The sequence below is a fragment of the Cupressus sempervirens genome, chromosome 3, assembly GCF_028749045.1.
Source record: "Cupressus sempervirens isolate cs-2001-9-10 chromosome 3, ASM2874904v1, whole genome shotgun sequence".
Lineage (NCBI taxonomy): Eukaryota > Viridiplantae > Streptophyta > Pinopsida > Cupressales > Cupressaceae > Cupressus > Cupressus sempervirens.
Genome location: NC_143120.1, coordinates 20901059 through 20973147, shown reverse-complemented (window position 1 = coordinate 20973147; position 72089 = coordinate 20901059). Strand labels below are relative to the sequence as shown.

The 72089-nt window shown below is 34.8% G+C and overlaps 1 pseudogene; it reads right to left on the bottom strand.

Moving 5' to 3' along the window:
• Window positions 1–44667: 44667 nt before the first annotated feature.
• On the bottom strand, window positions 44668–64982 carry LOC149564540 (aquaporin NIP2-1-like; annotated as a pseudogene).
• Window positions 64983–72089: the final 7107 nt, after the last annotated feature.

The window sequence follows — 72089 nt, the reverse complement described above, 5'->3', positions numbered from 1 at the left end:
TTCGTGATAGGAAAATTTGAATGGATTTTATCACTATATTGTACTTCAAAAATATTTTAAGTGTGTCAATTTTCAAATCTTGAAAAATCCATTCACCTACTCTTCCAGGTCAATTCCGTTTGCCAAAATCACTATCTTGCCATTTTTCCAATCTGCAAAATCTAAGTGGCCTACTTTGAGCGTCTGCCATTTGTGTACTGTTATTCATCATGAGCCCAAATCGTAGATCCATAATGTCCTCATGATAGAGAACTAGTATCCTAGTTTTCATTTCCCCATGTGCTCATTTGCCTAATTTTCCAAGCCAATTCCAAACCCAGTTTGTTGTTTTCTGACATATTTTCTTGTAGGTAAATCTGAGAAGGCGACTTTGACTGTCAATATCTTTTGACCTCGAATTCATTATGAGACGAGATTCGACAGGGTACAAGAATGTAGAGAAAAGACTCAGTGTATTCAACTTCAGGGCATGATTAGTTGATTTGGTTAGTTTTCAAAGCCAGTCAATGGACCTCCTAGCGCATATTTGACGGTTGACTGAACATTGAAAAATGAGTTTTAAAAGTGGTCTTCAGTGGTCGAACTTGATTCTAATCAGCATCAGGTGGTCAATGGATTAGTTTGACAGTTCAGGTGCTTGAATTCGAATTTTTTTTTACCCAGACCCACTTTGGGGCCCGACTAATTCTATCAGATTGATAAGCTATTGGGAAGTTTGTAGTGCAAAGCTGAGATGAAATGAAAACCTAATGTGAATGCAATTTTTAGGACTTAGTCACTGAATCAGTATGGTTTAATTTTCATCATTGAGCAATATAAAAATTGATATAGTACAATCACCACTAGTTCAACCATGGCAATATGAATACTTTATCATTTCGAGCCAATATATACATGAAAAGAAAATATTTACAATATTTACAAAATGTACAGTGATTGCAAAATTTTCATAGTAAAGTAAACACCACAGCCATAAAACAAAGAAGTACATGTTTTTCATCCTGGCTTCTCTAGCCTTAGACATCATCGAATTGCTAAAAAAATATGACTGAAAAAAAAAAAAAGTAAACATCACGTAATCTTCGTGCATGTTTTTGGTATTTTAATTTTTTTTTTTGATTTTGTGATATATCAATATTTTTGGTAGTTTTCAAACAATTTTAGTTTTAGTTTTCTTTAGTTTTCTTTTTCTTCAAGTTTGATATAAGTGGATTAATGTCATGTTTGAAAGTCATAGTGTGAGTGTGAGAAATCTATGTAGTAAAGTGACAGTAGATAGATGTCGTTAGAACAACTAGTGACTAAAACAAGAGAGAGAATTTCTTAGAACACAAAAGGAATCTCATTGTAGTAGAGTGATAGTAGACAGACTCAATTAGAATAACTAGTGACTGATGCAAGAGAGACTTTCTGAGAGTATAGAACATTTCCCCCTAGAACAGTTAGGTTGCCCCCTAGTCTTGTGACTGGTTTCAATCCATGTAGGTATGAGCAATGTTTTGAAATTAACTAAGAGCTTATGCACAAGTGAAGATGATCAAGGACAAGATAGCTAAATCATAAAACTTGCAAAGAGAATCACTCAAGGGTGAACCCACAATAATGGGTTCCACTTTAGCGGGACGAAGAAACTTGAAAAAGTTGACAAATTTTCGAATCTCTATTAGCCATACATTCGCGCGAACACCTTAGACATGTTCGTGCGAACACGTACCGTGCGCATGTTCGCACGAACATGTAAGGGTATGTTCGTGGGAACATGCGCACAGTACATGTTTGCGCGAACATGTATTGGGCCGATTTCCAATGCTTTAAATCATTTTTTTAAACTTTTTCAAAGTCATTTTCATAGCGAGTACTATTGATTGAGCATTCGGGCGAACGTGTGGCTTGAGCAACTTCTGTTAGCGTCATCCTGTCGCTTTTGTTCTTATTTTCATTATCAGGTATGTCAAAATAATATTAATTTAATCTTTTCAACGTTTTTGAAGTATTTTTTTATATTATCAAAGTAGATTTTAATGTTTTCAATGCATTTTTTTAATGTTTTTAAAATATTTTTTAATGTTATTTACGTTTTTAATAGTTTTGAAAACATATTTAAATGTTATTTACGTTTTTAATAGTTTTGAAAACATATCTAAATGTTAATTTAATATTTTTATTGTTTATTTATATTAATTTAGAAAACAGAAAAATATTATATAGAAAACATTAGAAAACATTAGAAAAAATAGTAAAAAAATTATAATATAAAATTTAGGAAAAACATTAGAAAAAAAATTTAGAATAAAAATTACAAAAATATTAGAGAATTTATAATTTAATATAAAATTTAGAAAAAGGTAAAAAAACATTAAATAAATATTAGAAAATTTATGAAAAACATTACAAAAAAATTAGAAAATTTATAATTTAATATAAAATTTAGAAAATAAATTTATAAAAAATATTTAACAAAATTAGAAAATTTAGAAAAAATATTAAAAAAATTAGAAAATTTAGAAAAAAAATATTGCAAAAACATTAGAAAATTTAGGAAACAAATTTAGAAAAAAACATTACAAAAATATTAGAGAATTTATAATTTAATATAAAATTTTAAAAAATTAATTTTTTTTAAAAAATATTAAAAAATAAATTAAAAAAATATTAGAAAATTTATTAGAAAATTTAGAATTTAATATAAAATTTAAAAAATATATTTTTTTAAAAAAATTTCAAAAACATTAGAAAATTTAGAATTTAATATAAAATTTAGAAAAAACATTAGAAAATTTATAATTTAATATAAATTTAAAAAAAAAAATTTAGAAAAAACATTAGAAAAATGTTAGAAAATTTATAATAATATAAATTTTAGAAAAAAAAATTTTAAAAATATTAGAAAAATATTAGAAAATTTATGGTAATATAAAATTTAGAAAAATATTAGAAAAAATATTTTTTTAAAAATTAGAAAAACAGTACAAAATTTATAATAATATAAATTTTAGAATTTAAAAAAAAAATATTATAATATATATATGTTAATGTTAAATGTATATATGTCAAATTCAATTTAATGTCTTAATCTTAGAAGTTTAATTAAATGATATATCTTAAGGGTCTAGATTCTAAATTGTACATGTAAAAATATAGATTAAAATGTATAATTTTTTAATTTTGAACATAGATGTACACGTATATTTGTTCATGGTTAAAAGTAGATGTATGTACATGTTTTTAATAAATTCAAATTTTTATATGTATAATTTGTGTATATGTTAACTATTGATCTTAATTTATCTTATAACTAAGTGTAATTAACTATATTTAATAACAAATGTCTTAAGGGGAGATCCTAAATTATAAATAAGAATGTAGATTAAAATTTACATGTAAATATGTTCATGTGGTAGATATAGATGTGCATACATATGTTTTCAATATTCATGTTTAAATGTACATATGTTATTATTTTTTATGTCTTAATAATTAGAACTATATAATTAACTATGTAATTCAATGACATGTCTTAAGGGGAGATCCTAAATTATACATATATAAGAATGTAGATTAATTTGCATATCTAGGTATGAATATAACATACATGTACATCCAAACCCTAACCCTAACCATTATCCAAACCCAAACCCTAACCTTGATCTTAAAATTTAATTTCTAAACCCAAGATTATAAATGATAATAAATACCCTAAATCATAATCTTGAACCAAATCATAAACTTCATATGCTAAGTTCCCTTATCCTAAATTCTTAACCATGGACCTTAATATTAACCCCTAAATTTAATGCTAGAAATTATGTAAGTTTGTGTAAACCCTAACAATGTCATAAGGTCTTAAATCTTACCCTAAAATTGAGCCTAATTACACTAAAACCCTATTTCAAAACTTAATTGAGGCCTAACTTACATAAAATTAAAACAAGTTGACCCTAATCCTAAATTGTTAAAAATTACATTTGAGATACATGCACATACGTTCAAACACATGTACATATATGAAGTATTCACCCTTGTTTTAAATGATATATATGTAACCCAACTTGAAACCTAAACTTTGAAACATTATCATTTAAGAGTAATATAAATAATTTATTACCCCTTAATTGAATTCTCTAATAATACCCCCAAAGTATAATAAAATTTTAGAACAATAAATTAACTCTATATATAACCAAACTCTCAACTTTAAAGTTATCTTATACTTATATGAAAATTAATCTAGGTCTAGATGTGTTATAGATTATCTAGGTCCATGATGTGTGATGTATGTTTTATTACATGTGTATAATTTTTAATGTTAAAAATAAAAAATTGTGTGTACAGAAGGCAGTTTAGCTCTTCATACATTTCTACAAATATGGCTTCACATGATTAGCTTGATGTGGCTCTTGGTGCAACATCTAATGTAGTTCCTGCTGCAGCTCCTACTACGGCACAGGTTGATGAGGTTCCTATTGCAGCACCTGATGTAGTTCCTAATCTAGCTCCTCGTGCAGCTCATGGTGGGGATCATGTTGCAGCTTCTAGTGGGGCTTGTCATGTACCTCGCATTTTCAGAGTAGGAGGTTGCTAGACTGCAACACTCTATATTGACCTCTGATGATGGTCTTTATAGAGACATATGTATTATGATATGTAGGAGTTTGACAGCTAGGTTTAGAGCTCACCATTCATTTACTCCTGCCATATTAGCTTCCATATCTAGGGAGCTTAGGGCTGAGGTTTCAGGAAATACATCATTCGATGATGTCAAGAGGGTAGCCCCCAAAGATGTCATCCAAAGAGAGCTCTTTCCAGCTTATGAGGGAACACGGGGTAGGGTGAGAGGCTACAGAGTCACACGATGCATAGACCCTATTATTGCTAGCATGATCTATCCATAATTTTTAGTTGCACATGGTCATTATCATAATAACAACCAGATACCCCTTTATTTTGCACAGCAGTTGTACACTGAGTTCTGTATAGGGCTCAATCTCAACTACTTGGATATTCTTGACTATTGCAGATAGGGGCGTGGTCAGATCGCAGATCGTGACCAGTACCGTAGTGTAGATTATCTCTCACCTGCAGATCTTAGATAGTTTGTTGGACCAAGGATGCCTCCTATCACTCTTGCACATGAACCTATTGCAAATAGAGTCGTCATTGCTTCCCAAAGGGAAGCAATTGACATTATTGGGCACATTGCATCTATGGCGGCTAGTATCACATCATATTCTATTGATCGTTATCTTCATAGTTGACGTCCTCGTCCACTTGGTTGACCATCTTCACAGGCATCTAGTAGCACTTCAGGTGCCTCCTCTAATGATGCATATAGAGCTACTGGGCTACCACTGCCAGACAAAATTCATGGCCTTTCAGGATAGCAGACACATATGGATATGGCACTGTATTTTTTGGAGGATATGTTGCACTTTATTAGCTATATTTTCGATACACAGAGGATTCCAGTACACTCGGTGATGGATGTTGTTAGACAACATTAGAGCCCTGACATAGCTCCATAGACACAGGCCGCCACACCAGTGACAGATGATACACTTGTGCATAGCTCACAGCATTTGGCACTAGACTCATGACACTGTATAGATGACTCAAGAATATGAGTTGGAGATGTCCATATCACAGCTGAGGGTCTTGATGATTTTGGTGAGCAGTTATAAGGCCTATATGAGATTGATACTAGTTTGAGCCTGGGTATTTCATTGTACATGGACCTGTTGTTCAGACCTGGCAGCACTGATTCTACACCAAATGTACCTAGCCAGTTACACAGCCCACTTCACTCAGATTTACTAGCAGTTGGACATGGAGTTTCAGGCTCAGGTGCATCAATAGATGATACGATGGAGTCTGTTGATCATCCTCCACCTCCAGAGACCCAAGTACATATAATTTATTTTTAACTTTAAATATATATGAAATTAAAAAATATGTTCATTTATTGAAAAATTTAGTTCATATATATATGTAGATATTTAATTTAATCTTTAACTCATAATAAATCATGTAGGCATAGGTCGCTGAGCACATGGTTACACATACTGTTGGTTTAGGGCATCATGTACATGAGAGAGATGATTCTATTGAGGCACCTGGTAGTGCTCAGGTACTTGAGTTTTAAATAGTTTGTTTAAAGTTTGTATTTAATTTGAATGTACATGTACATGATGCACATATGTATATATATGTTTTAAAGATAGAACTCTAGCACATGTATGTATATATGTATATATTTGTAGGGCTTGGTTGATGTGCCTTGGCGAGAGGATGTACATGAGACTTGATCAGAGGGTCATTTTGTTCGTATGCATCTTGAGGGGTCCTTCTAGTAGTAGATCAGATTTATATATTTTTTGATGCATTTATATATTGGAGGTCCAGTTTAAATATGTACACATGTGTATTTCAATTCCTTGATGACATGCATGCACTTTCACTATTTATTTGATTATTGAGTATTTCAGTAGTTAGATACCATCACATGTACGTATATATGACTTTTATATTTTGCTACATATGTGTATTTATTTGAAATTTATAGTTTGTATTTCAGATACATAGAGATATATTAGATCTGTAGATGTTTATTCTTGAGACGTGTATATGTGTACATATGTGTATTTTTTGTGTTATAGCTATAGAACATGATCTTGAGACATGTGTACATGTATATCAATTATCAATTAGTAGGAAGTTAGAAAGATACATATTTCTTAAATTATCAATTAGTAACCTGGTAAAGATAAATATTAGTTTTATGTGGATAAAAATATGTTAATAAACTAACCTAAATGATAACTATGAACTTATAATTTTACAATTTTAAAAACACATGTTTAATTTTCACTTATGAAGTTCAATCTAGTTTGAAAAAAAGTTGATAAATGAATTTAAATTATTAAATTCATCTATGGTACAATTAATTTAAATTATTAAATTATATAGTTTTTTAATAAACTGAATTTGATAATTAAGAACTTATTATCATACAATTACAAACACATTTAATTCAAGATGAAATTCAATTAACAATAGCCAATATGTTATTTTAGAGAACTTTTACAAAATATAATATTAACAAAACATATTAATTTAAACTAATTTAAACTTTAAGAGTACATGACCATAGATGTAATAAAGTAACATTAAAATATATAGTTTTTTAATAAACTAACCTAAATGATAACTATGAACTTATAATCTTACAATTTTAAAAACACATGTTTAATTTTCACTTATGAAATTCAATCTAGTTTGAAAAAAAGTTGATAAATGAATATAAATTATTAAATTCATCCATGGTACAATTAATTTAAATTATTAAATTATATAGTTTTTTAATAAACTAAATTTGATAATTAAGAACTTATGATCGTGTTCAAAGGAAATCAATGTGTTCATGCAAGGGCCACCTTTTTTCTACTATGAGAATGATGTTTTTGCATCGAAGAATATTTGGAAGACAATATCCAAATAATTTAATAGTATTGAACTAGAGTTGGTGGACTCAATGTTCTTTTCAGTTTCCAGAAGAGCAAGAGGGTATGTGCATAATCTTCCAATAGAAGAGCGATTTCAAGAAGAACCTCTCCCCCCCATGACTATTTAGGAAGCACTTTTGCAAATAAAAAAGTATTGGCCTTCATGGGATCAGAGGAAAAAATTGAATTCCATAGACTCAAGATGATGTGGCACGGTCCTTATTGATCAACTAAGAGTTATGATTCAGAATTCATGAGGGCAACTACAAGATAGTGCGCAAAAATATATACTTCAAAAGTGTGAAGAGTGGAACTTGGTATGGGTGGGGCCAGGTGACCTCGTCCCTCTAGAGCTTCATGAGATAGAGCTTATATTAGGATTTGATAGAGATCACACTCGTGGAACTTCTTGTTTGACTGATCACTTGCATTGTTTGGGTAATTCATTCCAAACAGATATAGTTGCATATCATTTATCAGTCTTGAAAGCATTATATCCTGATGGCGTCAGAGTACTTTCTCTATTTTCTGGTATTGGTGGAGCAGAAGTTGCTGGAGCAGAAGTTGCTCTTCATCGACTTGGGATACATTTAAGTTGTGTTGTATCTATTTTTTATGAGTTTCCTTGCATTGTGATGGAAGTGAGGGAAATAATGCAATCAAAAGCCTCAGCTAATAATTTTTCCTGATCAATGTGTAGGCTCTTTTTTTTTGTAAATAGCTCAACATTAATAGACTACTTTAAAAATGGAAAAGGATTTTAACCAGAACAGAATGTTCTCTACTTATTTTAAATTGTCAAATCAAAGGATTACATACCCTAACTAAGAATAGTAATTTTTTTCATTTTCAAACTAGTTTTATAAGGGTCTACAATCAGAAAATACTTTTTTTTAACGAGAGTTCAATTTTTAGTTGTCCAACGAATTTCTTTGAACTGACTCTAAAGTGGTTTGTCGTGGCAGCTTATCGTAATAATAATGTTTCTGATCTTTTTTAATGGATGGTTTTTAATTATTACTTTTGGAGGACCTTCATGGGCTTAGAAAGTATGTGTTCTATTTTACAATGATAAAAAATCACCATATTTATTGTTTGCAACTACTTGAATTTCCTTGAAACTTTTTAAGGTGGAGTATGGAGAATCGTAGATGATTAAGGGAAACCCTTTTCTTAGCTGGAAAATTCTGTAGTGATGCTATTTCGAGTATCGGATTCCAAGAAGTCTCACACAATTCTTTTTAAAAACAAGTTCTTACTTTTTATATGCTAATCTTGTTAAACCATAACTATAAAACTAATTGAATTTCATTATTAACAATGAGTACAATTGAACCTAACCTTAAATCTAATTAAGTATAAAAATAAATATAATTTATCACTTATGAAATTCAATCTATTTTGAAAAAAAGTTGATAAATAAATTTAAATTATTAAATTCATCCATGGTACAATTAATTTAAATTATTAAATTATCTAATTTTTTAATAAATTAATGATTTAATTAAGAACTTATGATCGTACAATTAATCTAAACACATTTAATTCAAGATGAAATTCAATAGTTTGAAAAGAAGTTGATATTTAAGAATTGTAACATAGATAATGAAATTGTGTAAGTTCAAACTAACTTCTAGCCTATTTCTATCAAGTTGTTAAATTATTAAATTCATCCATAGTACAATTAATATTATAGTTTTTAAATAAACTAATGATGACTAAGACTCAAATATTCAGATTAAAAACACAATTTCACCAAAGTTGATATTCACAATTTCACCATAGTACAATTGAAAACACATTTCACCAAAGTTGATATTCAGATTATTATAAAATAAATCTCAAAGGTCTAATCAACCATGATGTACACTTATAACATGCAATATTTTTTCATGATCTTCACTGTCTAGTCTCCACTTGCGACGTACACACTTAAGTTTGACTGAATGCAAACAAAGCCCTATAGCAATGACCAGGTGGCTATATTGTAAAACCTTGTTGTTAGGTTGATAATCAACAAAGTTTATTCCATGTTGGACTATTTTGTCTTGCTTCAAATACGTTCCCTCTATCCAACAGAACCTATACCACAAATTTAAGTGTTTTAAAATTTGACAGATATGAAGTTACCTAGATATACATATTTATTTAAATATATATGTGCATGTACATGTATATGTATAATTTACCTATGGGGAACAACATCCCATCACTTTCTTTAGGGTCATATCCTCCCCATTACCTTATTTTCAATTTCAATTCTTTTTTGAACTTCTTTATTATAAGTCTCCAAAACTCTCGCATACTTAGTCTGCAATTCAAGCATTATCTTTTCTTCCTTTTCTACAGTAGCCAAAATAAATTGAGATGTTCCAACACCCATGTGAGCTACCTGCACACGAGAGGTATCTACTACTCTTCTTACAATGATATTTCCCAGTAAACCAGAGTCATCTAGTTGTGATGAAACAACCCTTGATCCCTTCCTTAATGACCATATAACCAAAGTGGCCTAGTCCTCACTGAAAGAAGTACTTGTGAATTATTTCTTACTTTGGTCTTGTAAGTCCAATTTATTTGAAATAGAATTAAAAATTAGAGCATCTGCTATATCCCAATTGGGTAATAACAAAATATTTGATGCTTTTACCATCTGCCTTCCCTCTTTAGGAGTTATACTTTGGAATTCTTGCCTCATCTTCTCTTTTACCTAATTTTGTAAGGCTGCCTCTTCTAGCTCGGGATGCTCTACTCTTAACTTATTACATCTTTCTTCAAACTTTCCTATGTTAGTTCTCCATGCAAGCTAGTGGAAAGCTCTGGACTGAACAAAACTATCATCTAACAAAAATTGTTGACTAGCTTGTTCTATTATAAGGTCTAATTCCCTTCCTTTAAAAATCTGTTATTGTCAACTCTAAGCTTGGAATAGGAGGCTCTTGGGGGTTTCCTTCATCTATTTCTACTTGGGCAATGAAAACTCCTCCTTGTGACCCTAGTTGTTCAATTTTCTCTCCAGTAAGTTGTTCCTCTTCAATCCTCAAAGGGGATTGTGAAGGTGGATATTCCTCAATATGAGGACCTTTTTTTCATTATTCTTTGCCTCTTGGGAGAAGCTTCATCAGGTCTCTCTTCCTAGATAGCATTAATGGATCCAATTATTTGTTTTCCTTTGTCCATAGTGGTCTTCTTATTTTTAATGATAGTGCACCTTGGTCATTTCTAGAAAATAACTAATAATTTTTTTCTTTTTCTCATTCATAGTTTCCATTTTTTTAGGGAAAGTAATCATGAGCTTATTTATTCTATCTACCTCTATGATGGCATTACCCAAAGGACTATAGTTTTCATTAAAAAAAAAGAATAAAATCCAAAACTCTTGAGAATACTCTCCATTTTTCTTTCTTGGTTTCCTATTCTTGCAAGGAGAACTCATTTCTTATTATATCTTCAGGAAAATATGATTCATAATCAATCTTGCCAAGCTTGACCCTGTGCCTAAAGACCAAGTTATAGAATCCCTCAGTATCACAAAAATGGGGATGAGAAACAACCATCTTGTACTAATCTAATATTTTATGCAGAGAAAGCCAACCCCCATTTGTGATCAGAAATTGTTGGGCTACAGTGCAAGTGAGGAATATTGACCCTCTCTACCTTTTCAAAAAATAGGTTTCCTCCTAGTTGCCACAAAAATTTAGCTACTCCTACCTTTAAAGGCACTTGGTAAGGTAACACATGAGGAGTACCTCTGAAACCATAAATCCTAAAGATAGTTGAGACTAAATATGGGATGATGTCTCCCCAATTATGTGAAACTTTCAAACCAATAGGATTTTCTAGGGGCCTAATAAGACTTGGCAATGCCTTGGGTACTCTGGGATTATCACTTAATAATAGGAACCTCACCTTTGAAGCAAAGAACCTATCAAACTTGACAAAACTAGCCTTTTCTGCTTCCCAAGTCATATCTGCACTCCATAACTAGACTAGTAGTGGTTCCCCATCCTATTCTCTATTCAATTTCATTTGATTACCAAAATATGTTGCTCCTTTGAACAAAAACATATACATTAACAAGGAATAGTGACCAAAAAAATTCTCCAACTTGCCCTTTGTAATCCCAACCAGGCCATTGTGAATTTTTTTGGCTAAATTGGAGGCAAAATAAAAAATAATGTCCACACCAAAAGAGGAAATCTAAGTGATCATGTACATAAAACCTATGGGTATAAAATCCTCTTCATCTTCCCCAAAAACTCTACATAGAGTCTTCTATGCCTCCACAACACTGGTATTGAAATACACCCTTTTGAAGGGTTCCCTAGAGGGTGCTATAATTGCTAACAAATTTCCAATTTTTCCTATATGTGCCCTCAGTGCACCATACCTAATTGCATCCTTCTTTGACACATATTCTTTCTCTAATTCTTTCAGGTCAATGGGCACATGATAGTCTATCAGAGGCCCTAAACCAAATACTTGTTGAATTTCCTCTAGGCTGATTGTGATCAAGATTTCACCATCAATTCTTATCACCACTCTAATTGCTTGGTCATAATTTTTTGCAATAGCTTCTAAGAAAGACCCGTTTGAGAAATTTTGGCATCTCGAACCCAGTTCCCTTTATCATATAACCCATCTGTGATTTTGAGCCTAGGGTTTAATGAGGTTAACTTTTTAACTTGCATAGTTTTAGTGGTAGATTTAGGGAGCAATTCAAGTAGGTCATCATGAATATTTCTAGCCAAATAATCCTCCTACCCAGAGAACACCTTCTTTGGAGGAATATTGGATAAAGTTTGTAGAAACTAAAATTGCTTACAAAGATTATAGTATATGGGACTTACTTGATTTCCTTGGTTGCTCTATAATCCTGCAATGTCTCACGAACAAAGGGGAAACTGCTTCACATTCTGATCAAGCTCAACACAAATTCTACTAATTTATTTTGTTCAAAAATCTTGAAATCTTGTTCACATGAGATGAAAATGGTGAGATCTTTTGCAATATACTCTCTTTTTTTTTTCTCACACATGAAGCTTTCAATCCTCATAAATGAACTGTAAGGGAAATAGAGTGGCACCACCTTCTATGTTTAAATTTAGACCATTGATCTCAGAAAATCCTATGATTTACGAGTGAAAATAGGGATGACTCATTTTCCACTTGACATGTTGGTAGTCAAAACAATGTAAATTCTCCACCTGTACCTTTTCTTCACTACTAGTGATTCCAACTAGACCACTAATCCTTGAGGACATGTGTCACTTAATTGCTATCTCACTATACATAAAGAGTGAGTACATTGCCCATGTGATATGGTGACAACCATTGATTTCATCTTGATTGAATGGAGGACATTTGATTCACTACTTAATACAAATGTGGTGGGCCCCCTATCCATTTTCTTGACTCGTTATGTTGTTATCCTTAATATTTGAGCAACTCTCCATAGTGATGAAGCAATAGCTATAGATCTAAATTTAATTTGAAGGTAAGGAAAATTGCATTAGAGTGATATAAACTATGGTGGGTCCCATAATCAACATGTTGCATTGGGTAAATAGTGCACAACTTCTCATAGTGACTTGGAGATGATCGTTGATCTGATCTTGATTCAACGATCACAATCCTATTGGAAATATTTAGGATAAGGTAGGTTACTGAGAGGGGAGGGGTGAATCAGTAACTTATAGAACTTTTATCTTATTTAGCATTTTGACCATTCACCATTCATTCATATAAACTACTACATAACTGAAGGAACAAACATTCATTGCACATGTACACAAAGATTTGGTGACCCAGAAACCTTCCAAATAGAAAGTAAAACTGGGGTGGGAATGATGCCCACAAAACTTCAATACTACAGTATAAAGTTGGTCGGTTAAGGCTTACAATGATCACTTCTGGTGATCTGCCCTGTTAGGAGCAAGTAGGACTACTAGATCCACCTTGTTAGAGGATTTACGAACATACAATGAAGTATGCACTCTATTATTAGATTTACAAAAAGACTTTTAGGTCCACCCTATTAAAGGATTTATGAACTGATTCACCTATTAGGATGAAGCAGTGGATCTACTTACAACTATTTACTAATAAGATCCTTTTTGCATTGATCACTTGATGTGATACATATACCTTTCTTGCTCCTATGTTGACCTTGTTGTGTTCCTTTTTTATTCTGCTGCTAGTTTTTAATATCCTCTGTACATGCGAACATCAATCTTTTCTTTTATACACAGCATGCCTTGATAAAAATTATATCATACATTACATATATACCATTCCAATATTTACAACTACAAGGTCGGCCAAAACATAAGTGAACAAAATATTACTGAGTCGGCCAGATAGTAGAAAACTTGGGTTCCTCAAGCTGAGTCGGTGACCTTCTAATACTAGGCATCTACTACATTACTCGACATCATCATGCACTCGGTAGAAGTAGAGGCTTGTTTCATACTAGCCACACAATACTGCTGTGAACTCGATAACCATTGGTGACTCAATAGATATAGTGTCACTCGGTAGAAGCTAACTTCTTCATTTGCCTTGCTGTGCTCGGTGAACATTGAGTCCTTTATTTAGCTTCTTTTGCTTGGTGAACACTGAGTTCTTCATTTACCTTGCTTTTCTCGGTGAACACTGAGTTCTTCATTTACCTTGCTTTTCTTGGTGAACACTGAGTTCTTCATTTACCTTGCTTTTCTCGGTGAACACTAAGTTCTTCATTTACCTTGCTTTTCTCAGTGAACACTGAGTTCTTCATTTACCTTGCTTTGCTTAGTGAACACTGCTGAACTGCCCATTCACTCGGTATCCTCTGGAATGCTTGGTGAGAACTGTTTACCTGCTAAACTTTATAAGGTAACCACTGAATGCTTGGTATACACTGTAGACTAAGTGATGAGCTCAGTAAGCATTCAAAACCGAATAAGTGTTTGCACTAATGAAAAACATATCATAATTCCAACAATCTCCCCCTTTGGCATTAGTGAAAAAAAACACTTATGAGCCAAAGCTTATGTGCAAAATTTGATGTACTAATTTACATTTATCTCCCCCATACAATATGCACATAGTATTTACAAGTATCTCTATCTTTACACAAGACTTACTTTACATACATATATCTCTTTTTTCTTCTTTGGTACTCTATCTCCCCCTTTTTGACAATAATGCCAAAGTAAACAATATGTATTTACACAGAAACACCAAAATGAGAGATAAACTCAGAATGTACCTTGAGAATAAGAGCCAAAGTCTTATCCCAATTTTCTTGCAAAATTTTGTAGGTGAAGAGTGCTATCTGAACTTCAGCTGAAAGTTCAATCACATGATCTGCAACTAAAAAGTTGTCATCATGGATCAATGTTTTGGAGTATGTAATGTGTTTCTACATTGTATCCATGATAGGAAGAATCATATTTTGAATGTCAATCAATGTAGATCTGATCCTTGCTTCCTCTCTCAACAATTCTGCCTACTTTTCTGACAAAAATCTGATTTTGAGATGATGGGATGAACTTGAATTGGGGTCAAGTTGCAGCATTTGGGCACTGACCTTCATATCCTCATCAATTTTATTCTATTTTTCTTTGATCTCCTTGGTGTACTCAGTAACATCACAAAGTTTGGCAAAAAGTGAAGTTACATTATTAAAAGAATTTTCAAGATTGACCAAAATTGTGGACAATTCTACTTGTTTTATTGCAATGTGCTCAAGCACCTTATTATCAAATTTTCATTCAGCCTTTTCAATCAATTTTTCTTGGCCAGAGGTGTCCTCATTGAATTTATTTACAGCCTCTTCTAACTGAATCAGAACGTGTTGAGTAGAATTTACTTCAACACCTATAGCTTTTGTAATTATATTCCTAGCATTCTCAATTATTCTATACTCCTTATCCCTTTCAGACCTTAACTGCTTCTATGTAGCTTTCATCTCTATTAGATGACTAGCATACCTCATTTCTTCAATGGTAGCATTTTCGTAGTCAATTATTGGAATCACTATATCTGTGTCTAAGTCAATATCCTTAGGAATTTCTTTTCCAATGAGTAGAAGCCTTAATGGTTGCTTTTTTTTGGCTTCTATGATGACTGGTTTAACCTTGGGAATAGACACAATAGTGGAGATGGAAGGACTAACAGTGAAAACTGGGATACTTGAGGATTGAGTGCCAATAGGAGTATTTACCAGATAAAAAATTGGAACACTTTCCAAAAATGATGATACACTCAGTAATGCAGTATTTGATCTAACTAGATTTGAAGTAGATGTAGATAATGTGGACAAAATTGTAGAACAAGCTAGAATATTTATAATGGGAGGACTAACTAGTGCAAAAATTGGTGCTAATGTAGCTAACAAAATTGTGGAACTTACTGCTATACTGACTGAAGATGATGGAGCTGAGGAGGCTAGCTCAGTAGCTGAAGTAGAGGGCTGTAGCTCGGTAGATGAAGTGGTAGACACTTCCATTGATGATACCTGGAGCTGTGATGAGGCAGGTGTAGATGATAAATCTGATGTGGATGTTATCAAACTTGCTGAATTTGACTCCAACCTTGATGATGTGATAGTTTTAGGTGGAGAGTGAGGAAGGGATGTAATGAATACTGCTACAATTTTTACTAGATCATCTTCCTCCTTATCTTCCTCTTCATCTTCTTCCTCCTTATCTTCTCCCATTAATGCATGTAGCTCACCTGGTGAAACTGTGATAGCTGGAGTGCCATCAATATCCTCACTATCACTACTATCATCATCCTTGATTTCCACTAGGTCTTCACTAGGCTTATGCAGATGATAGATGTTTTTCCATATGTTTGTAGCATAATTTACAACATGCTCAATGTCTTTGATCAAAATTAAACATGTGTGAAATCTGATCATCATTTTGCCTTCATGGTTTTTAATTGCAGTTTTTACTTCTGCTCAAGTGAGACTTGGTTGAAGATTCTTTAGGGATTGCTCATATATGTCTTTTACCATTTGGGTTGCTAACTCCCATCTTGGTTGCAATCTGTCCAATAGTTCCTTTGAGATTTGGGAGGCAAGCTGGTTCGAAGAGTATTTCCATTTATCCATCTTACTTAGTAACAGTTTCTCTATCTGCATTTTCTCAACATCTGTTCTAGTTTCAAATTTCAATGCTTTGAAATTTGTGATGCCAACTCCTTCTTCCAACTATTTGAGCCTTTCCTCAAATGTAGGTGCAGACCTAACCAATATAGGTTCCTACTTACCTTTTCTAGTCCTTCTGGTAAATACTACAGTAGGCTTCTTTTTAGGTTTGGTAATTATTACCTTACCTTTCTTCTTCGGAGGTTCTTCTTCAGTTTCTTGTTCTTCTTTTCCTTCTTCTCCTCCTTCTTCATCATCTTCTCCTTCATCCTCACCTTTTCCTTCTATTAGCATAAGAGGGCTAGATGCGGTTTTCAATTTTGCTATCTTCCTCTTGCCTTTGTTTATGGCCCATGGTAGCTTGATTTCAAGCTCAATTCTAGCCTTTGCTTCATCATAGGTTCCAAAAATTTGTTGCCTTGGGTCTACTGACTCATTTACCAATGCTTCAATGATGTTTATGGCTTCATCAATATTTACCTCATATGGAAGAGGCTTTACCCATGCAACTCGAGGTCTGACTACCTGGATGTACACCTTATCATAGTCAACCATGAAGCATACATGATCTTTGTAATCTTCAACTAAATTTGGTGGAATTCAAAACCTGTTATTCATTCTCTCCTTGAAATCTTCAAAGTTATTTTCCATGATGCTATCAAAGTTTTCACCCATCTCTGCCACAAACTCATTTATTTGATACAAAATTGGAATGTCTTTTGTCCATATGATAGTTCCTTTAGATGGAAAGAATTTTTGAATGTAGAAGAATAAATAGATCAACAGAGAACCGAATTTACAAGGGTTATTCTTGGAAGTTCTTATACTATCCATATTTTTATTCAATTGTTTTAGCAATACTTCAGACAGATCAAGTTCAAGGTTTTCCTTTACAACCTTGAGGGCCAAATCCACAGCTTCACAAGGTACACTATTCAATCTACTGGAACTATATAATTTATATGCAATTACATGTATGCCAAATATTAGTTCGACATCAGATACAGTGTTGACCTTTAAACCTCTATCATCCCATTCGATTAGGGTTTTCCTTTGTAACTCCTCCCAACTTTGGGTTTTGGTGGTTTTGGCTTTGCTGAGCATAGGGAGACCCATGATTTTGTGAATCATTTTCTTAGTGATTAGCACTGGCTGTTCTAACCATAATTGTCCATTATGCATCCTACTCAAGATATACCTAATCTATTTAGTTTGGAAGTTTCTAGGCATATGCGAGATATGAGTCAATCCTTTGGTTTCAAGATGCTTGAATTCAGGTTTCAGCGAGCCATCTACACTCATTTCACCTAGGGCACTGTCCATTTCTAGGTTTTTGATTTCTTGAATAGAACATTTGAAATGAGTATGAATATCATTGATAAGAATTACCTTAGGGGGTATTTGTGATTGAGCTCTAGTTGGGTCGAGTGATTCTGCAACTGACGAAACAATCTTGAAATTGGGCACTTTCCATTCTGTACCCTTTACTAACATCTTTGAACCTCTTTTCACCTTGCTACTGCTAGTGCTTGTGGATGCCATAGCTGCTTGGTAAATATAAGAAAATCTTGAACAAATTCTCTGCTTGAAATTTGCTTGGAATCACTTGGGATTTGCTCTAGATTCATCGAAAATCTTTTAGCTCTGAGTATTCTTAAGTCGTGATGAAAAATGAAATTGAATTCTTCCCTTTTGATGAAAATGTTGTCATTAATGCTCAGTATGAAGGTAGATGAAATAAAATAGTGCTTTCCATTGTGTCATCACTCTACTCAGTAAAAGCTTTGTAACTCGGTGATCAAACAAAATCTTCAATACTCTCGACCTAGCTCAATAAGTTCTTTAACCAACCTTTCTCGGTAAATGCAACATGGTGAATGATAACTTTTCTTTGGTCCTTGAACCTGAAATACTGATTTGATCATTTGCACTCTTTCACTCTAGAACTGCTTGAGATATGGCTTGATGATGCAGTTCTTGATTCTTCTTAGATCTAATTGGAAATGGTGGATTCACCCATTTCTTGAGTGACATAACCATCATTTGAATTATCTTGCTCGATAGATTTAGGAATCCATTGTTGTCTTATCTCTTCCAAATGTTATCAGCTTTAGCTTTCTTTTCATCTTCAATTCTTTCAGTGTTCATGCAATTCTTGGCTATATGACCAAGTTTTGTACATGTATAACATCTTACTATTGTGTCTCTTTTCCTCAAGTGATGCCTTGAACAGTCTTTGCCAACATGTCCATATTCTCCACAATAATGACATCTACACCAAGTATTGTAGTCCCATCCAAAGATTGCTTTGACAAGTTGTTCAGCTAGATTGAATGATTTGGATTTGCATTTAGATGCCTTGTGACCTTGTTTCTTGTATTTGTGACATTTGCCTTCAAATTTGGTTTTTCTTTTCATTCATTAGCTTTGTGACCATGCTGATTACATTTGAAGAATTTTCCATTAAATTTTCCTTTTCCATTACTCCAACATTTGTTTGATGTATGACCTATCTTGCCACAGTGATTGCAAGTGGGTCTTTGATTCCCTTAGGCACCTTGTTTGGAGGATTCACCTTCTTCCTTGTATCCAAGACCGGCTTTACCTTTTTCTTTATGAAGATTCTTCTCATGTTGTTGATTCAATTCGTTCATGTCTTTTTGAGATTTCATCATTCTTTCATTGACTTGCCTTTCAGTGATCAAGTCATTTTCCAAACTTTCATTGATTTGTCTCTCAGATCTCAGATCACTTTGTAAGCTTGCATTGATTTATCTTTCAGTGATTAAATCATTTCTCAAACTTTCATTCTTAGATCTTAGATTCAAAATTTCTTCATTTGCATTAGATAGTTGACCTACAAGATCTTCATGCTGAAGGGATTGATTATTTCTTACCTCTAGGTCTTCATTTGCCTTGTTTCTCTGTTCCAAAGCTTCACATAGCCTAATGGATTGGATTTCTTATTCTCTTTTAAGCTTCCTTACTTTTTCCTATAGAGAACCATTCTTAGCTAGGAGTTCCTTGATTGCTTCATTAGCTTCATTTGAACTACTTGATGGTAAAAGGTCTTCAATATTTTCTTCAACATACTAATGATTATTCATTTTTCTTGCAAGTTCCTTCCTTCTTTTTAGAGATTGAGAAAGATGTTCCTTTTCTTCTTTAAGTTGAGCCATGTCCATTTCTAGATCTAGCTTTTCATTTTCAATAGATTTGTCAAGTCTGAATATCTCCATTGTCCTTGATCTTTTCTCAAGTTGTCAAACTTTATCCTGAGAACCACAAAGCTCTAATACTAATTGTTGGAAATATTCAGGATAAGGTAGGTTGCTGAGAGGGGAGGGGTGAATCAGTAACTTATAGAACTTTTATCTTATTCAATATTTTGACCATTCACCATTCATTCATCTAAACTACTAAATAACTAAAGGAACAAACATTCATTGCACATGTACACAGAGATTTGGTGACCCAGAAACCTTCCAAATAGAAAGTAAAATTGGGGTGGGGATGATGCTCACAAAACTTCAATACTGCAATATAAAGTTGGCTGGTTAAGGCTTACAATAATCACTTCTGGTGATCTGCTCTATTAGGAGCAAGTAGGATTGCTAGATCCGCCTTGTTAGAGTATTTACAAACATACAGTGAAGTATGCACTCTGTTAGGAGATTTGCAAAAAGACTATTAGGTCCACCTTGTTAAAGGATTTATGAACTGATTCACCTGTTAGGATGAAGCAGTGGATCCGCTTACAACTATTTGCTGCTTAGATCCTTTTTGCATTGATCACCTGATGTGATAGATATACCTTTTCTGCTCCTATGTTGACCTTGCTATGTTCCTTTTTTATTCTACTGCTAGTTTTTAATATCCTCTATACATGCGAAAATCAATCTTTTCTTTTATACACATCATGCCTTGATAAAAATGATATCATACATTGCATATATACCATTCCAATATTTACAACTACAAGGTCAGCCAAAACATAAGTGAACAAAATATTACTGAGTCGGCCAGATAGTAGAAAACTTGGGTTCCTCAAGCTAACTCGGTGACCTTTTGATACTAGGCATCTACTACATTACTCGGCATCATCATGCACTTGGTAGAAGTAGAGGCTTAGTTCATAGTAGCCACACAATACTGCTTGAAACTCAGTAACCATTGGTGATTCTGTAGATATAGTGTCACTCGGTAGAAGCTAACTTCATCATTTACCCTACTGTGCTCAGTGAACACTGAGTCCTTTATTTACCTTCCTTTTCTTGGTTAACACCGAGTTCTTCATTTACCTTTCTTTTCTCGGTGAACACTGAGTTCTTTATTTACCTTGCTTTGCTCGACGAACACTGATTGCTTCATTTACCTTGCTTTGCTCGGTGAACACTGAGTTCTTCATTTACCTTGCTTTTCTCGGTGAACACTAAGTTTTTCATTTACCTTGTTTTTCTCAGTGAACACTGAGTTCTTCATTTACCTTTCTTTTCTTGGTGAACACTGCTAAATTGCCCATTCACTTGGTATCCTTTGGAATGCTTGGTGAGAACTATTTACCTGCTGAACTTTATAAGGTAACCACTGAATGCTTGGTATACACTGTAGACTAAGTGATGAGCTCAGTAAGCATTTAGAACCAAATAAGTGTTTGCACTAATGAAAAATATATCATAATTCCAACAAATCCTTCATCTAACTTCTAACTTGGGTGTGGGTCCATGTCACTAATGATGTGGGAATGTCTTGTCAAGTTGGCATGTAACTTAATATTCTAATCCTAGCTATAACACCATGTGATTTGGGTCCCACCACATATACATTTTAATTTGTTCCCTGTTATTGTGCCTCTTGACTAATCTCTAATGATTTTCTTGAGTGCATGTTAGCCATTTTAGTCCCCTTCCTAAAATTCCAATGTTGCAAGCCTCATGAAGCACTTAGGGTGATGGCCATGTCTTATGTTCTTTGAATTATTCAAATTACCATGCAAGTATATTAGGGATATGTAAAAAATTGATTCTTTCTTTTTATCCCTAAGTATTTTAAATTATTTGCATCATATGAAGCATTTCAAGTTGTGACAACGCAATTCCCCTTCATTTCCCTATTGCTCCATTTTAAGACTTAACTGCCAGATGGGTTGCAAAAGTGCAAAATAGTCAAATTCACTATTAGTATGACTTTTCTTCTATTTGGGCTAGCACTCAATCTTGGGTCGCAAAGGAGTGAATATCACCAATCACATCATCACATGAAATATCAAGCTTAAGTGGTTTTAACTTGTGAAGTTGTGATGGGAAGCAAGTAGTCATGTTTTAATGGTTTTTGCACCTTCACATATAGTTGAAGTTAACCCAAGATCAAGGTGGTGAGGTTACAAAAATGCACTGTTCATACCATCACACATGGTTCAGAGCTACCCCTAGTTTAGGCGAAAAAGTGATGAAGGCCTATTGTCACATATTCACGAGTTAATTCTAAGGTAAAGAATTAAGATTGTGAGGCTAAGAACAAATGAAGAAAGGTCAAAGTCAGATGGTTGTCACTTCATCACAAGGAGTTATGATTGAACTAGGTTTAAGGTTGTAAAGTTGTGCAAGCCCATTGTTTGCATCATCATAGGGTTATTTGTTGAGTTAATGGTTGAGGTTGTGAAGGTGTGATGGTAGTCAGTTTAATAGTTATCATCATTTTATAGTGGTTAGTGGAAATGAACAACAAGAAATCACAATGAAGTGATTAGAAGTTGAAAGTGATCATCATAGTATCACACAGTTAAGTAATGAATAGAGATTTTGGGTTGCAAAGGTGTGAAAAGCTAATGCAAATAGTGAATTAAGGGTAGTCACAGTGTTATAAGGAGTTAATGTTAGCATGAGGTTTGGGATGTAAAGCCAAGAGGTGATTTAAATGCTTAAGTCACTAAGTTGGGATATAAAATTGGAACAATTGAGTTAGTGGTTGGTGCAACATCATAGGGTTTGATCTATAGTTACAATTTTTAGTTATGTGGCCATGAAATAATGATGGTAGTCATCTAAAGAAATGTTCACAATATCATGTGGTTTCATACAGGCTTGTGTTTGGTGTTTATGAGGATGCGAGAAGGTCAGTTTCTGATGTTCACAAGGTCATGATAGTTAGCAAGCTAAAGTGATTTCAAGTTGCAAAGTAGTGATAAGGCATGAAATAAAGGCAACATAGTTTCACATGGACAAATAGTTAATGAAGGAAATAAGTTGTGAAGATAGAAACAAATTTAGGTATAGGGTCAACATAATAGTTAGAAACTCGATGATCAGGTAGAATGTCTAAAGAATATTGGGCCACATGGCAAGTTTGATAATCAAATCTGTGCTTTTTCTTTTAGAGGGTTCCATTTTTTAGAGATATTTGGTATCAAATCTAGGGGGGTCATTGATTTTTTAGTCACTTTGAGCCCAAATAGACCATTGAGCTCAAAGTTCCCAATAACCCCTATTTTCATATTAAATTTGTCCTATTTGGACACAGTTGGAATTTGAGGCAAAATAATATTGCTTCTAGATTGGGAATGTTTCTTGAGGTGCCAATTTTATGAATTTTTGGCATGTTTCCCAAGGTATTTTTGAATTTTGCATGTAAATTGAGATTTTAAAGAGAACCAATTTTCACAATCCATTATATTGTACTGGTATGTTTCTGGATTCGATTGTGTTAAGATTTTTACCATCAACGTTTCGAATCACACTACGTGATCCATCATCAGGATGAAGAGCAAGAGATGCAAAAAACAATATATTGCAGATAATGGATGACCCAAAAAGATAAAGGGAATAGGCAAGAAGGAAAGCACACACCCCGAGGTTGAAGAATGAATTTTTTTTTTTTCATTCTTCAACCTCGGGGTGTGTACTTTCCTTCTTGCCTATTCCCTTTATCTTTTTGGGTCATCCATTATCTGCAATATATTGTTTTTTGCATCTCTTGCTCTTCATCCTGATGATGGATCACGTAGTGTGATTTGAAACATTGATGGTAAAAATCTTAACACAATCGAATCTAGAAACATACTAGTACAAATTGAGATTTGTTCAAAAATTGAAAATTTTGGCACATTTCCTGAGGCAGTGCTATTCTGAATTTTTTACATAAATCGAGTTTTTTTTTTTTTTTAAATGATTTTGCATGCTTCCTAAGGAAATTTCTAATACTGGTTGACATGCTTTCTAAGACATTTGGCATAGATTTTGAGGTAGTGATTTTTTTGTTTTTCCAATGCTTTTTTGACATACATGTGGTTTTTTGGCCATAACTTGCTCATCCAAACTCCATTTTTCAATATAAAAAAGTGCTCGAAAGTTGATTCTGAGCCTGTCATGATGGTGTAGTTTATTTGGATTTTTTATGCTATTTGCTGGCCTATTTTGGCTATCAAATTTAGAACTTCTAGTTTTCACTTCAAGAAACATATTTTGAGACATTTTATTTTCTAGATTCTACTCTAGGCACGTCCCATTCAATTTTTTTCTTTTCTGCATTCTGATGGATATCTTGGTTTCTTCAAGTCCAAGAATTGATTTTGTTGTTTTAAATAATTTTTCATGGGTTATACTATCTATTTTATCAACCTTATGTCTATTTAGATATTTTTTGACATCCTTTTGTAGTACTTTTACAAATGCACTGAGATAAAGTGCCACTCTATTGCATTCTAGAATCTTGCACATGTTTGTGTTTTTTGTACTTATAATATATTATAAAGTTCCTTGGGGTATTTCGTGTTGGCCATATTCACCATCTTTTTTTGTCACATGACTCTTCCTTCGATGGCATTAACCTCATGACGTGTTGATGACACATGTCATTATAGGTGTTTGTATTTCTTTTGCACTCTTGATGTTCCTAGTTTTTCTTTTTGTAGGAGATACTACATTTAGTTTTAGTGTTCATGTCTTACCTCTCAGCATTAGAAGGGGGTTATGTTAGTTTTATTTATTTCTTGATTCGATGGAGTGAGCTATGTATTTAGTATTGATCCTATGTAATGGGTGATCGTAGTGGCTAGATACCTATGCATTTTGGTGAGATGGATCATTTACCTTATAAACATTCTTTGATTCCTATTTTTGGAGGCCATGAAGACACCTTCCATATTTGATTGATCAACTCTTTAGACTTAGTCTTCTCTACTTTTTCATGTTTTATATAGTGGAGGCTATTCAGATAGTCTTCTCTACTTGTTCATATTCTATATAGTGGAGGTTATTCAGATCAATAGTTTTGCAGTGTTTATAGCTTCATGTGTTCAAATACTTTAGAATAATAGAGGGGGGGGGGTAAATTACTTATCCAAGGTCTAGATGTATAAATAAAACCTTTCACAACTTAGTGAACCCATAAAACATTCATACCCATGCATACATCCATTAGGTAATTACTAAAACTTGTATGTTACTATCAAATCAACTTGTAGAAAAGTAAAGCATGAAACACAACACATTCATCATCACACTTTACACAAGGATTTACATGGAAACCCAATTTGGGAAAAACCACTAGTAACTTGGTACTCCTTTTCACTCTTTTGAAATGATGCCCTATCAAAGGCCAACCCTGTTAAAGGTTACAATACACACTATTAAATGTGACCTTGTTAAGGGATTTCAATCACCCTACTAGAAGTGAGCCTTATTAGAGGATTTTAGGCCATTCACTTGGAATGCCACCCAATTAAAATATTTTCAAATGACTATTAGGTTAACCTTAATCTAGAAGATTTACCCTAGACTGATACAATTTTTAGAGAGTAATAGCAGAGCTTTAATCTAATACAACTCACAACTTCTCTTGTAGATTATATATCTTTGTTTAGTCCCCAATTCTACTTTTCCTTCATACCTTTTAGCTCTAACAGCTTGTTCACCCTTCAAGCTTTCATCTCCTTAAGCCTTCTTCTTAACATTCCATTGTAGACTTCTCTCTTGGGTCACTTGATGATGCAAAACCCTTAATTCCTACTCCTCCTTAGGTTCTCGTACATGAAAACAACCACCTTTTCTTCATGACAAGACATTCCTATAAATAAAAAATTAGGATATTTTTTCACTCATTTTCCATCATCCAAATTAGTTTTTTCAATGGATTAGGTAGGATACAATGTATTTACCCCATATCTTGTTTTTTCTAGAAACTTCTCCTATAATCCACTAGAATTCACCTAAAAATGGTCTACATCAAATTCTGTGCCATCAGCTCATCAACCTTATCTTCCTCCTAGTTCACAAGTTTTAAGAAAACAAACTTGTCAGCATAGATTTGGTGAATCTTTGATCTTTAACATAATTCAACAGCTCGACATTACAAATCTTCTAATGCTCAGCAAATCTATGTTGCTTAACATCAACTATAAATTCATTCAGCATCAACTAAATTTTACTAATGCTCAGCATCAACTAAACTTTACTCAACATCAATTGTTTTTCTTAGCATCCACTAGATTTTTCTTTCACTCAAATCCAACTGACTTTCTACTTGACTTGCACTGACTTTTCTCGGCACCTACTATCCACTTGGTCAAGCTTTGTAGACAAACTTTGTTTAACTTGTTCTTCTAAACTTTCTAAGTGTAGCCAACATTTTGTAACCTTAAGTAGATCATCAATACATCATATAATCATTGTCTTAATTGATCCTTGTACTTGGTTATATAGTCATAACTCAAGCTTTCCTCTAGGTGTTGTTGTTACCTCTTATTGATCAAATCCTCTTCATTAATCAGCTAAGTGATAGTACTTGAATCTTATAAGCAGTTGTCTTACCAGAAAATAGTAGGTCTGACATTAGTGACAAAACAATGATTGAAACACATAGTCTTCTTCAATGATCTCCCTCTTAACAATCTCTTTAACATTAGCCTTTTCAATCAGATTCTGTTGGAATGTTGAAATGGGAAGAATGCTTCTGAGAGGGGGGGGGGGGGGGGGGTGAATCATAAGTATTACACTTTATCCATTAAAACTTTTAATTGAAAGTAAATTAAATGCATGTAAACATATGAAATAAACATGAAGTAAACACATGCATCAACAACACATAACACTAGATTTTGGTAACCCAGAAACCCTCCAAGAATAAGAAGGTAAAACTGGGGTGGTGATGATACCCACAAAATCATTGCAACAATAATTGTTTTGACCACTTCTGATGGTTTTCCATGTGAAAGGTCTACCCTATTAGAGGCTTTACATTGTATCAATAATGACCTAGTTAAAGGATTTACAAACACTTGTCATTAAGTGTCACCCTGTTAAAGGATTTACATCCTAGCTGTTAAGCTAACCTATCAACATAGGATTTCCTTTCTTATACAATTGCTAGAGAGTATTAGGTATAATAAACCTGATAGCTTACAATCCTTGATTGCTAAATTCAAGCACTTGATCTACTCTCTCTCTTCTTGATTCTTTGAGATCTGAGATCTCTTCGTATGCCTTTCTTTGTTTTGATCGACTGAATATCTAATTGTTGCTTTCTTCCTCTAAGTCTTTTCACTCTTCGCTCTGAATTTCACTATAGTTTCCCTATACACTTTTTTTTTTTTTCATATTCAAAATGAGATTTCATCTTCCTTATAAAGAATTTCAAAGACTTAAGGTTAGGTATGGATCCACAATCCATATTGAATGTTTATTTCCCACTCATTCCTTGCACTTTTATTATTCGTTGCATGCCTTCTCCATTTTTCTTATTGGCTGCATGCAGATTGCATATGAAGTACAAAAGATTTGATCTTATCACTTAGATCCTTTGAGATTCATCATATGTTGGCCATAAAATTTTTTTACATATGAGTTTGTTCCTTCTCAAACTCATATGTGCATTACTTTCTAATTCTTGATGCTCATCACATATAAGAAAACTGGCTCACTCAGCTCCTATAGTGATTCTATCTTGCTCAACATCATTTGTGACTCGACATCATCTGTGACTCAAAACCTATATATTACTTGAAACTTGTATAATGCTTGGCACCTAAAGTCAATCAGCACTTGATCTTCACTTGGCACCTAAAGATTGCTCAGAACCTAAAGATCAATCGGCACATGTTGTGGCTCAGCTTCAATGTAGAAAGTGGTTAAGTGTGTTGGCACTCAAATGTCAAAACCATTCCGAGACTAACAATCTCCCCTTTTGAAATGAGTGTCAAAAACACTTAACTAATAATTACTTATCTGACCTTATGAGTACATCATTCATTTTGTTCAGGGTATGCACAAAATCTCAAAAAACTTGTTCAAAATTTTTGCAAGGAACTCCCCCTAAGCTGATTGTGCCATCCATTCCTATAACCAAAATTTTGATATATCTGATACTCTTTAGTTGTGCCCTGTTTCTGTACTCTATACCTATGTTATACAATGTATCTCCCCCTTTGTTATATCTCCCCCTTTTTGACACAAATGTCAAAGGGTACTATGGGTTAAGACCATATTTTGCCAAAAATGTGCTATTTACCTCCATAATCATCTTGAGAGCTACATCCTAATTATGCAAAGCAATTTCCAATGACTTGTGCTAGATGGAAGTCTCTGTAGTAAGGTGAATAAGTCCATCTAAAGTAGAAAGATTAGGATCTTTCTTGAGAACAGTTTTAGCATAGGCCTGTTCTTTATGGAGTACTTCCAAATGTGGGGTAATAGAAGATTGGTGCTACATAAGTTTGGCCTTGATGGTGGCCTCTTCTGCTATCAACACAACTACTTCCTTCTAGGTGTGAAGTGTTTGGTTAAAGTGCTTCTCACTTTGAGCTAGATCTTTTGGTAGCTGCATGCTTGAAATCTTCATATTCCTCTCCAGGCTCATTATTCTTTGGCTTGTCTCTTGTGTGAAGTATGAAAAGTCACATAGCTTTTTGTACAATGAAAATATATTCTCAAGTACCTTTTTCACTTTGTCAATCATCTTTGCCAATTCAACCTGGGAACGTTCTATTTCACTAGATATTTTCTCATTTACTTTCCCTTGGAATTTCCTTTCAGACCATTCCATAAGTTTTACATTAGTTTTTTGGTCTTCATTTGTCACTTGGTCAACAATATCTGACAATTGTTCCATTATATGCTTTGTCTCATCTAGTGACTACAAGCTGAAGGCATCCATAAAGATATCCTTAATCTCATGTAATGTTTTCTTTTGTTTATACTCCTTCCTGAGTATCTCTCGCCTCTTTCTTCTATTCAATGCTTCCTACATCTCAATGATTTGATCAATGCTTATTATTTTTTGAGTCATAACTAGGTATGACTATCTCCTCATCTAATTCAGGGTCTCCATAGTGAAGTACCCTTGTAACTTTTGTAGTACTTGATCTTGGTGCTAACATTTGTAGTGGCATTGCATCATTACTTGGCTATTTTGGAGGAGTTCCTAAGGTAGGAAAATTTATCAATGTTTGTATTGCCTCTTTCTCTTTAGGGGTTTTCTATGCTTCCTTCTCCTACTGTCTACTACCTTGGTCAATTATAAAAATGTGAGGAGGTGCACCTTATGTTTGTGTTGTAGGATCAAATGCAACAGTCTATCTAGTTTGTTCTATTTCTTTGTCTCCTTTTTCTGTAGAGATGATGGAAGGTGGTACTTGTGGATTTACCTTATCTCTAATTGTGTCATCTACTACCTTTTGTAATTCATCCACACTGACCAATACTGGATTAGTACATAATTTTTCTTATTGTGTGGATTGGTCAAGGATCTTTTTGAGATCCTCTACAGTTAAAGGATTGATGTTCTGAGTAGAAGTGTCAAGAACATCATTTATAGTTATAGTGTCTACAGGTGTGATGGTTACATGAGGAGGGCTAGGAGGTGGCAATTATGTGTCTTGCACACTTTGGTCTTGTTGCTACTCCTGCTTAGCTGTTGTCGTTTCATCTTGTTTTTGTGTCTCCTCTTCATCTTTCTTTTCTTCTTCCTTCTTCTCTTCTTCTTCTTTTTCTGTAACCTTTTCTTCTACCTTCTCTTTTTCACTAGGCTCTGCCTTATCTTCTTGTTCAATGTTTTTTCCCTCAAGAGGATCTTCTTCTCCATCCTTGACAGTAGTCAAACCATATATCAACTTCCACATTTTTGTGGACTTACTGACAACATCTTCAGTCTTGTTTTGTAGCATGCTAAAGGCTCTATACTTTGGTGTGAACTTGCTACTATATTTCTTATTAGCCTTTTTTATTTGACCTCTTGTTAGGTTAGGCATCACTTGTGCTAGGGTAGATTCTCTTATCTCCTTTTCAATTTTCAAACAATAATGTCATTTGTTTTCAATTATCTCATATAATTCCCTAGGCATGGTATTATCTAGCTCTAGAGGTGTATACTTAAATTTAGCCATCATGGCATATACTGATTCCTCTATTTTATTTTTCTCTTCTTTACTTAGCTTGTTGAAATCAATATTTTTCAAATCAGTAAAATCTACATTCTTAATATTTTCACAAATTTTATGTATGGTTGATATCTTCTGACTCTGTTCTCTCCTCCTCATCAAAATTTGGTTGTGCTACATATTTTCTTCTTTTCCTCTGCACTTCACTAATCTATTCAATGGCCTTCTTCTTCTCTTTGATTTGTTCCTTGGAATTTTGTGAGGATTCCCTTGTGGTATCCCTTGTTACTGGTATCTGTGGGATGGCTTGGGTTGGCTTACCAACCTTCTTTGCTTTAGGTTAGGTTGGAGGCTATACTATTGCCTTTCTTTTCTTTGGCTCAGCTTGGGTTGGTGCTTCCTTGGCACCTTCCTCCTTATCTCTACCTAGGCCTTGAGTCAATTCCATTGGGCCTTGCCCTTGTTCATCCTCATCATCATCATCATCATCATCATCATCATCTTATTCTTCTTCTGCTATCACCTCAATTCCTTCACCAAATTTCTTCTTTATTTTCTTCACCAATTTATCTTTCTTCTTCATTACAAAGGTAGTATTTAACTCTATTTCAATTTTGGTTTTAACAACATCATATGTGCCAAAAGGCTTGGCAGACTTGTCTATTTCTTCTACAAGTAGTGCAGTGATTGTTGTTGATGCTTCATCCACATCTAGTTCATAACCAAATGGCCTTAGCCATCTCACCCTTGGAACTGTTGCTTGGATACAGGTGAAATCAATATCAACTAAGAAGCATATGTCATTGATATGTTTTTCCACTAAGGAAACTAGTATTCTTACCCTTTGCTTCATGGATTTCTTGAAATCCTCAAAATAGCCTGTCATATGGGCTTCAAAGTTGTCACCCATCTGATCAATGAACTCATTGATTTGTGTAATTGTAGTTTTTTTAGGATTCCAATTCACCTTTCCTATAGAAGGAAACTCTTCCATAATATAAAATAATATACACATAAGAACTGAACCAAATTTTCATTGAGCACCTTTTGATCTCCTTATTGCTCCTAGGTTTTCATTTATCTGTTGCAACAAAAGTTCTGAAAGATCATATGTGTGATCTATCTTTACTAGTTTGTAGGATACATCAATAGCTATGCAGGGCACACTATTTAATCTACTAGATTGTTAGAATTTTTTGGATATTATTCTCACAGCAAAGTTTAGAAGAGGATTAGTGATAGTATCAATAGTCATACCCCTCTTATTCCATTTTGCACCTGTATTCTTTTCAATGATCTCTTTGGAATCACTGCGTAGGGTCTTAGTTTGATCTATGGTTGGGAAACTCGTAACCCTATGCACTATCCTTTTTGTAATATTTACTAGACCTTTTTCAAGCCAAAAACATCCATCGTGAATTTTTCTTAAAACAATTTATATCCATTCAATTTTGAATCCTATAGGGTAAACTAGGGCATTGGTCAAACCCTTTCTCTCGACTATCTGGAATTTATCCTTCACAATCTTGTTCTCACACAGTTTTTCATAGGCTTGGAATATTTAAAGATCACCTATGGTGCCAATTTTGCATTTGTAACACTTCCTTACATCTTGCACCATGACTACTTTGGATGGGATAATGGATAATGTGCCAGCAGGGTTGCTTTTGTAGGTGACTTCTAGAATTGGCCTAAATTTGGGTTGTTTAACCTCATTACTAACTAGCTGAACCTCATGACCCTCTTTTTCCTTGGGGTTCTTAGAAGTAGAAGCCATTATACCAATCTAGGGTTTTAAAAGATTAAAACTTTAATAGTGCATAGCTCGGCACTTGATAAATACCTTTGATCGATGAAATTTATGCTGAATCACTATTAAAATTCATGCAAATGGCTTCGATGTAGTTCCTAGATCTCTTTTGCACTCTTCTCATCTTTTCTCTACATTGGAATGGTGAGAAATGATAAAAAATTGACCTTATACCTTTCAAAACATAGCATTAAATGCTTAGTGCATGTACAACTCTAAACTCGACACTTGAAGGTTTCAACATGACTCAGCTTCAATTGAAATTTCTCAACTCGGAATCAACCATCAACTCAGTTGCTATTAGCAACTCAACATGCATTGGAGCTTTACTCAACATCTGAGGATGACTAGGTAGTATTTGCAAGAACTTCAAATTTTGACTTGGCATCTTTGATTATGTTGATTTCTTCTTTGCAATACTTCTTTGTCTTGGGACTGATGTATGACATAACTTTGTATATCAGTCCCATACACCTATTCATGCTTAGTTTGATGAAGTGTGATCACTTGACCCATTGGGTGAAGTGATCCCTTCACTTGATGTGTTGCACTCATTTTTCTTCTTCCATGTCTTATTCATCTCTCTTTTGATGTGTTCAACACCTACCTTTGCCTTCCCTTTGTTGAACTCAAAACTTGGTGCCTTGGACCTTGTTGGGAAATTCCTACTGATATGACCCGTCTTTAAGCAACTAAAACTTGTGATTTGACTCAACCATCTGCTGTAGTTTCCTCAAAAATGTGTCCTTATGCAATTTGCAAGAATATGTCCATATTCCTGATAGTAATGATAGCTATACCTAGTGTTGTAATCCTAATAGTAGTGATTTCCATTGCCTTTTGTATTTTCTAGTTGATTTGATGTCCACATGGGCTTTGATCTGCATTCAAAGGCTCTATGTCCATACTTCTTGCAATTGTAGTAGTGACCTTCAAACCTTGGTGTCTTGATAGTCCTAGTTCTGCATTCATGTGCTTGATGTCCTTGCTTCTTGCACTTATGACAATAGCTTGCACTCTTAGGGTTATCATGTTGATGGGCATTATTGCTCCTACACACATTAGAAGTGTGTCTTTTCTTACCACAAAAATGATAGGTAGGTTTGGTGTTCTTACCTTTGTTGTTCCTTTCTTCTGTAGTCTTGGATGACTCTCCTTCTTTAGTGCTGGTATATCCTAATCCTTGAGTGTCATTGCTAGACCTTGGGGATTTTAGTAATTTGTCAAAGTACTTGATGACTTCATTAGGTTTGTTGAAGCTCTCTGAAATTTTATTTTCTCTTCTCAAATCATTCTACAATTATTCATTTTACATCTTTAGTGTAGAGATCTCAATGTCCTTCATATTCAGCTCATGATTTGCATTCATCAGCTGGCTTAAGGTTTCTAGCTGTATGTTTGAGATTCTTTCAAACTCAATTGTCTTTTCCTCCAATCTATTTGTAAGATTTCTCTTGTCATCTTCTATCATGGCTTTTTCTTCAATATCCCTTTTCTTTTGTTTAGTCACTTCACAAAGCATTATGGCTTGTGATTCTTATTCAATCTTCAAGGTTATGATTTCTTCTGCTTGAGATCTATTCATTTCCATCAATTTTGCTATTGCTGCATCAAACTCTTTAGTATCACCATTGGCAAACACTTTTGTGGTATCAATCTCCTTGTAGTTTATATCATTTTTAGCTATGGCTATATCCTTCCTTTTTTTAAAGAATTTTCATAATTCTTCTTTGGCTTTCTCCAATTTGTGTAGAGTGAGTTGAACATCAATCACTTGACTTCTCTATTATATTTCCAAGTTTTAAGACCTCCATCTTCTAACCTTTTTCTCCAAGTTGTTAGGCTTCTCCTTGTGAGAACCTAGGCTCTGATACCAATTGTTGGAATATTAAAATGGGAAGAATGCTTCTGATACCAATTGTTGGAATCCATTAAAAATTTTAACTAAAAGTAAATTGCATGCATGTAAACATATGAAATAAAAATGAAGTAAACACATGCATCAACAACATATAACAATAGATTTTTGTAACCTAAAAACCCTCTAGGAATAAGAAGGTAAAACTGCGGTGGGGATGATACTCACAAAATCACTGCAGCAATAATTGTTTTGACCACTTTTGATGGTCTGCCCTATGAAAGGCTTGCCTTGTTAAAGGCTTTACATTGTATCAATAGTGACCTGGTTAAAGGATTTACAAACACTTTTCATTAAGTGTCACCCTATTAAAGGATTTACAACTTAGCTGTTAAGCTAACCTATCAACATAGGATTTCCTTTCTAATACAATTTCTAGAGAGTATTAGGTATAATAAACCTAATAGCTTACAATCCTTGATTGCTGAATTTAGGCACTTGATTTACTATCTCTAATCTTGATTCTCTGAGATCTAATATCTGTTTGTATCCCTTGCTTTTTTCTAATCAACTGAATATCTAATTGTTGCTCTCTTCCTCTAAGTCTTTTCACTCTTCACTCTAAATTTCACTATAGTTTGCCCATACACTTCTTCTTTTTCGTCATATTCAAAATGAGATTTCATCTTCCTTATAAATAATTTTGAAGAATTAAGGTTAGGTATGGATCTATGATCCATATTTAATCTTTATTTCCTACTCATTCCTTGCACTTTTATTATTGGTTGCATGCCTTCTCCATTTTTCTTCTTGGCTACATGCAGATTGCATAGGAAGTATAAAAGATTTAATCTTATCACTTAGATCCTTTGAGGTTCATCATATGTAGGCCATAAAAATGGTTTACATCTAAGTTTGTGCTTTCTCAAACTCATATGTGCATTCTGTGTTACTCGACACTTTCTAATTCTTGATGCTCAACACATATAAGAAAACTAGTTCACTTGGCTCCTATAGTGATTCTATCCTACTCAACATCATTTGTGACTTGGCATGATCTATGACTCAACACCTATATATTACTCGGCACTTGTATCATGCTCAACACCTAAAGTCACTTGGCACTTGATCTTCACTCGGCACCTAAAGATTTCTCGGCACTTGAAGATCACTTGGCACTTGTTGGAATTATGACTTGGCACATGATGTGGCTTAGCTTGAATGTAGAAAGTGGTTAAGTGTGTTGGCACTCAAATGTCAAAACCAGTTTGAGACTAACAGATTCCAATTGTTGGAATAATCAAGACTAGCTAGGTTATTTAGAGGGGAGGGTTGAATCAGTAGCCTAAAAACTTTTGAACAAAATCAACACTTAATAACATAATCCAATTATTGTCAATAGATCTAATCTACTGCATGCATGAGAAACTGAAAGCACAAAACACTTTGAACACAATATTTGGTGACCCAAAAACCTTCCAAATAGAAAGTAAAACTGGGGTGGGGATGATACCCAAAAAACTTCAATACTGTATTATAAAGTTTGCATGTTAAGGCTTACAATGATCACTTCTAATGACCTACCCTATTAGGAGCAATTAGGACTGCTAGGTCCACCTTGTTAGAGGTTTTACAAACATACAATGAAGTATGCACTTGGTAAAGAGATTTAAGAAAAGACTATTAAGTCTACCCTGTTAAAGGATTTGAAGCTAATTCAACTGTTAGGATGAAATAGTAGATCTAACTTACAACTAAATTACTAAAGTATATATCACCTCTTTGTGATAGATGTAACTTGACTGCTCTTAATTTGACCTTGCTATACACTTTACTCTAATGTCAATTTACATTTGCATGTTGATCATCACATTTGCTTTCACTCTTCTCAAAACATTACTACTTCATGCTTGGGTATGATACACATTACATATATACCAACCCAATTCTCATAATTACAAGGTCTTCCAAAATACAAGATAACATCAATATTATTGAGTCAACCCAAATGTAGAAACTTGAGTTTCGAAAGCTGACTTAGTGAATTTTTGATACTCGACATCCACTACATTACTCAACATCATCATGAATTTGGTAGAAGTAGAGGCTCTATCCATACTAATCACTCAACATAGCTTCGAACTTGGTATACACTAGAGACTCGATAGATACAGTGTCACTCGGTAGAGACTAAATTCTATGTTTACCATGCCTACACTCGGTAAACACTACTTATCCCATCACTCAGTTAACACTTGCTTCATATCACAAGAACTAATGACTCTATAGACACTGAGAAGCTTGGTAACCACTGAACTACTTGGTCTAAACTACTGGTCTTCACATTGCCTACATTCACTTGGTGACCACTGGAATGCTCTGTATGAATTGTGAAACTTGGTAACCACTAAATTGCTTGAAAAACACTAGAGACTAAACAAAGAGCTTGGTAACCATACAAAATCTGAATAAGTGTTGTCACTAATAAAAAACATGACTTAACGTCAACAATCTCCCTGATGCAGAGCCACACCTTGGAAAGCTCAAGAGGAATACTCACTCAACTGAGTTACTTCAAGGGGCATGACATCAATCATTCGGGATCGAACTCGAACCAAACTCAAGATTGGATTAATCAAAATATATAAATCTCCATAGTTTATCTTCACCCACACACCAAGATCTTTAACTCGGAATGTCCTCAAAGAAAATATATTTGCACTTTTACAAGAGAGACCAAGATCGAATTGCTGCCAAACTCCATAGTCGATTATCTATATCCTTTCTAAGGCAAAAACTGAAACTTTCTCTATTACCCAAATTCGAATGCCTCTCTTACATAGCCAACCGGCTTATTTAAAATTGAATCTCCTTTTCTAATAAAAGGATGAGAAACATTTTTTCGTCTTCTATCCAAGAAAATGATAAGAATCTGAAACTGCCTACTACCTATTATTGGAATCTAACAATCATGCAGTAGGCCACATTTTAAATATTCACATTTTTTTCGTCTTCTATCCAAGAAAAGGATAAGAATCTGAAACTACCTACTACCTATTATTGGAATCTGACAATCATTATCTACGAATTAAAACTATTCTAATTTAAAAAAACCTATACCTGGTCCTAGGTGGCTATATCTGGAGAGCTCATCGAACTGCTACTCTAGGTATGCCACCACATGTAGGAAGTTTATTGAAAACATTAAATTTAAATATTGAAAACCTAAAACATTTCTTATTTTATTTCTCGCTCTGCTACTACAGCACTCCCCCTTTGGCATTAGTGAAAAAAACACTTATTTTCCAAGACTTATGTACAATGACATGCTAATTTTGATTTTTGATTTTTCTAAATTTGTCTTTGTAATTCTGTTGTATATACAATTGCACATATCTCCCCCATACAATGTACATAACATATTAGGCATAATATCATAGTGAGTGTATATAAAAATATCTTTCCTCCTTATATACATGTCTCTCTCCACAAATATCTCTTCTCCTTATATACATGTCTCTCCCCCTTTTTGACAATAATGCCAAAGATTTAACATCTACTTATATAGAGACACCAAAATGTAAGAGAAACTCAGAATGTACCTTAAGAATACGAGTTAAGGCCTTGTCCTAGTTTTCTTGCAAAATTTTGTAGGTTTGAAGTGCAACTTGGACTTCTGTAGAGAGTTCAATCATATGATCTGCAATTGAAAATTTATTGTCATGGATCAATGTTTTAGAATAAGAAATATGCTTATGCATTGTATCCATGATAGGAAGGATCATGGTCTGAATGTCTATAAGTGTAGACCAGATCCTTGCTTCCTCTCTTAATAACTCTACCTACATATCTGATAGGAATCTGATTCTCATGTGGTGTGCAAAGCTTGAATTGGGGTCAAGCTGCAACTTTTGAGCACTAGCTTTTAGATCCTCATCAACCTTATTCAATTTTCCCTTAATTTTCTTTGTATTCTTGGTAACATCACATAACTTAGAAAAAAGAGATGTTATATTTGTGTAGGAATTTTCAAGATTTTTAAAAATTGTAGAAAGGTCTACCTAATTAATAACTATTTGTTGAGCAATGTGCTCAAGCACTTTATTGTCAAACTTCTTCTTTGCTTTCTCCATCAACTTTTCCTAGCCACTAGAATCCTCATTGAATTTATTAACTACCTCTTCTAGTTATAACAAAAGTTGTTGAGAAGAATCAACATCAACACCTATAGCCTCTATCAAAATGTTCTTGGCACTCTCTATAATTCTAAATTCCCTGTCTCTCTTTTCTCTTAGTTGCTTCTGCTTGGCTTTCTATTCAAGTAACTAACTAACTAGTCTCATTTTCTCTACAATAGAATTATCAAAATCCAACTTGGCAATCTCAATCTCTTTATCCAAATCTATGTCTTCTTTAATTTTTTTTCCACTAATCAGAAGTTTTAGTGGTGTCTTTGGTTCAACTTCTGATACTAATGCTTTGGATTTGGAAATAGAAACTATAGTGGAAATAGTAGGGCTTGCAGTAAAAACTTGTATAGTGCCTACTAATGGAATGCTAATTGGAGCACTAAAAGAATCCAAAACTAATGTACTACAAAAACTTCCCAAAATTGATGTAATTACAAGTGTAATACTGATAGAAGTATTTACAATAGTAGCACTTACTAGAGCAAGAAAAACTAAAGTAGACAAAATTGACGAGTCCAAAACTATAGAATATGAAATTGCACTTACTAATGATGGTCCTAAATTAGGAGCTGAAGAAGAGGAAGTTTTTAGCTCAGTAGATGAAGTGGCAAACACTTCTATTAGAGATACCTGAAGTTGAGAGGGAGTGAAGAGTGATTGGATAGTTGATGTGTCTGCTATAGTCACAATGACACTTGCTAAAGCTGTCTCCATGCCTAATGATGTTGTTATTTTTACTAGAGAGTGAGGAAGGGAAGCTATGACTTCCACAACTATCCTAACCAGATCATTTTCTTCTTCTTCTTCTTCTTCTTCTTCTTCTTCTTCTTCTTGCCTATCTTCCTCCTCATCTTCATCCTCTTTCTCTTCTTCATCATCCTTCATCAACTATTTATAATCTTTAGCATCAATGGTGACACAAGGAGTATTGTCTTTTAATTATCTTCATCTTATTTACCATCATCATCATTGTCATTGATTTCAATTGGATTCTCACTTGGTTTGTGCAGATGATAAACATTCTTCCACATAGATGTAGCATCCTTGACTACATGCTCTATGTCTTTTACCAAGATTAAACAAGTATGAAATTTGATGGTCATCTTTTCTTCATTTTTCTTCATGGCTTCCTTTACCTCAGCATTAGTAAAGGTCGGTAACAAATGTCTTAAAGATTGTTCATTTATGTCCTTGGCTATTTGTATGGCTGATTATCATCTTGGCTTTAACCTTGCTAATAGCTCATTGGAAATCTGAGGTGCAATTTGATCAGCCAAAGATTTCCATTTTCCCATCTTTGTTAGTACCAACTCCTCAATCTGTATCTTCTCTGCATCTGTTCTGGTTTCATACTTTAAAGCTTTGAAATTTGTAATACTAGAACCTTCTTCTAATTGCTTCAGTCTTGCCTCAAAGGTGAGTGGGGGCTTACTAAACACAGCTTCACTGCCTCCTTTCTTCTTGGATCTTCTAGTGAATACAACTGCAGAGGGCTTGGGTGGCTTGGTGATAATCACCCTACCTTTCTTTCTTATAGGCTCTTCCTCCTTTTTTGATTCCTCTTCTTTATTCTCAAATTCTTCTTCATCTTCACCTTTTCCCTTGGTAAGCATAAGAGGGGCACTTGCTATTTTCAATTTGGATATCCTTCTCTTACCCTTATTCACTATCTATGGAAGCTTAATTTCAAGTTCTATTTTGGCTTTGTCTTCATCATAGGTTCCAGAGATAGGTGCCTTTGGATCTACAGGCTCATTTACTAGGGCTTATTTTATCTCCTTTGTCTCATCAATATTAACCTCATATGGAAGAGGTTTTACCCACACTATTCTAGGCCTTACTACCTGGATGTATACCCTATCACTATCAACCATAAAAAAAACATCATCCTTATAATCTTCAACCATTTTTTGTGGAATCCAAAACTTGTAGTTCATCTTTTCCATAAAAGCTTCAAAATAATTGTTCATGATACTATCAAAATTTTCACCCATTTCAGCTATGAACTCATTTATCTGATATAACACAAGTGTGTCTTTTCTCCATACCACTATGCCTTAAGAAGGGGGAAAAAATTGAACATAAAAGGAAAAAATGTCAACAAAGAACCGAATTTGCATGGATTATTCTTTGAAGTCCTAATACTTTCCATATTCTTGTTTAATTGTTTCAACATTAAATTTGCTAAGTCATATTCCAAATTCTTCTTAACAACCTTGTAAGCTAGGTCCATAGCCTCACATGACACACTATTGAGTTGACTAGAGCTGTATATCTTATGGGAAATAATATGAATCCCAAATATGAGTTCCACATCAGATACATTGCTAATTTTCAATCCTCTACCATCCCACTTGAGCAGGGTTTTCTTCTAAAGCTCATCCTGACCTAGGGTTTTCATGACTTTAACCTTGGTAAGCATAAGGAGACTAGAAATTCTATGAATCATTTTCTTCATAATTAGAACTAGTTGCTCTAACCACAATTGACCATTATGGACTCAGCTCAAGATATATCTAATTCATTTAATCTAAAATTTTCATTGCAGTTATGGAATATGGGTTAAGCCTTTCTCCTCTAGGTGTTTATGCTTGGGCTTAAGAGTTCCATCCATACAGAGTTCACCTAGGGCACTATCCATTTCTAGGGTTCCTATCTCTTGTACATCATGCTTGAAATGAGTTTGAATATCATTGATAAGGAGTACCTTTGGTGGAATTTATGACTGAACTCCATTTGGGTCAAGGGATTCTACAATCGCTAGCACCAATTTGAAATTCAAAGCCTTCCACTCAACAACTTGCACAAAAATCTTTGATCCTTTCTTTGCCCTACTACTACTGTTACTAGATGCCATGATCACTCATTAAGATGAGAAAATTCTTTGAAACAATTCACTACAAATTATACTCTAGATCACTGGAATGCTCTGTAAATTGCTTTGCTTTGAATATGCTGAAATCATGGTGGAAATGAAGTTGAAATCCTATCTTTTTATGAAAATTTCCCTTTAGTGCTCAGTACAAAGAGAGCCATAATGACATACTGCATGACACCCTATCATCCACTATCTACATAGATTTCTTGATACAAACTTGTAACTTAGTGACCAAACAAAATTTTGTTACTCTCGACCTCGCTTGGTAGAGCCTATGATTCAACCTTGCTCGGTAATTACTAATGTTGAATGTTTGTGATCCCTTTGTATTTGGAAAATTGATTTGGATCTTTTCATACTTTCAATTGGAACTATTTAATATGTGACTTTAAAAATATAGTTCCAGTTCTACATTAAGAACTTAATTTGAAATGGTGGGGTCACCCACTTCTTGAGTGACATGATTATCATCACTTGAACTAGCTTACTCGATAGATTTAGGAATCCATTGGTATCTCATTTTCTTCCTGATGTTATTAGCTTTTTCTTTCTTTTCATCTTCAACTTTGCCCATATTCATGTAATTCTTATCTATATGAACAAGTTCAGTAAATGTGTAACATCTTATTGTAGTATCCTTTCTTCTCAAGTGATGCCTAGCATAGTTTATGCCAATGTGTCCATATTCTCCATAGTAGTGACATCTACACCAAGTATTTTAGTCCTAACCAAATCTTTCCTTTACAAATTGTTTAGCTAGATTAAATGGTTTTGATTTTCATTTAGATGCCTTGTGACCTTGTTTCTTGAATTTGTGACATTTTCCTTCAAATTTTGGTTTCTCCTTGCATTCATTAGCTTTATGACCATTTTGACTACAATTGTAACATTTTCCATTGAATTTTTCCTTTCCATTGCTCCAACATTTGTTTGATGTATGACCTATCTTACCACAGTAATTGTAAGTAGGCATTTGATTCCTTTGAGCACTTGTTTGGAGGATTCACCTTCTTCTTTGTATCCAAGTCCTTCTTTGCCCTTTTACCTATACAAATTCTGCTCATTTTTCTAATTTAATTTGTCCATGTCTACTTGGGATTTCATTATTCTTTCATTGAGTTTCTTTCAGAATTTAGATCAACTTTCAACCTTTCATTGATTTTCTTTTTATTTCTTAAATCATTCCCTAACCTTTCATTTTCAGATCTCAGACTTATGATTTCTTCATTTGTATTGGAGAGATGATCAATGAGATTTTCTTACTGAAAGGATTGATTTTGAGTTTCATTTTTCCTTGCCTCCAAGTCTTCTTTTGCCTTATTTCTTTATTCCAAAATTTCACACAATCTTGTTGTCTGAATTTCTTGTTCTCTTTTCATTTTTCTTACTTCTTGCAGGGAGCCATTATTTTCTAGGAGTTCTTTGATTGCATCATTTGCTTCATCCGAACTACTTGAAGGGAAAAAGTCTTCAATCTTCTCTTCAACATACTAGTGGTCATTCATCTATTTTGAAAGTTCCTTCCTTCTTTTTAGGGATTGGGAAAGATTCTCTTTTGCTTCCTTGAGTTGAGCTATGGCCATTTCTAGATCTAGCTTTTCATTTTCAATAGCTTTGTCAAGTTTGAATATCTTCATTGTCCTTGGTCTTTGCTCAAGTTCTCAAACTTTATCCTGAGAACCACAATACTCTAATACCAATTGTTGGAAATAATCAAGACTAGCTAGGTTATTGAGAGGGGAGGGGTGAATCAGTAACCTCAAAACTTTTGAACAAATTTAGCCCTTAATAACATAATCCAATTATTATCAATAGATCTAATCTACTGAATGCATGAGAAATTGAAAGCACAAAACACTTTAAACACAATATTTGGTGACCAAAAAATCTTCCAAATAGAAAGTAAAAATGGGGTGGGGATGATACCCACAAAACTTCAATATTGCAATATAAAGTTGGCCTATTAAGGCTTACAATGATCAATTTTGATGATCTACCCTTTTAGGAGCATTAGGACTGCTAGGTCCACCTTGTTAGAAGTTTTACAAACATACAATGAAGTATGCATTCAGTAAAGAGATTTAAGAAAAGAATGTTAAGTCTACCTTGTTAAAGGATTTCAAGCTAATTCACTTGTTAGGATAAAATAGTAGATCTAACTTATAAATGAATTGATGATTTAGCTCTTTGAAGTATAGATCACCTCTTTGTGATAGATGTAACTTGACTACTTCTAATTTTACCTTGCTATATAATTTACTCTACTATTGATTTACATTTGCATGCTGATCATCACATTCACTTTCACTCTTCTCAAAAAATTACTACTTCATGCTTGGGTATGATACAATACATTACATATATACCAACCCAATTCTCATAATTACAAGGTCGACCAAAACACAAGATAATACCAATATTACTGAGTTAGCCCAAATGTAGAAACTCGGGTTCTGAAAGCTGACTTGGTGAATTTCTGATACTTGACATGCATTGCATTACTCAACATCATCATGCATTCAATAGAAGTAGAGGCTCGGTCCATACTAATCACTCAATGTAGCATCAAACTTGGTATACGTTGGAGACTTGGTAGATACAGTGTCACTTGGTAGAGACTAATTTTTATGTTTACACTAATACATTTGGCATCGATTTGCAACGGCTATGTGTCGCAATTACAACAGCAATGTGTCACCACTACGATAGTAATAGACATCATTGTTTTTTAGTCACAAATTATTACATCTATCCTACACCATTGCAATTATGACACCTATCCATCACTATGCAACCACTTTATTGTGACATCAACCCCATCACAATTCTTGTGTCTGACCTCGCAATTGCGATGGACACCTGGGCAATTATGATGGTAGTTGGCATCACAGCTACAACAACCCCATCATAATTCTTGTGGTGAACTTCACAATTGCAACAGAAACCCTAGCAATTGTGATGACAGTTGGCATCGCCTCTACAGCAACCCCTCTGCAATGCTTGAGGCCAATTTTGCAATTGTGACAGACCCCTTGGCAATTGCGACGGTAGTTGGCATCGTAGCTATAGAAACCCCATCGCAATTCTTGTGGCCGACGTCGCAATTGCGATGGACCCCTTGGCAATTACGATGGTAGTTGGCGTTGCCTCTACAGGAACCCCGTCGCAATGCTTGAGGGTGACATTGCAATTGCGACAGACACCCTGGCAATTGTGATGGCAGTTGACATCACTGCTAAAACAACCCCATCACAATGCTTGTGACGAATGTTGCAATTGCGATGGATACAAAGTAAAACAAAAAAAAAAATTATAGGCAAAGCTTTATACTGACTAAAAGGAAAACTTGTAATAAATATTTAAAACAATAGGGCTTGAGCTATTTTCACTATAGGTTCACAGACATAGAATATTGATAAACAAATTACATAAGTAAATAGGGTAGTATGTTAAAAGGATTTAGAAGAGTTATATGATTAAACAGAATAGAGTTGGAATAGTGTTAGGATTGGCGACTTTCTTTGAAGATCTAATGTTTCACCTCTTTGAACATTAGGTAAATACAATAAAGACTAAATATTCCTTTCATTCATTATCATGATAAATTAATTCATATAAACCACCTATCAATAAATTCAACTAAAAAACTAACCAATTTAATTCTAATCACAATATTAAAAAAAACTATGTATTTTAGAACCATATCTTAGAGATGATGTATTCCAAAATTACGTGTTATTTATATACCAAAACAATAATCTTTTAGCAAATGAAGAACTCAACAAAAATAATAGTGATTAAAAACACAAAACTTAAGCTCATAACATGGGCTAAAAAAATACATCATTCCAAGCTTCTTAGTAATAAAATCTGGTATAAATAGAAGTATCAATGTCCAAGAATGACTCAATTGGCATTTAGATTTCAAAGAAAATCTTTCCTTCCATGTGCTGGAGAAGTTAGATTATGCCTTGATGACAACATACCCTGCATAAAATTAAAGGAAAACAGGATGAAAACAAGGGAAAGGAACAAACACAAATTGAAGTCAGATTCTAAATGATTAACTAAAAAACTAAATCTTTGAAAAGGGGGATAGATGAAAGTACCGCAGTGGAATAAATTGAAAGGGCAGAATTAACGAGCATTAAGAGGTAGGATACGATGATTTCCATAATCATAGCTTACAACACTAGACTTGAAGGCCTGGTTGTACCAATGTTTGATATTTCAGTAAACATTGCACCAAATGTAAAACAAGCTGCTACTAATCCACCCAACTAAGCTCCAATATAGGCTGGAACCTACACGTGATTTTCTTCTATTTAACTATTTTACTGCAACTTAAAGTAGGTATTATAGTCATTTCTAATTTAGATTGTGTATCTTGATATTGCTATTAGGATTTAACAGTGTAGTTGTTGAGTCAATTTTATTGATTCATGTTTCATGAGTAGTGGTTCACAAAAACTCATCTCTAATGAGAATGATTGGAACACTTAGCACTCATTAGATCTAGGTGATGCTTACATAGGTGAAGCACTAGAACTTTCTGGAAGATCACCCAAGTAGGTTTAACCATAGAGGAAACTCTGTAGTGAAGCATGATAGAGATGAAGTAGTACTAAGATGGTGACCTCCTAAGTCCTAGTACTTCACCTCTGCTAGCATCACCTAGATCCAATGAGTACTAAGTGTTCCATTCATTCTTATGAGAGATGGGTTTGTGTGAACCTCTACTCATGAAACATGGCTCAATAAGTTTGACTCAAAAACTACACAATTGAATCTTGATATCAATAGAAAAATTTTACTTGTAGAAAATATCTCCTACTTTAGATTGTGTATGTTCATCTTTATCATAATTTCAACATCACATTCTATAATCATATTCATGTTCCTATTCTACAAATTTTATTATTCTGATAATAGTTCACACAAAGTAATTCAAAAACCTTGATAGTGCAATAATTATAATACTAAAATGTGATTATATAAAAAGGTGCGATTGGAAAGGTCTGGAGAAAATAATATATATGGCTGAGTTAAAAAATCATTCATCTGATTTTTGAGGCTCTGTTTACATTAGACTTTAGAGACTGTGTACTAAATAAAATTTATGATGTTTCTATTAGAATGTAATTGTGCAGTTTTTAAAACAAATTTATTGACCCATGTTTCTTGAGTAGTACTTTACAAGAATCTATAACTTATGAGAATAAATGATACACTTAGCACTCAGTTCATTTAGGTGATCTTTCCATCACCTGTCTGAATACCACTCCAACTCAAATACACTTAACCATAAAATATCTCCAAAATTAAACCCTACTTATCTATAATTTTTTTTTTTAAAATCATCGTATATTGAGCATTTTGAATTGTAGAAGAAAAGTATTACTTACAGACCTTCTTCCATGAAAAATGCCCCACTATTGCAAATGAGAACATAACAGTAGGGTTCATATGCGTATGCATGAATATGCGGCCTATGCTAACACACACACTTCAACACGATCATTGTATGTGGATTCATCCCGGAATGAACATTGGATTGTTCATATGAAAATCAGCCAACAAAGTGACCTGTTTCCTTCTATCTAAAGGGAATTTCTTGTCACATATCCTTAGATTCGAGGTGTTTAAGCAACCAGACCCTGTAAGAATGAAGGATTTGAATGCAATTTAAGCTATATGAATGTGCAAGTAATCTAGATGAAATGCAAGCAATTATTCTAAGAAATAAAAGACATTAAACTAAAAATGTATGCATTATTACAGTAGATGAATTTAAACTAAGAATGCAAAATGTATGTAAAAATATGAGTAAATGTGAGTATGAATTCCAATAGCGATTCGATGCAAATTCTCCAAATTCATCCTCTCAAAGTGAAGAGATGAGGGTCTCTTAAATAGACTTTCCTGGAATCCATCAACGGTTGAGATCGATTTCAATCAACAGTCAGGATTAAAGGTGAAGTTCAGTCATAAAGGGAGATTTCCAAATTAAAGGGAGTTAACAGATTTAATTTGAGTAAAATAAGGAGTTAACTAATTCAATTTGAGTAGAAAAAGGAGTTAACTGATTTAACTCATTTTTGATCAATAGTGAACTGGAAATTTCCTTTTTTGAACTGAAGAGAGATTTTGGTGAAATATTTAATTTAATAAAATGAGATATGCTCTCATAATTACTTTTTTTATTTAATTAAATAATCTTTTAATTAATTAGAGACACTTTTCTTATTTAATTAAATAACTTCATTTAATTAATTAGGAATGGCTTCCCATTTAATTAAATAAATTTGTTTAATTAATTAGAAGTAAGTACTCCATTTAACAAAATAATTTTGTTTAATTAATTAGAAATACCTTTCCCATTTAATTAAATAATTACATTTAATTAATCAAGATAGGTGTATTTATTAAATTAAATAAATTTAATTCCATAGTACATTAGCCTTAGGATATTATTTAATTTAATTAAAGTATAAATACTTAATAATTAAATTATAATTAAATCAAGTAGGTTTAATGCGACTAATATGAGTACGTACTATAGGAATTAAATAAGAAATATGATGAATGCAGATTAGGGTTTTTTGCATCTGGAAGTCAAGTAGCGAATAGCAGAATGAGAATTGCCTATTAGAATAGGTCTTTAGGATTGGTTAAAAATAGACCAGAATTGGTATCATGGCAATGAGCCAATTTTGAGGTATTACATTTTGCCCCTCTTTGAATGAATGTGCGAGCAACACGTTCAATTCAAAGAAAATCAGAAAGCATGATGCAAAGATGAGATTGGTTTTGAAGTTGATGACACAGAGACCAATTGATAAGCTTTTAAGGGCTATCTCTAGAATAAAGCTTAATCCTAAAGAATCCAAGTAGAGCACTTAGATACCTAAGATTGGTAGCATTTAAAAGACTATCTCTAGAATAGAGCCTAATCTTTAAGGATCCAAATAGAACGTCTAGATACTTTAAAATGATAAGGATTTAAAAGGTTTCTTCAGAAAAAGGTTTAACCTTTAAGGATCTAGATAAAACATCTAGATACCTGAGAACAATAGCATTTAGAAGACTATCTCCAGAACAGAGCGTAATCTTCAAGGATACAGATAGAACACCTAGATACCTGAGATTGAAAGCATGTAGAAGACTATCTCCAGAACGGAGCTTAACCTTCAAGGATCCAGATAGAACACCTAGATACCCAAGAGATTAAAAAAAAAAGATAACAAGGTCTAATCATGAGTCATAGAATCATCCCCAGAATTAGGCTTGATCATCAGGAGTTAGGGTTTACACTGTCCCAATACCCATCTATCGAACTCTGAGAAGAGTTGTTATAAGGTTGATTAATTGATGAAAAGATAAGATAGATGGCAAAGATGCCAAATAGAAGGGAACAAAATGCCCTGAGTGATGAGATGCCCCAAGTGATAGGGACATAAGATGGGAACCAGATGCCCCAAGCAATAGGTATTCAATGATGTAATCATCTTGCCCCCTCGAGAGCGAATTTGAAAGATGACACACCAGAAATATGATTTGAAGTAGTATATCATGAGATGTAGAAGAAATTTGAGATTCAATAGAATCTAGAAGAGATCATAACGATCTAAAGAAGATTTAGGGTTGATTTGAAATGATTGCAAAGTCGCAAAGACCAAGTTTGACCATAAGTTGACCAAATTTAGCCATAGTTGACTTATGTTGAATATTTTCAAAATTCATTTTAAAAATATGGAGAATGTAAAGTTGAAAGGATTACAAGAATCACAAAGTATCAGACAGATTTGGGCTACACAAGCATTCGATTGCGTTGGTCCCTAAAATTTTAAAACACATTTTTGAAGCTCTTAGGTGTGTCAAATTTTGAATTTGATCTCGAAAATGGATCCAAAATGGTCCAATTAGCCAGGGGTGTGATTTTTGCGCAAATTCGAGCACTTGGAAAAATTTGGTCAACACCTATATAAGGGCTCGAAGGGTCATTTTCAATTCATTTGTGCTTTTGTCTTGTAGTGATTTTCAGCTCTGATAGAGACATGGCAGTGAATATGAGATATCATCATTTTGAGAGCTCTAAATGACACAACCGACTAGTAGACTACATACCACTGGTGAGTCGTCAATTTCCCATCTTCGTACTTTTGTTTTCATGCATTTCAAGGTCATTTATTGCACGTTTTAGCATGTTTTAGGATTGTCAAGTCTTTTTTCGCGCGAGACAGATCTCTTCTCGCAAGAAGATCTTCTTTCTTCACGTGAATAAACAGGATACGTTGTTTCTTCACACGTAGTCGAAGGATCTTCACGCGGGACAATTTTAGTTTCGCACGAAGGTGGATATTCTTTGCATGAGGCAATTCATGTTTCATGCGAGAATCTCTTTTCTCATGCGAGCAGCTCTATCTTCACACGAGAAGCTCTTTTTTCGCACGAATGCTAGATTCTTCATGCGAAGGAAAAATTATTTCGTGCGAGATTTCATGAATTTTGCACAAAATTTCGTGATAGTTTTGTGATTTTTGCACTTAGAAATTGCATTTTATTTCATTTTGATGCTTCAATTTGACTTGATACTGATCATTTGTTTGTCATTTTTTTGTTGTGCATGTAGGAGGTCTTTGGAGATGTTTCATTTAGGTTACACTATCTTCCATATGGAGAGTTATTATAGAGTCTGGATGACACAGATTGAGCACACATTGCCTGATTAGGTTTGTCTTCTCTTTGCCAAATTCTAGCCATGATGGTGAATCACAACTTACTCACAACTTTGGTAGAGCATTTCCATTCAGAGATGAACACCTTTCACTTGCTGATGGGTGAGATGACCATCACACCAGAGGACATCTGGAAGATCTTGCAGATTCCTTTCCACAGTGCTCGGGTGGTTTATGATACAGTGCCTCGATTAGGGACAGAGGCACTATCCATTGTATTTGGGAGAGAGCTACTGAGAGGTAGGGCCATGAGCTAGGATGAGTTGATGCATACTTATGGACCCACTCACAGGTTGACATCCATGCTGGGTATATTCTTGAGCTACTTCCTATGTCCTGATAAGGGACATCATGGGTTGGAGTGTGGATGGGGTGTCATGCTTCGCAAGATGCTGGAGGCACCAGAGATCTTTGGGTGGGGTTAGTGCATGTTGGTCCACCTTTTCCATGAGATGCACGAGGTCGTCTTCCATGAGAAGAAGACCATGGCAACGGGTGTATATGTATTACAGATCTGGGCTTGGGAGCATCTCCTTGTATGTAGGCTAATTTTTGAGGATGCTTGGGAGCCTATGGAGCCCTACATATGGAGATATTGAGGACATATTACCCAGGCCCACCTGGGTAAGACTGAGCACTAGCAAACTCATCTTGATGAACTAGTGTCCATTGTATGGCGACCATGGAGAGAGACAAAGGACTGGGATGACGCCCCTAGAGAGCTTCCATGGATGTTTAGTTCTCGACCTCTGGCGGGCAAGACGACATCAGTGATTGAGAGATTTGTTGTCTCATGAGTGTGGCAGCAGTATGGCCGACCATAGGACATTTCACTTGAGTTGTGCCTCTGCCAGGGTGTAGAAGGATATTGAGCGGGGATGGCCTCCACAGATGGATCTAGGGAGATCCATGATAGATATCCATAGTTTAGCTGTTGTTCAGTGGGACTACCTGCTAGAGGTAGTAGATGCAGGGATGACACCTGCATATTAGGCATTTTTAATCAGCCATCCATTCCCACATTTTACTGATCCAGTAGGGATGGCAGGGCAGGCAAAGAGACAGGCACCTCAGTAGTAGCAGGCACAGCCACAGACACCAATTCAGCTACAGTAGCAGTCATGAGTCTAGCATCAAGGAAAACAGATGTAGATTCCCCACATCAGATGGGATCAGACCCAAGTGCTATGGGTAGTGGGAGTGGACAGGGCCGACGCCGTAGGCAGAGGATAGAGGAGGAGGCCCCTCCGGAGAAGGCTCCTCAACAATAGGTGCCACCATAGCCACATGCACCACCACAGTAGCAGGCACCTAAGATGCTTGATGAGGATATGTCAGATCAGCCGGTAGGTGGGGTACACGATGTGGTACAGTGGTATCAGGAGCAGGTTCGTGCGGCCTCCCGACAATTGGGAGAGTTACAAATTGCAGTGGCGGTCTGGGATGCACAGCTGGTAGAGCGATAGTGGGAGACAGATCGTTAGAGGGAGCATGCAGAGACTACAGTGCAGAGACTAGATCTAGCACAGGATGAGATCTGCTTCCAGTCTACTCGGGATGTGTATTACTATGCTACATACACGAGCATTGTGCTAGATGAGACATTGCAGGTGCAGGATTTCTCTCAGTACACGCGAGAGTCTAGAGCTGCACGACCTCCTGTCAAGCCAAATATGCCACCACCGCCTCCCCCACCTATTGCCCTTGCTACTCCTGCTCCTCCTAGAGGTGAGGGTTCAGGACAGAGTTAGACAGTCTATGCCTAATTTTTGATTTTGATCCCTAGCTATGTATCGATTGGTGTGCCAGCACCACATGTATCATTTTTGATCGATTGCGCTCGAGTAGCACCTATTTTTGTACTGACCCATTCTTTGATATATATATATATATATATATATATATATATATATATATATATATATGAGATTTTGAGCCAAGTATTCTTGTGTACATGTCATTGTCTATTTTGTTTTGCTTTGATGTACATGAGATGTATGTTGTACTTAGATAGAATGCATATGTATGAACTGACATCTTACGTAGTGTTGCATGTTTTTGTTTGACAGTCACAGGTATTTCATTGAGGAGCATGAATCGACAAACCAAATGCTTGTACAACCATGGAGGAATCTGATGCATGTGGAGTATGAACAGAATTACCATCGAATTGTGTGCTAATGCAAATGAAGTATATAATGCAAGACTATGTTAAATGAAACCCTAGGTTTGGTTACCAATCCTCAATGATTTATCATCATTGGATATAAAATAAAGCTTGTATGTTATACAATTCCCACTGACATTGCAATCATGAAAATATGAATATAACATACATTATTGGGGTATCAGGATTAGATGTAAGCATTCGAGGCACAAGAAGCCAGAATGACTAGAATATTTCTCCCTTTTAATGTAGCAAGTTAACATAAGCATCAGAGCATAAACGCTAGGATGACCTGAATGTTGCTTGCATAACAAGCACACCAAACACATGGGAGATCCATCTTATGCTAAGTACTCAGTATTCATTCTGTCTGCAATGACCCTTGCATTCGTAACTTGAGATAGAAGTGTGCTAGATATACTCGCAGTGACCCGTACATTCACCTAGTAGGACGAGAATTAGTATGTACTATAGCATGAATACTTCACTCCAACAAACAAGGAGAAGAACCAACATTATTGGCATATTCATATAAAAGGAGTCGAGGTTCACATAGACATCCAATACGAGATGGAGGCTCTTATAGTGGACACCCCTCTTATAAGAATAGATCAACTTATTGGAACTAAACCATAAATAGAAAGCAAAGAAAAAGATCATGCCCTCAGTCATTACTTCTCTAGTCAAAGATGACATCATCGAGTTGCTCGAAGGGATATGATAAAGAAAAAAACAAAAGAAACAAAGAAAATGCTCAGCATATCAAACAAGTATATCATTTTTGAGTTCAATGTTTTTCAGGATTGATGTCAAGTGTCAATTTCCAAAATACATTCGAAAGAAATCTCTTCAGTAGGGTGACAACAGTAGGCAGATGTAGTTAGAATGACTGGTGACTGAGGTCAAAGAGTTATCTTCACGATGAAGAACCTAAGGAGGACTAAGCAACAGTAGACAGACACAGCCAGGATGACTAGTGACTGACGCAAAAGAGATCTTCCATAAAGGAATCTTGAGACATGACCCAAGCAACGGTAGGCAGACATAACTAAAACAACTGGTGACCATTGCAAAAGAGATTCTATGATGAGAATCTCAAAAAGAGTGACACTAGCAACAATAGAAAAAAACAGTCAAAATGACTGGTGACTGTCATGTAGGAGATTCTATGAGGAGAATCTCGAAAAGAGTGACACTAGCGACACTAGGTAGACGCAGTCAAAATGATTGGTGACTGTTGCTAAGAAGATTCTATAAGGAGAATCTTGAAAAGAGTGATACTAGCGACAGTAGGCAGACGCAGTTAGAATGACGAGTGACTATCGCGAAGGAGATTCTTTGAGGAGAATCTCGAAAAGAGTGACACTAGCGACAGTAGGCAGATACAGCGAGGACCACTGGTGACTATCATGAAAGAGATTCTATGAGAATCTCAAAAATAGTGACACTAAGGGGGAATGCCCCTGAGCTGTGACAAGACTCAATTCATGGATACATGAGTAGGAAGTAGGAAAGCAAAAGCATGAAAGCGATTGCATATAATAGCCAGAAGATGTGCTGCAACAAGATGAAGCATTGGGAACAAGAGGTGCCTGTTTACAAGATTTTCACTTTCTTGGCAAGTTTTCTCTTTTTTTTTTTTAGGACTTTTTTCAGATTTTTAGGATTTTTTTCAGGACATTTAGATATGTACAGAGAGCTTGCTAAGATTAAATCAACTGTAAAACCACTTCAAGTGGAGAGTGTTCATAGGCTCTTTAAGAACTTCTCCTTTGGTTGTGGAAAGCTAATAAGTGCCAGATCCATATACTGCAGTAATGATATAAGGACCTAGCTAGTTTGGTTCAAACTTTCCCTTTTGCATTCATTGTTGTTGATTCTTAGGATTCTCTCTCAGGACGAGATCACCCAGCTGGAAGTCACGTGGCCTAATTCTCTTGTTGTAGCTTCATGACATTCTTTGTTGATATGCTCATAAATGATCACAAGCCACTTGTCATCGTTCATCTAGTAACACAAGTTCTTGAAGCCAAGCTATCCTATAGTCATCATCAGTGATAAGGCCTTTCATGGAGATTCTCAAGGTAAGAATCTCAACCTCTATTGAAAGCATAGCATCTGCCCCATACACCAATGCAAAAGGAGTCGTGCCCAATGGAGTTCTAATGCTTGTCCTATATGCCCATAGGGCTAGATTGATCTAGAGATGCCAGTCTCTCCTTGACTTACTGAATATGCGATGAAATTTTTTGAGGATTTCCTTATTGGATGCCTCAGCTTGGCCATTACCCTGAGGGTAATAAATGGAAGACCAATGTTGTGTAATCTTGAATTTCTTGCACAATTCCTTGAGGTCTTTATTTTTGAACTGTCCTCAATTGTCAATAATGATTGAGGATGGTATACCATATCTACAAATGATGTAGTTTGTGATAAAAAGTGCTACAGTTTTGCCATCAGCAATTGTGAGAGGGATTGCCTCTACCCATTTTGTGAAATAATCTGTAGCGGCGATAATGAACTTATGTCCATTGGAAGAGGTTGGGTGAATCTGCCCCACCAAGTCAAAGGCCCATTGTTGAAATGGCCATGTTGTAGTAGAGGGAATCAGCTCTCTAGCTAGAGCATGAATGAGATTCTCGTGTAGCTGACACTGCTTGCAAGACCTAGCATATTTAATAGCTTCTTGTTCCATTTTAGGCTAGTAGTAACCAACATGAAGGAGTTTGCGAGATAGTGTTAGGCCATTGGAATGAGATCCAAAAATGCCTTCATGAATGTCAATTAGTACACGTTTGGACTCATCAGGTTCTAAACACCTAACGAGTGTTTTTTCGAGACCTCTTCTATACAGATCGTCAGCAATAATGACATAATGTGAAGCATTACGAATTAGGTAACGTTTCTCATTCTAGGTCAGACCTTCCAGAATGGTTTGATTACGAAGGTAGGAATAGATGTGATTATAGTGGGATGATTCTTGTCCTATAATAGAATAGATCATCCTGGAATCAGGTGTGTCATAGGCTGGGTAGTGTAACGGTTCCACCAAGAACTCATGTCGGAGATCATTTTTTGGCATTTGTAGCAGGGAGGCCAGAGTGGCCATAGCATCAGCCACTTTATTATTAGCATATGTGTGCAAAATACTTTGTCAAGTCATCAACCATGCATTTGTAAGGAATTAGTTTCTCATCCTTTGTTTGATACACATCATTTACTTGGTTGATAACAAGCTGAGAGTCACCGAAGATATCCAACTGATCTACTCTCCATTTAGCTGCAATTTTCATACCATTGATCAAACCTTCATATTTAGCAATGTTATTTGTACAAGGAAATAGAATCTTGTACGCTTTGGGCAATGAGTATCTCTGTGGTGTAATGAAGAGTAATCCAACACCTGATCCTTGCTGTGTGAAGGACCCATTAAAGAACATAACCCATGTATGATGAGTGAGTGTTAGAATTGACTCATCTGGAAAATCAATGTTTATTGGTAGAAGACTCTATATGGGTGCCTCAGCCACTGGTCTGCAATTTCCTGTCCCTTTATAGCTTTGCATTCAACATATTGGATGTCAAACTCACTTAGTATCATGACCCATTTAGCCAATCTTCCTATGAGAGCTGCCTTACTGAGCAAGTACTTTAATGGATCTATTTTAGCCATAAGCCATGTAGTGTGGGCAAGCATGTAGTGTCTCAACTTTTGGGAAGCAAAGACAACTGCCAAGCAAGATTTCTCAATAATGCTGTAGTTTTTCTCATAAGAGACCAATATTTAGCTCAAGTAATAAATAACTCTTTCTTTGTTGTCATTGTCTTCCTGAGCCAACAGGATTCCCAAAGATGTTTCAGTGGCTGAAATGTATAAAAGCAAAGGCTTCCCATGCATAGGAGGCATCAGGATTGGTGGACAAACAAGATATTGTTTAATCTATGTTAAGCTTTGCTCACAATCTTCGCTCCAATTGAATTTCACACCCTTATGTAAGGTCTTTGTGAAGGGTTTTGATTTATCTACCAATTGTGAAATAAGCCTACAAATAGATTTAAGCCTTCCCTGTAGTCCTCTCATCTGACTGATGTTTTGTGGTGGTGGCATGTCCATTATTACTTGCACTTTTTTTGGATCTACTTCAATTCCCTTTGTAGAAACAATATATCTGAACAATTTCCCCGATGTGATGCCAAATGCACATTTCTTAGGATTGAGTTGAAGACTAAATTTTTCCATATGATCTAGGATGGGTCCCAAATCATGCAAATGAGTATTGTGTTTAGCACTTTTGACCAAGGTATCATCAACATAGTCCTCCATGGTTCTATGCATCATGTCATGGAAAATCGTAGTGACAGCCCGCTGATATGTAGCTCCAGCATTCTTTAAACCAAATGGCATCACATTCCAACAAGGTTCCCCATGTACATGTGAAAGCTATTTTCTCTTGATCTTCTAGTGCAATTTTTATCTGATTGTATCCAAAAAAACCATCCATAAGTGAGTACATCTCATAGCCAGTTGTCATGTCCACGATCATATCTATATTAGGGAGCGAAAAGTCATCTTAGGACATGCTAAGTTAAGATCACGAAAGTCTATACAAACTCTGATAGATTTATCATGCTTGGAAATAGGAAAAATATTGGATATCCATTCAACATAATCAATTGCATGGATGAAACCAGCCTTTAGAAGTTTCTCCAATTCTGCTTTGACTAGCAATGCAACATGAGGATGCATTTTTTGAAGCTTTAGTTTAACTGGTTTAGTACCTGGTGTTATGGACAAGTGATGCATGATAAGATCAGGATCCAATCCTGGCATGTCAGAATATGTCTAGGTAAAATTTATTTTCTTCTTCTTGAAAAAGGCAATGAATTGTTCCTTTTTTTCAGTTGACAATGACTGAGCCAGATGTATCACATAAGGATGTTCTTTTGTGCCCAGGTTAATTGGCTATGTCGGCTCTATTAACATTGATGATCTCTCCTGAAAGTGACTGGGAAGGACATCAAATATCTCATCCATGGGTGCCTCAGAGAGGTTTTCACCCTTGGATACGTCTTTTGTTTTTACTTTTTTGGGATCTGACACTGCCACAATGTGGTTTTCACCATCAGACGTCTTGAATTTTTTCTTTTTAATTATGTGACTAAGATATTTGATGTCGGCCTCAATCATGTTGATGCTCTACTCATTGGTGGAAGACATTACAAGTTTGATAGCATTTAGGTAATAAGGAAGAGCATAGTCATTCTGGAACATGGGGACTTCATTATATGCATTGGCGTTCCATTCTATAAGCTCAAGATGTGTGAGTGAGAGAGTAGTGACTGGTTCAATTGCATTCATAGTATAGTCATTAAATGCATGGACCAGCAATTCAAGATCTATGGTGACCTCACCCACAGGTGTATTCAAACACCTCAGAATACTAATGTCAAGAATTGATGACTCTAGGACACTAGTTGGATTAGACCCTCGTGACCTAAACCTAGACGTTTCACTCACTTTGATTTGATTTTCATAGACATGCACTTGGTCAATGTCTTTATCAGTAGTCGCTTCTAAAAGATTTTCAAATTCATATTCACGAGAATCGGTGCTACATGGTGAGAGACTATAGAACTCCCCAACAGTGATAGGGACATAATCTCCTTCAGCCTCTAGATTCTTACAAAAATACTCAATACGGCATGATTGACTAGATTCTCTCATTTCTGGATGATATTTGAGTCACTCAGTATTGTCCTCAGAAGAATCACTCTTATCATCCATAGTGCTAGCATGGGCACAAAGTCATTTAGCTCAACAAAGAATTTAGCAAGATCATAAGGAATAGGATGAGGGTAAGAATCCTCATCATCAAATTCTTCCTCTCAAGTACTTGACTTAGATTGTGACTCATTTTCAGATGAACTCTTAGGTATGGGTATGAATTTATTGGATCTCAAATGGAAAGGGACCTTCTTAAACCCTAGGACAGTTATGTCACTATTGCTTTGAGCTATTTCTTTCATAGGATCTATTAAACCATTGTTATTGCACCCAATAGGACCAGTTCCCTTGTAACCAAAATGCTTCATAAGCTTAAGACCAAGCCCATACTTCTTAGGAGTGATTTCTTGAGCTTGTTCTATTAGGTCTACTAGAGCCTCTTCTTTGTAAAGCCATGCAACAATGGCTCTATTTTTTATTTCATCTTCTAAGGGAACTATAGCTTTGACAAAAGAGCCATTAAACTTGGTCTAAGGTGTCAACACGAATGGCTTCTTTGCTTCTAAGGGTCTCCCAAAATGTCGAGGGGACTCTGGAATAGATGTTAATGATAGCACTGGTTCCATGTGGTACTCTCCCATACCAGTTTCTTTCAATTTAAATGACTACTCAATTTGTTTTAGCTTATTGTTATGACAATCAGAAGACTCAAGGTTAGCAGGGACAAAAGAATTAGTAGCTTTGAGCATATTGCAAGTGTAGCTAGTAGTGGCAAGAATAGTAACTTCAGAGCCATGAAATGGGAATTTAATGCATTAATGGTATGTGGATGGCACATCGTGCATCTCATGTATCCATGGCTATCCCAACAAAATGTTGTAAGCTAAGGGAATTTCAAGCACCTGACAGGTGACATCCCTTTCGACAGGACCGACGCGAATTGGTAAAGTCACAAGACCTAGTGACTTTCATTCTACTTCATCATACACTTTAATAGTGATCTTTCATCGACGATCAAAAAAGTCCTCAGAATAATCTAATTGTCTAAGTAGAGCAGTAGAAACAATATTTAGGCCAGCGCCATTGTCAATGAGTACCCAACGAACATGTGTCTGGTGGATCATAACCTCAATGTGTAGAGGCTGATTGTGTGGGTGATTCAGTGAGTTTTCATCCTCCTCGGAGAAGGTCATAAGATGAGGTGAGGTCAGGTGACCTACCATGGATTGAAATTGCTCAAGATCAAGATCTTGAGGAACATTTTCCTCAGTGAGAGCTTTGTCCAGAATTTGCCTGTGAGTAGGCGAGATTTTAAGCAACTCAAATATGGAAATGTGAGCATTAGTTCATTTTAAATGATCTAGAACACTATAACTGGTTGTAGTCAACTTCGTTGTGTGTTTTGCACCTTTACCAAATGGATTAGCAAGGGTTTTGTCCTTATGTTGTTCAAGATTTCAAATAGGAGGTGTAGGGCCTTTGAGCACCAACTTTGCATGACAGTGAGTAACAACGTTAGCACAATGTTGCAAAGATGCATTATCCATGTTATTGGAAGTAGGGCCTCTTAAGACAAATGGTGTCTTGGGTTTGTCATTATCTTGCTTCCCCTTTATGGTAATAATGTTGCAGTATTCAAAATCTACAGGTTCAACCATGTGAATGACATTATCATCATTGGAATACATATAGTTGACCTTATTGTAGGGTTTTGGTTTCGAAGTCTCACTTTTTTCATAAGATGGGAAAGGCTCTTTGAACACCTTGTGGTCCAAGTTTTTGTTATGTCCATCTACCACAAGTTCACTAGCATCAATCATGTCCTGGACTTTATGACGCAAGTTTATACAGTTGCTCATTTTGTGTCCCTTTTTTTGATGATACTCACAAAATGAGGTCTCATTCCACCATGGTGGACATGGTTGTGGATCATAGGGACAAGGGTTATCCATTGGTGAGATAAGCTTGTGTTGTAGGAATGTTTTGTAAACCACATCCAAAGGTTCTCCTAAAGGCGTATACTCTCACTTGGGTCGTGTTGCCCATGAGTTTCTCGATTTGTTCCCAGATGCCTTATTGTCAAGAGGAGGCTTCTCAGCATTTTTGGCTACTTTGAGGCAATGTGTGAGATTAAATGCTGCTTTGGCAGGTTTGGGTGTGACATTATCAACAACTCCATCATGTACAATTTCTTGGTTCTTGTTGACATGTTTGGTTTTATCCCTGTTGGAAGTGGAACCTTGTTTTGTGTCTCTTTGAAGAGTGAGATCACCTTTATTGACCATAAATTCTTCGATACGGATAGCCTGTGTAATCATGTCTTCAAAAGTACGTGGACCTTGTAGTTGGACTCTATACCCGAAATCAGGTAAGAGGTTATTAGTGAAAATGTCGAGCTTCTCTATTTCTAGGATTTTACAGGAATACTTAGAGTAAAGTTGTCTCCACCATTGGAGGAAAGTGAGAAAAGGCTCGCCAACCTTCTATTTAAGGTTTCATAGATCTCGAATATTTATAGGATGTTGAATGTTATGAGAATATTGCTGAACAAATGAATTAGCAATTTCGTCAAACGTCTTGATACCAGGAGGTAAATGTGAGAACCACTCCAAAGCCTGACCACCTAGGCTTCTAGGGAATAAATGCATGAGGTACATTTGATTGTGTATAAACTCCATAGACAAAGCACCAAATTCCTGCAAGTGATCTTGGGGATTAGTAGTACCAAAGTACTTGTCATATCTAGGTAGTTCTACGCCTCATGGGAAAGGTGGCATGTTTATACTTTTGCCAAATGGGAATGAACAAAGAGCGCCCAATGTATATGTCTTTGTGGGTTTCTCTTTCTCATGCATCATCTAAGCCAATTGGTCTTGCATAATTTTTAGTTTTTTTTGGAGTTTAACGGTCTCAGTTTCTTCTTCACGTGTGATAATGGTCTCCACATTGAAATGTGTGGGCAGTTTAGCTCCCTCTTGGGTGAGTTTGAGAAAGTACTTTTCTTTCTCTTCGTTGAGTAGGATTCCCATGACCTTCTAAAAGTTTTTTTCTCTTCGACATTTTGCTATGTGTTCAGGAAGGATTTCTACCTCTTCCTGTTCCTCATCAGTGTCATATTCTTTCTCTTTCTCCTTGTCATCCCTAGGTTGTTCTGGATATCGACTATGACTACCCTGTTCAGGTTCATGATTAGTCATTATAGGAACATGTTCAATTTTCATACGGTGTGTTTCAAAAGGGTCTATGGAGAAAGGATCATACATTGTATTTGGGAATGTAGGACCTCTACCTATTTTAGTATCCTCTTGGTAAAAAGGATTCCTAATTTGTTGAACTTGAGATGACTTGGCAGGTGAGGAAGACTGTGAAGATGCCTCACTAGCCAAACTGGATACAGATTGCATAGTGAAAGGTAAGCTAACTCTACCACAATTACAACCCCTAGCACAACCATGTCTAAGGTTATCGGGATAAAACATGTTGTCGCTTCTGGTTGTGACAATCATAGGCAAGGACAAGAAGCTAGAACTTGGACAAAGACTACACTAAGACTGAGTCTCAAAAAGGAAAAGATAATAGCAAGAATTTTGTTCACTAAGGCACAAATGGTCTGATTTAAAGGCTAGAAAAGCCAGAGATTATGACCACTATGACACAAAGTATGACAAGCATTAAGACGAGGACCAAAATTACTTATGAGACGAGACTAGTCAAGGTATAAGACATAAGTCTTCAGCTAAGTGAAGTGTCACTATTTCAAGACTATTTGCAAATAGAGAGCGATAAACAGACACGTAAAAGGATAGCATGCAGATAGCAGGTAGCTAGAATAGACCCAAATTGGTAATGCTGATATAAAGTCTCGCGTGAAAAACCTTTAGAGTTCACGCGAAGAAGTTTTACAGGCCGCACGAAGATGTTTCTATCTCGTGCGAAGGTCAATAACAGTAGTTTAATTTTGTGAAAAAATGTTCACAGGATCGCGCGAAGATACACAACAAGAATTTAATTTCTTGCAAGGAAAAAATGGCTTCGTGCGAGTTCTAGATGATTTCGCATGAGACCCAAATGATTTTGCACGAAAGGGCAGAACAGTTTCACAACAGTGACTGATTTTAACAAAATTTTTGATCATTCCAATAACCAGGCAAATAAACAGGCATGTAGAATAGCAAGCAAGTGATATCAAGCATGTCTGAAAATAATGAGCAAGGGCAAAAGCAACCTTGCACATGAACAATCAAGTGACTTAGTTTGTGCTAATCCCTAAGAGAGCTATTTGTGTATTTTTTCAAAGAGTTTTGCAATCACGTGTACATCTCTAGAAAATAAAAGTTGGCCTCTCTAAGGTATTTAGTAATGGTTTGACTCTGCAACTTTTATGACTCACAGGGGTGACCTCCAATCCCGACACACCAAGGTTTTGACATAGTTCGAGAACTTAATCTTCAAGAGCTGCTAGGGAGATCTGACAACCCACAATGAACCACACCCATGGAGATTTCTTTCATAAGGACATTTATATAGCGGTTTTCACTACCATGGCAAAAATGGCTATTATCGCTTGAGGTTCCGTCAATGCAATTTTCCCTATAGAGGGATTTTCTGCTACGGTTAACCCTCTCTAAAGGTGATCAACTCACAATAGTATACCACAAGGGGACTTAGCTTCTAGATTCAAGGTTTTGACACCTTTTCACCTTTAGCCCAATCAAAGTAGACAGATTAATTTGACATGCTAAACCAAGATTATCTCTTAAAGATCTATGATATCATCTCCCAGTGATCTATCAACTTCTTTGGAGAAAGGATGCTTTAATCAACAAGTTGAAGATTCATTTATCTGCGAGATGCTCAAAGTATCCTCCCCACCTACAAGGAATCCATCTTAGAGAGGAGTTTCACTAGGAACCCACTGCTTCAAGATCCACGAATAGTGTTCATGGGAGCTTAATTACTATGTGTATATAGATGTTAATTTTTGAAAGCAAATCTATCCAAAAGCAATCAAAAAAGCACAAGGTGGTACACTTAACGCTTTAACTAATGTGAGGTGAGTCCAAAGATGTGGAACATTTAACCCCTCACACAAGCTAGCACGAGTCCACAACTGAGAAACTAGTGAGTTCTAGAAAGCACAAAAGGGTTTCCTAGTGGAGCCTTTAACGCTTCTATCTTGTAGACCCCTCCCCTTTAACGTGGTGTTGATCTTGCAACCATAGGGTGGAATGAGGGGCCAATGGATTATCGAGTCCAATAACCCAAAATAGCTATCTAAATCTATCACTAGTACCTAAGCCTGGTAAATGAATACTAACAAAGATCACACCCTAGTATCAAATTATGCATGTGTTGTAAAATGAAAATACGGAAGGAAACACACACAAGCTTGACATGAGAGATGTATGTTTTAGATCCAAATGAAGTGTTATCAACTAAGGAAGGTTACCTGGTGATCCTCGGAATGCACTTAGTAGATTTTACCTATTTTTGACAACTTTATCATGCTTTTCCAATTGTCCTGCAAACAGCTGTTATGCTGTTCCAAAAAAAATTAGAAAATACAAAAACACTAGAAACCGTGAATAGTCAGCAGAAAAACCAGAAAACACGAAAATCAATGAAAAAAATTGCCTCTGTCAGCAGAGTTTCGCGCGAAATTCTTGATAGTTCGCGCGAAGAATTTTTATGGCCCGCACAAAATTATATTCGGCTCATGCGAAGAAACAGGTTTCACACAAAGTTTTGTGTGCCCAAGAACTTTCTCGTGCAATGTGAAAAGAATCTTCGTGTGAAGATTATGGATCCTCGCACAAAAATGAATAGTCTCGTGCAAAGATTCTTGAATCTGTACGGACCAGTACGGACAGAGAACAAAAAAATGATTAAAAAATAGAAAGAGGCCAGAAAAATTAATTTTTGATCCCCATAGTGGGCGCCAGAAATGTATGCGTGAATATGCAGCCTATGCTAACACACACACACTTCAACACGATCATTGTATGCAATTCATCCCGGAATGAACATTGGATTGTTCATACGAAAATTAGCCAACAAAGTGACCTGTTGGCTTCTATCTAAAGGGAGTTGCTTGTCAGATATCCTCAGATTCGAGGTGTTTAAGCAACCAGACCCTATAAGAATGAAGGATTTGAATGCAATTTAAGCTATATAAATGTGCAAGTAATCTAGATGAAATGCAAGCAATTATTCTAAGAAATAAAAGACATTAAACTAAAAATGTATGCATTATTAAGCTAGATGAACTTAAATTAAGAATGCAAAATGTATGTAAAAATATGAGCAAATGTGAGTATGAATTCCAGCAGCGATTCGATGCAAATTCTCCAAATTCATCCTCTCAAAATGAAGAGATGAGGGTCTCTTAAATAGACTTTCCTAGAATCCATCAATGGTTGAAATCGATTTCAATCAATGGTCAGGATTAAAGGTGAAGTTCAGTCATAAAGGGAGATTCCCAAATTAAAGGGAGTTAACAGATTTAATTTGAGTAAAATAAGGAGTTAACTAATTCAATTTGAGTAGAAAAAGGAGTTAATTGATTTAACTCATTTTTTATCAATAGTGAACTGGAAATTTCCCTTTTTGAATTGAAGAGAGATTTTGGTGAAATATTTAATTTAATAAAATGAGATATGCTCTCATAATTACTTTTTCTATTTAATTAAATAATCTTTTAATTAATTAGAGACACTTTTCTTATTTAATTAAATAACTTCATTTAATTAATTAGGAATGGCTTCCCATTTAATTAAATAACTTTGTTTAATTAATTAGAAGTAAGTACTCCATTTAATTAAATAATTTTGTTTAATTAATTAGAAATACCTTTTCCATTTAATTAAATAATTACATTTAATTAATCAAGATAGGCATATTTATTAAATTAAATAAATTTAATTCCATAGTACATTAGCCTTAGGATATAATTTAATTTAATTAAAGTATAAATACTTAATAATTAAATTATAATTAAATCAAGTAGGTTTAATGCGGCTAATATGAGTACGTACTATAGGAATTAAATAAGAAATATGATGAATGCAGATTAGGGTTTTTTGCATCTGACAATTAAGTCAAGTAGCAAATAGAAAAATGAGAATTGCCTATTAGAATAGGTCTTTAGGATTGGTTAAAAATAGACCAGAATTGGTATCATGGCAATGAGCCAATTTTGGGGTATTACAATATGAGCTCCAAAAATGTGGCCAATAGAGTATATCATGACTGTTACAATTAGTCCAGAAGCCATTGCACTTCCATGTTTTGATACCAAGTTCTCATTTTTCTGACTCAGCATTGATGAGCCACATGTAAAAAACACCAGAAAATATGTAGAAATGATCTCTGCTACAACCTGGATAAAGGCATTTTTGACTTCACAATATAATCATCATTTATATATGTTTTATGAAATACAAATGTGAAGCTTTTATAACTTTTGAAGAAGTGTAGGTGGGAAAAATTCAATTCATTTGTCATAGCAATGAGCGAGTTTGTTGTAGTCTTCACCTTGTTCAAATACTCTTTCAATGGAAGAACCACCCTGAGCTTGATCATTATCTTTATCTGCTAGTGAAGGCAACATTTTTCCTGAATAATTCAATTCCAAATCTATTTAAGTTGAACATCCATGTCACAGGTGCCTTAGAATGACCAGCTATACCAATGGCAGTACCTATCTGAAAAGGTACAGTGACTACATGATACAAAATTATCTAGATGAAAAGAAAGTAGTAGATAAAAGCCTTAGAAACCTAGCAAGCTTGCAATGTTGAAAATATCAAGTGCAAACAATGGTATGCGGCCATATCGGAAGTATGAATAGGTAGAATTAAGTTGGATATAAGCTTTGGTTTCACAAAAGGGCCCTTTTAAGCCTGTGTCTAGTTATTAATTTTTTAATGGTAGACAAATTTAAAACTATTAAGTTTTAGAATGTGAAAAAGTTGGTAGTCTTAGATATTTTTGTAAAATAGTTCAGTTAAAGAATATAAAATTTCTTATAAAAAAGCATAGACTGATAAGACGACAGCTAAAAGTTTTTTAAGGTAAGATAAAGCCTTTAACTGAAAAGAATAGCTATATCTAATATGGTAGGAAGAAAGACAATCTAAAATGTTGAAATTCATATTCTATTATTCATAAGACTCAGTTTCTTGTAATAAAACCCATTCAACAAATAAAAATTTCCTACAATGATTCTATAAAACCCCTTCCTATTACCTGGTCTGTTACAACTAATGTTGAAGGAAAAAGCAGAGAGAAAGGAAGGGAAGAAGTCAAGATCAGGATATGGAATGCAAAACACCCAAATTTATTAGGTTAGTTTATATTGGGAACATAACATAGCAAATTATTTTTTCCTTTTCCTTCATCTTGATTAAATATCAAGATGATTTACTTCATTTTGATTATGTCAAGATGATTCAAGATTGGACATGACAATTCCTAGGATACACCGATGAGTTCTTAAGATGCATTGATGAATTCTAACCGTATATGAATTTTATAATCACCTTGTTAATATCTGCCACTTCATCTTTGCATTATTGGAACAGAGTGAATCCAAAGCTATTCTAAATTTAAAGTGGTTGGATTCTCCATGGCTATTATCTTACTATCTAAATGCTTTCTTTAATGGATTCTATAACCATCCCATTGAAATCCATGAAGAAAAATAAAAACACTACTTGTTTTTTTCTGAACATGGCCTCAATTAATCCTCAAGCAATCTAAATATATTTCTTTTGAACATGGTAGGACACTCTTCTTAAAGGCCACTGGCCAGCAAATTTACATCTAGTATTTTGCAAAGAAGATTCACAGAAGTTCATGAATAGGCAGTTCATAAATTTATCTATAAAAAATGCTTTATTATTGAATCTTTGAGTATAATGAATTTTTAGGGAAATGCACTGCACCAGACGATAGAACAGATGAAGAAAACCTCACAAATGAATAGGGTTGAATTAGAAATTTAGATGAAAACATCTAGATCTAGTGGTCAAACCTACTTGTAAGCAATTCTCTTGTGGTTGTAAATTTAAGGCTCGGATATAATGTAATTTGATGAGCTATTTTTTAGAGTACTGTGTTCTATGAAGGGAAACATGGTATAGGATTAATCAAGACCTAGATATAAGAATTTCTACTTTGTAATTTGAGTTTGTCTACTTGCCCTCGGCCTATTAATTTTGGCCGTTAGCTAATTATCTATTATTTTAGATTAGTCAAATAAATATTTTTATTACTCTAAATTTATATATTCTAATTATTAAAATTTATCCCATCACTAGCTTTGTTGGAGTTCATATTTTAGACTAAGTTCGAAATAAATATGAATATTGTTGGCTAATTTCTTTAATGTGAAAAGATAAAATATTAATTTGCATTAATAATTTTAAAAAAATATATGAAAATAAGAAAATCTTCATGAATCTATCATTATCGTAGGGACAATATTTAATGTATTGGGAAAATTTTTTGTCTTCAAAGGAAAAAATATTGAAGTGTATTGGCAAAATGTTTTTGATAAAAGCAACAACAAGAGGGTGTTGGCATTTGGTACAGAGAGCACATCAATTGCACACTAATGAATAAGTAATAACATCTAAGTGAGAGTTGAAAAACCTAAAAAACTTTCTACCTCTATAAAAAAACTAGCTTATAAAAAGTAATAAGCATTCATCTACTAATATAAACAACCATCCAAAATCTAAACATAATGGTACAAAATTTTATCAGAATATAGTAATTAACCATTGTAAAATGTCATGCATGGCCAACGTCTAGGGCTAAATTAAAAATATGAAAATAATAAAAAGTAATAGAGCCTCTAGGGTTGTGTTGTGGTTTCACAATGCATTCCCCATTTTTGCACAAAAAATGGAGACCCCCTAGTTAGAATTTTCCCTACCAGGCTCCTACTTCAGAGTCTAGGTCATTTTGGACCCTGCCCCGAATTAGGGTCAAACCCCAGTCTCTAACTAGGTAAGTTAGACAATCAAAAACATAGAAAAGAATCTCATTCGAGGAGAATTTGTACTCTAAAATAGGTTCACACATCCACACCTTTAAAAGGTGTACATATATGCACCCTCTTGGAGGTGTACAAATGTACAACTCCAAATGTGCACACTCCTAGAGGTGTGCACCTATACGCCCTCCAAGGTTACACATGTGCACACATCCAAAGGTGCACACTTGCATAGTATTCCCCTCTCACTTGTTGAGTTAGGCATCATCTGGAAAAGGGAGGCTGATCATGATAGTGAGAAAATTGTACTGTAAATTTTAAGAACTTGTACACATGCATCAATTGTAAGTTGATTAATGTATGATAATGCAGGGTAGACACATAAAGGTTTTCTCAAGTGTCATCACAAGTATCTATACTCTCATTGCCTTTTTATCGTTGCATGAGATCCAATGAAACATAGGGACTCATTGTTTCCCTAGTTAATTATGATAATCATATCATCGGTGATAACACATTCCCAAGATGATGTTGAGATCCAAGGATGCAATAAAAAAGATACAAGTTTAGAACTTCATGACAGTTCAAAACATGAAGTCTTAGATGCATAGGACAACAATCTAAACATAGGACAAAATAGAGAAATATTTAGTATCTTATTGAGCTTCACTTTGTTTCAAGAATAGTTTAATATTCTCTACTAAATAGGGCCAACCACGTGAAGGTGGAAGCTCATTGGGCCCCACCCCCCTCCCCCTAACATCACTCTACATTCCTCGTTAACATCTAACATTCATTCATTCTTTCAACCATTAATAAAATGTAACATTCAATCAATATCACATGACAACATTCAATCAATATCAAAAGATAACATTCATTAACACATTAGATTTGTTAACATCATCAATATTCTACATTAACACATAATTCATGAACATTCATTAGCACATAATTAAATTCATTGAGACATAAATTTCAGTCATTATCAATTAAGGTATGTAGATGACAATCATTTCTTTTTTTTCTTTCTATTTCTTTTTTCTATGTAAGCTCTAAGAGGAGCATCAATATCATCATCAATTCCCCCCCTCATCAGTTGTTTTGTTCTCTGTTCTTGATGATCTCAAATTCCTATCCTATTGCAAAGGGGGGTCCTCTGCAATAACTAATAAAAGAGTTAAATTAAAAATAATTTATTATAATTGTTACAAGTATTTAATTATTTTAAATAACATAACTGTGGCACTCTTTACCTAATCTAACCACATCATTTTGTCTGGACTCAACGTCAACATGCTCATGAACATTGACCCCTCGATCCTCTATAGCTGCTATACAAAATTTTACGTTAATCCAAACACCAATTGCAATCACATATAAAAATTTAAATAGAAAATGTATACCTCCACCACTGGGATGCACATCATGTGAACCTTCAACATCCACAGATTGTGTAGAAGGATTGTCAGGTTGCATTCAAACATCCTACACATTTTTATCATTGCTTTCTTAAAACAGATATACTCACTTTATATTGGAACTTAACATCAAATAGACTAATTGGTAAAGTATTCAATTCAAACTAAATTTCATTTAGCTTATTTACCTATGACTTAGATGCATCATCATTAGAACCTTCCACACTAATTTTAGCTTGTAGTCGTTCAGCCACAACTCTATAGCCTTGTTGGAAGCCAATTCTCTTATCCTCTTCTGTGAGGCATCTCTTGAAATTTGAGCCCTACATTTTTGCATGGTTTGGTGGATTTTACTTGCATTATTTCATCAACCAATGGAGGGTAGTTAAAATATCAAAAGGAAATATGAAAGTTTCCAAAACACTTAGTGTCAAGGTTGGGTATATGAGGCCTTGAATGGTACAAGGGAGAAGTAACTAGTATGTAGCCTTATGTGATGAGTTGGGTCCATGAATTAAAGGAGTAGTTGTAACAGCAGATTAGTTCCTTGTTTGAAGGTGAATCAAGCCTTGAATGTTCTTATGGAGAATAGAGGATTGGGGTGATAACTTGAATTTCTTAGTTGTTCCAAGGTGCTAGGAGTTTGTTGGTGCTTCCAAAGTGTGTTACTCTGCATCATATATTGGTGTGGAGGAACATTGAGATCCAAGTTGAGGATCAGGAGCATAGACAAGCTAGTCTATCCTAGCATTTCCCATCACAATATATAAAAAATTTGATACAATATTTCATTTAATAATACTTACAACTCGTGCTTGAAGTTTTGAAAAACCACCAAAGCTGAGCTTATGTGTCTCGTGCTTTTCTAGTGTTTCCTTTATTGCCTTTGATGTGTCAGGCAATCTATGAAAAGTTTGAAATATGTTAGATAGCATAAATATAGAGGTTAATTAGTACATAATTACATTCTCAACAGTATCACATACCTTTCTGTACTCTCTACTGGTGTAATATTATTTTTCTTGTCAGTTTTATACTTTCCATCCAAAATCAGAGCCTGCCACTCAGCCTCAGGAACATAGGATAGATGCTCTTACCTGGGGTTATCCTGTAAACCTTTTCTATACTAGTCCCTAATATACTTCAAACATGAACCAACTTTTTCAAGGAGCTTCTTTCTCTCAAATGCATGAGGTCCAAAGAGTTGGGTCATGCTCTCTATAAGATCATCCTTCAATAGTTTGTCTTGGTTATTCCACCTTTTAAGTAAAAAAAAACATGTTAGAATCATAAATGAAGTGAAGCTACCTTTAATATAGTTCAAGAAATGGATCAAAAGGAAAACTATTCTAGCAATGATATGAAATCAAAATAGTGGTTTGGGGTTTTAGTTAGGATATGATGTTCCACCAGGTACGCAGGGTGGGCCCAAATATTCGCAAACACTCATCACCAAGTTTTTTCCAAAAAACATCATTCCCTACAAAAAAATCATGGGATCATTAGTTGATGAAGAGTGATCAAAAAATAAATTACTATTATATCAATATAGAATAATAATAACTTTAAAGTACCTGGAACTTTGGCTACTTTTAATGGAATGCCTTCATCATCGCTGACAATCAATATGACATCCTTCACTATTCCTGTACTAGGAACATAGGAACATCTAGGAAATGATGCTACAAATCCTATTGCAAAACATTTCATAAGTTTCATAAGTCTTTGTCACTAAGTATAAAAGAACAAATGATAATTGATGTTAAAAAGTTGTAAAAAAAATAAAAATTGTTTGTTGCTGTCATAAGACAGTTATGAAGGGCAGTTGGCATCCAAGGAGTCTTTGTTCAGTTTGATGAGTTAGTTAGATGGGAAAAAGGCTTGAAAATAAAGGTCTTTATAAGACACAAGTGTTGTAGTTGAGAAAAGGGGTATGTGTACAAAGAAAAGATATAAATAAAAGAATTCTGCACTTCACTGTCACAGGGACAGTTTTCTAATTTGCAAGATTTAGACTGGTGACTCACTAAGGTTATTTTCATTCAAAAGTTACTATTTTGCTTCTTGAATAGGGTGTTTGAGTCAATATAGGCCTAGATAAATGACCATGCACTTATTAAGTTCATTAGACTTACTGATTTGCAAAAAATGCAAAAATTGCCTAAAAGTTGTTGACAACTTTTAAAATGTTGATCGGTAATTATAAAAAGTTGTTGTTTGTTTGTTTCATGGTTGGAAATGGCTATTTGGTTGTTCCAATGGTCATATAGGCCTACAAATATGTAATTTGAGGTCTTTGTTGGAGGGAGAGATTAGGTTGTAGCAGATGCTTGGAGAAAATGAATAAAAACCTCTAATTTACTAGTAAAATTGCTGTTACAGTGGGTTGTATGGTTCCGTATAGTACTTTCATGATTACTCTGCAAGTGGATTAGTGGTGGATGTGTGTTTAGAAGGTTTTTGATTTTATTTTATTCAATTTTCAATTTTGGTTTGTGAGTTATTAGCATTTTTGTCCTAAGAGGTCTGAATAGCCCTGTTTTCTAGGGCCTTGTACAAATGTAGCCCTAACTTGCAAATCCACTAGTGGCAATCTCTAAAACTGAGGGATATGCAAGTTAAGGGACCTATCTATATGATTCTAGGAGTTGGAGGTGTGGTGAGCAAGGCAAGTATTTTCCAAGCTGGCCCTAGGTCAGTCAAGACCATGTGCTTGACTGGTTTTTGCTATTATTGTGGTGACAGTCATGTTTGGAGGCACTTCTGATCTATGTGAGTGCTAAAGTTAGATGCATTGAATGTGTTTAGTATTTCCATAAGTTATTGGGGTCTTGATAACCCACCTATTTCATCCTTCCTTGAAGCCCTAGCCTAACTTGATCAACTAGGCCCAGGTATCAAGCAACAGTTTGGAGGATGCTGAAGCAAGATCATCCTAGAAGCTTTTGGGATTCTAGAAAGTGTCTTAAGAGGTGCCTAAAATAGTGGAGAAGTCACTATGCCATACAAGGATAGTTGGTGAAAATACAAGAAAATGGATGGGAAAGGCTACAAGGATTGTAGGCCTAGAAGTGCAAAGGATTGTTGTGGATTTGATAGATTCCAAACAAACTAAGGATTGTGGTTCGACTGAAGGTCTTGGTTACTGTCACCATTTCTTGTGTCATTGACTGAAGTTTTTGAAGTGTATTGCCCCATTTGGGCTCAACAATTGTGTATACCCGGTGTGGGTAAGGGGACTTATACCAAGTCCTAGATCCAAAAATTGGATTGTGAAAGCCTTATGAAGGCTAGT